At 42.5% G+C, this 71,875-nt stretch overlaps 4 protein-coding genes across 4 annotated transcripts in view; 3 read left to right on the plus strand and 1 right to left on the minus strand.

Annotated features, from left to right (window-relative positions):
* Positions 1 to 994, plus strand: part of LOC110502371 (copine-8) — an 86,381-nt gene extending 85,387 nt beyond the window's left edge. The window contains exon 20 of the mRNA XM_036959047.2: positions 1 to 994. This exon is cut by the window's left edge and continues 742 nt beyond it. The gene's annotated coding sequence lies outside the window, so the exon portion shown is untranslated.
* A 13,759-nt stretch (positions 995 to 14,753) lies between these two features.
* On the minus strand, positions 14,754 to 20,864 carry cpa4 (carboxypeptidase A4). Its single transcript, XM_021576828.3, has 11 exons — positions 20,733 to 20,864; positions 20,312 to 20,393; positions 20,049 to 20,183; positions 18,587 to 18,685; positions 18,185 to 18,286; positions 17,822 to 17,923; positions 17,573 to 17,683; positions 15,848 to 15,938; positions 15,367 to 15,566; positions 15,172 to 15,256; positions 14,754 to 15,020 (listed from the first exon to the last, which is right to left on the minus strand). Exons 1-11 carry the CDS (start codon positions 20,861 to 20,863, stop codon positions 14,833 to 14,835), a joined length of 1,326 nt encoding a protein of 441 aa, XP_021432503.3. The 5' UTR covers position 20,864; the 3' UTR covers positions 14,754 to 14,832.
* A 447-nt stretch (positions 20,865 to 21,311) lies between these two features.
* smc1b (structural maintenance of chromosomes 1B) lies at positions 21,312 to 40,470 on the plus strand. The gene is made up of 25 exons (XM_021576837.3): positions 21,312 to 21,699; positions 21,909 to 22,097; positions 23,618 to 23,730; positions 23,874 to 24,077; positions 24,556 to 24,794; positions 24,877 to 25,135; positions 26,029 to 26,169; positions 26,247 to 26,329; positions 29,705 to 29,912; positions 30,223 to 30,408; positions 30,627 to 30,812; positions 31,014 to 31,160; positions 31,362 to 31,499; positions 31,775 to 31,891; positions 32,658 to 32,764; positions 34,164 to 34,305; positions 34,496 to 34,641; positions 34,860 to 35,013; positions 35,425 to 35,529; positions 35,694 to 35,847; positions 36,368 to 36,522; positions 38,634 to 38,785; positions 39,237 to 39,306; positions 39,394 to 39,504; positions 39,695 to 40,470. The coding sequence occupies exons 1-25, from the start codon at positions 21,591 to 21,593 to the stop codon at positions 39,788 to 39,790; spliced, it is 3,711 nt and encodes a 1,236-aa protein (XP_021432512.3). The 5' UTR covers positions 21,312 to 21,590; the 3' UTR covers positions 39,791 to 40,470.
* A 16,734-nt stretch (positions 40,471 to 57,204) lies between these two features.
* On the plus strand, positions 57,205 to 63,754 carry borcs5 (BLOC-1 related complex subunit 5). The gene is made up of 5 exons (XM_021576854.3): positions 57,205 to 57,420; positions 57,542 to 57,642; positions 62,187 to 62,330; positions 62,513 to 62,670; positions 62,887 to 63,754. The coding sequence occupies exons 2-5, from the start codon at positions 57,585 to 57,587 to the stop codon at positions 63,118 to 63,120; spliced, it is 594 nt and encodes a 197-aa protein (XP_021432529.2). The 5' UTR covers positions 57,205 to 57,420; positions 57,542 to 57,584; the 3' UTR covers positions 63,121 to 63,754.
* Positions 63,755 to 71,875: the final 8,121 nt, after the last annotated feature.

Genomic DNA, 71,875 nt, shown 5'->3' on the forward strand with positions numbered 1-71,875 from the left:
GATGCTGATGATGACAAGCCCAGGAGCCACATCCCATGTGTGGTGTTTATTTCTTTTTTTACGGAGCATGTTGTAGTCCTAGTAGAGAAGCATGCAGTTAAAGTCCTGCACTCAGGGCCTCCTAGCTGATCATTTATTTTCCAACTACCACCTTTGAAGACAGTACCTTCACCACCTATAATCTTCCCACTATATTACGCTCTGTTGTCCGCCTACCTTGACTCAAAGGGGACTTCCTTCAGAGTCTGGTCCTATCAAATACAGCAGGGACTAAACCAGCCTTATTCTCTTTGTGTCCCAAATGGCACCCTATTCCCTACATAGTGCACTACTTTTGAGAGCCCCGGTCAAGCGTAGTGCACTATATAAAGAGTAGGGTGCCTCTTGGGATGCAGAATCTATCCATTGGGTACATTCACAGTCGCCATGCTCACAATAATTCTGGAATAGTGGAATCTCCATCCATGCATGGGAGTTAAAAACATACTTACCAGTTAGTTACACCACCACTTCCATGTGTGTCCTCTGACTCTGGAGTTCAGTGAGAAAATGTTGTTTTGTATTTTCAGGAGCATTCTCTCTTTAGTTTCTACCTCTTGCTTCACATCATGTCACTAAACCTTGTGGATGGATGGATGTGTGTTTTGGAAAGGCAGGATGTTAAGCAGTAATATTTCAGTTTACCTTTTGGTTCACAACGCCGCCTTTGTCTCTCACTGAGTGAAAACATTTTACAGTTACGTTGAACATTTTACTAGCCTACACTACCGGTCAAAAGTTTTAGAACATCTACTCATTCAAGGGTTTTTCTTCATTTTTTCTATTTTCTACATTGTAGAATAATACTGAAGACATCAAAATTATGAAATAACACATTTGGAATCATGTAGTAACCAAAAAAGTGTTAAACAAATCAAAATATATTTTATATTTAAGACTCTTCAAATAGCCACCCTTTGCCTTGAAGACAGCTTTGCACACTCTTGGCTTTCTCTCAACCAGCTTCATCTGGAATGCTTTTCCAACAGTCTTCGCACATATTCTGAGCACTTGTTGGCTGCTTTTTCTTCACTCTGCGGTCCAACTCAATCCAAACCATCTCAGTTTGGTTGGGGTCGGGGGATTGTTGAGGCCAGGTCATCTGATGCAGTACTCCATCACTCTCCTTCTTAGTAAAATAGCCCTTACACAGCCTGAAGGTGTGTTGGGTCATTGTTCTCTTGAAAAACAAATTACAGTCCCACTAAGCCCAAACCATATGGGATGGCGTTCCGCTGCAGAATGCCGTGGTAGCCATGCTGGTTAAGTGTGCCTTGAATTCCAAATAAATCCCAGACAGTGTCACCAGCAAAGCACAACCACACCATCACACCTCCTCCATGCTTCACTGTGAGAACCAAACATGCGGAGATCATCCGTTCACCCACACCGCATCTCACAAAGACAAAGAATGTCCATTGATCGTGTTTCTTGACCCAAACAAGTCTCTTCTTATTATTGATGTCCTTTAGTGGTGGTTTCTTTGCAGCAATTCGACCATGAAGGCCTGATTCACACGGTATGCTCTGAACAGTTGATGTTGAGATGTGTCTGTTACTTGAACTCTGTGAAGCATTTATTTGGGCTGCAATTTCTGAGGCTGGTCATTCTAATGAACTTATCCTCTGTGGTAGAGGCAACTCTGGGCCTTCCATTCCTGTGGCGGTCCTCATGAGAGCCAGTTTCATCATAGCACTTGATGGTTTTTGCGACTGCACTTGAAGAAACTTTCAAAGTTCTTGAAATGTTCTGTATTGACTGACCATCATGTCTTAAAGTAATGATGGACTCTTTGCTTATTTGAACTGTTCTTGCCATATGGACTTGGTATTTTACCTTGGTCTGGTTACTACATGATTCCATGTGTGTTATTTCATAGTTTTGATGTCTTCAGTATTATTCTACAATGTAGAAAATAGTAACAAATAAAGAAAACCCCTTGAATAAGTAGGTGTTCTAAAACTTTTGACCAGTAGTGTATATCAGAACATAATTACAGCACTTATATAGTTGCAGTCAGTTTGTAGATTCATTCCAGTTTCCACTCTCAATTTGCTCAGAAAACCTGGCAGTTGACCAAGAAATGAGATCCTCTGGTTATTTCCTTCTATTTCAACATGATTTAAGATCGCCATTCCTCATAGCAACAACCCTTAGATCCGTGGCTTCAGTTCAGCTTAACCTAGTGTATGGCAAAGTGGGGTGAGGTGGAGGTGATTTCAAAGCCAAAGCAAAATGTCCCCAGCCATAATTAATTATCACCGCAATATTAGGTTTAAAGGTCTGTGGAAGGGTGTGTACAGACTGCTCAACCTCATCATACATTGACTAGTTTACTGGTGGAACACCGCAGACAGTGCACCATGAAATAGATGCATAATACACACTATAAACAGTTGTTCACAACAAGGCCGACTTCAAACACCAACAATCAGTGTGAAATTAACCGGACTATAAAAGAGTTGACCATGAATGCAAACTATGCCAGATAAATCCTACACAGGCATTGAAATAAAAGGCATACATCAAAGCACTTAGACCTACAATCGACAGGGATGCATGAAGACAAACAAAGTCGACCGACGAATGACGAGAATCACGAAATACGAAAGGAAAATCTACACATGCCTTTTTAAAGGGAGCTAAAGCCCCACCTGTGATTCAGCACTGCCACATGGACAGCGCCTCGGTACAGGTAGGCATAGTGGAGCTCTGTGGCGTGGTGCTGAATGGACAGCGCCTATGTCTAGTAGCCAGCTATAGTGGTGTGGTGTAAAGTTCGCCGCCATTGGACTCTGGAGCAGTGGCATCACATTCTCTGGAGTGATGAATCACACTTCACCATCAGGCAGTCCGACGGACAAATCTGGGTTTGGCGGATGCCAGGAGAACACTACCTGCCCCAATGCATAGTGTCAACTGTGAAGTTTGGTGGAGGAGGAGTAATGGTCTTAAAGCTACAGCATACAATGCCATTGTAGATGATTCTGTGCTTCCTACTTTGTGGCAACAGTTTGGGGAAGGCCCTTTCCTGTTTCAGCATGACAATGGCTCTGTGCACAAAGTGAGGTACATACAGAAATGGTTTGTCGAGATCTGTGTGAAATAACTATTGTAAATTGGCACTCCACATGTAAAAGGTTGCCGTCCCAATGCTATAGGCTATATGAAGTCACCCTTGTAGAACGACGCCAGGGATGAGAAAATGTTGACCAGGTGGCTCTGAGAATATTGAAACGTATCAACGAACGAGGCAGTTTAGAGAATATTGAAACACTTTTTATAAACAAGGCAGTTCCGAGAATATTGATTGTAACATAGTAGCCAACGAGAGGGCAGCTCGCGCACCTTTTTATACAGGCCAGCTTGTCTCTGTCTGATGTAGTTGCACTATCTCGGTGCTCATTGTTTAAAATAAAATAAACATCCAGGCATCCACACTATATATGAATTGCGGCAAAGTTGCTTCCTATTTCAGTCACTTCTTTGGTCCCATTCATGTGGGTCAAACAAAAACACTCTAATGATTGACTGACAAATAGTGCCTCCCACAATGCAGGCAATGGCTGAAAGTTGCAGCTGGTGAGGAGCAACTGCAGAAAATGTAAGTCGACTGCAATCGAAACTTCATGACCTTTGAACACATGGTTGTTGTAATGTTCATGCAGTCGACATGTAGTCTGAGAATTTTTATCCCCGTAATGCAACACACTTTGAAAGGGACTTGACAAAAGTGATCCGATTGAACACGACCACGATCTCTGCTCTCTGCTTTCTAAAAGTGAGACAAGGGCACACAGGCTGGCAGCTGCACTCTGAGTGATATTCTGCATGGTCCTAAAGCTAGCCATCCAGTACACTAAACAGCGGGTTCATTTTAGTCGGGATTGGAATGGGAATAGTCTACTTTTTTTTGCCTACTTTACTTATTTGGTCTTGAGCTAGGGTATGGTGACCGCCATACCCAACTTGACGCCCCTGCCTTAGTTACACCTTAGTGAATACATTTTTTGTTTGTTATTTGCGTTCGTATTTCTCTCTCGTTGGGTTGAATTACTCAAACTCAATCAGGTAAATGCTCTGTCACTTTTCACCCAGCTCTATATGACAGTGTAGCGGCAAGAAGTCAAAGCACCAAAACATTGCATCTCAAATGGCCCCGTATTCCCTATATGGTGCACTACTTTAGACCAGGTCCCAAACCGGACTGTAACCATATAATTATAATTATATTGCTATGGAATCGGACCAAACCAGCCTAGACTAGATACAGTATGCCCAGACAAGAAAAGCACCTTCCATTTTAAAGCTTCACACTGGAGAGTTGAACAGCATCTGCCTAGGACTGGGACTCTGGCTCTCTCTTGCTCCCAAACAGAAGGCTAGGGCATTTTATTATTTATCACGACAAGATGTCAACTTCATCTCACACACTCACGTATACGTACAGTATATACTGTACATGTATTTCTGTATGAAACATGCATTAAAAACGTGCATAACATCTAGAGAAGAGGGTACACAAACAGCAAACATGTCTTATATTCTCACATAATGAAACATTCTATAGAACAGTCTATGGAACATTCTACAGAAAATGTTATGGAACATTCTATGGAACATTTGAAGATAAACAACACTATCAGCCAGTTCTCTGCTTTATATTGAAATATCACTTCACTCCCACTTGGTTTACCATCCATTTCAGTCAACTATAGATCTATATTCATGCTGCAGCTACTAAATTAGGGAAATAAACTCATTTCAGGCTCATTTTCATCTGTTTTATAGGTGGCTAACACTAACGTTAGCCAGCACTAGGGGTTAGGGTTAGGGTTAAGGTTAAGAGTTATGCTAAAGTATTAGGTTTAGGGGAAGAGTTAGCTAAAAGGGTTAAGTAACCTTCTATCTTATGTAGCCATACCAAACGTAACATATCATATTCATTTGAGTGCCCCACGTTTAATATGTTATGTCTAGTCTGTGAGACCAGTCTGGTTTGTCACATGCACTTGCACACTGCTATATGTGTGAAACCAAACAGACGGTCTCTTCGAGTCTATGAAAATGTATAAAACACAATATAGAGCATTTATTGGAACAGAACCCTGAAGGTGTTCATATGGCAAACAAGCCCCACACTTCTGGTTGATAAAAAACAGCTTTAATGAATAATACATGTCATTGCCTCTTCCCACAGACAATGATGTGATGTGTGTCTGTGTCACTTTGCCAAGATGATAACGTGAGCTTGATGGGGCCGATCCAGTGACTGCACAGCTAAAACAGAACGTAAACGTTCTCCTCTGATTATTCCACAATGTTCTGGGAACCTAAATTTGTGAGCTGACTGACAGTATCTGAATGCCTCAGAAAGCCCATGTATTCTTCTACACGTGACATGATCATTGTTTACCTGTGATAATCAAGTGATTTATTATTGAATGCCTGTGATAACACTAATGCCCTAGTGTTTTTATATAATAGCATGCATCATGTTTTGCATGGATCATTTTCTATAACGGAGATGCACCGGTATATTGTATATTATTATGACATTATTATGTGTTTTCAGAAATACTATGTAAACTTTGCCTTAAAATGTCACTGAACTCTTGGAATTGTGCAATGCCTTCAGATACCGTATATAACGACAGATTCTCATTATGTGTCAGTGCTCAGTTGTTTTTATATATTAATGCACAGCCCCTCCTATGTCATGTCTTCTATTGTTCTTTCAGAAGCAGTGGTTGGAATCATAGAACTAGAATGACATTCTAGTTCTAAGGTTGGAATGATCTTAATAAGAGGGGTTATGAGCTGAACAGTCAAATCTATGAAAACGTTCCGAATGGCACCCTATTCCCTATGTATTGCAGTACTTTTGAACAAAAGTAGAGCACTATGTAGGGCATAGGATGCCATTTGGGATGCTCTGTTGTCTAGCTCCCAGTTAAGGGGCATTATAGCAATCAACCAACCGGCATAAGTGTTATCCAGCAGCCCAGAACGTTTAAAGTCAATCTTATATCAATTAATTCAATCTGATTGTTGTATCAATGTTGCTTAATCATTACATTAGGAAAATTGAGTGGCCCCAGGCCTGCAATTTTTTCCATGTTGCAATACTAATTATCCAATACCTCTCAAAATCCATCTTATAAATGCTTGTGTTGATAATGACTCGCTTCAAGGCGTCCATAAGATATAGTAGAAATGTAATCCATATTTGAAACCATTTCAGTTGGTCTGAAAAATGCATTATCATCTATGTTCAGGATGAAGCCCTGAGGATAGCAGGCATCTTATAGCTCTGACTGTTCGGAGTAGAGAAGAATACCACTGGAAATAATACAAATGACTATTTCTGTATGAATTTTCAATATTTAAATAAATATTCATATCAAACAGTTTTCATTTTTTGAGCAATCATTCAGCTCTGAACATTGGCCTTTTTAGTGGGGTTTCAGATTCAGATCACTGTTGTTTATGCTTACAATGCAAGGTATAGAGCTGACACAGAGTCTTTTAGACATTCAGCCTACATCCTGAAAGTGCTCTTGTTTGAGGCCCAAGTTTAATGATGACATATGAGCAATCACACACGCGCACACACACAAATCAAAATCAAATAAAATTGTATTTGTTAGATTCACCGAATACAAGTGTAGACTTTATAGTGAAATGCTTACTTACAAGCTCTTTAAAAAGTTAAGCATTTAAAACAAGCTGTTAAAAAGTAAGAACATTTACAAAAAGATAAAAATAAAATAGTAACACAATAAAATAACAATAACGAGGCTATATACTGCATAGGCTATATACAAGGAGTGCTGGTACCGAGTCAGTGTACGAGGTAGTTGGTTGAGGTAGTTGGGGTGGTGATTGATTGAGGTAACATGAACATGAACATGTAGGTTTGGTTAGATGATTGATTGATTTCAGTACTACTAGGTAGGGGGTGAAAAGCAGAACGTCTGGGTAGCCGTTTAATTAACTCTTCAGCAGTGTTATGACTTTGGGTACAAGAGAAAACAGACTTTGCTTGGGTGGCTGGAGTCTTTGAACATTTTTAGGGCTTCCTCTGACACCGCCTGGTATTGATGTCCTGGATGGCAGGAAGCTTGGCCCCAGTGATGTACTGGGCCGTATGGACTACGCTCTGTAGCGCCTTGCGGTTGGATGCCGAGCAGTTGCCATACCAAGTGGTGATGCAGCCAGTCAAGATACTCTCAATGGTGCAGCTGTAGAACATTTTGAGGATCTGAGGGCTTGGACATTGAGGAACTTGAAGCTCTTGACCGTCTCTACTACAGCACCGTCAATGTGAATCAGAGTGTGCTCGGCCCTCCGTTTCCTGTAGTCCACGATCAGCTCCTTTGTCTTTATGATATTTAGAGAGAGGTTGTTGTCCTGGCACCACACTGCCAGTTCTCTGACCTCCTCCCTGTAGACTGTCTCATCATCGTCGGTGTTACTGTAATTTAATTATGTCAATGTGTTTTCATTAATTGAAAACCCTTAATCTATTTTATGAGAATTTATAAGCTTCTTGTTTGCATAAAATAGATGGAGACCAGCCATTTCAATAATAGGTAACAGAATTTATTCTCGGAGCGCGCTGCCACTTCACCACGAGCAACAGTTTATATACAAAACATGACGTCATTTCATTGCTTAAATTAACAGAAACCCCTCCTCTCGACAGGGACAAAGTGAGGTGAAAAGTTCATTCTAACTTACTAACACACTCCCAGGTAACTTTTGACCCCTCAACATTATCAATCACCACTTAGCTGACAGTTCTAATTAACAGAAAACCTAGGAATGCACTCACTGTCTTATCTAAAAACCCCAGAGGTCAGTTTCGTCGGTTCAACCATAGGTTAACGACCTTATCTGTTTACACAGTCCACTTCTTTCTTCCTAGTTGGAATGGTGTTCATTAACTTGAATTACTCCTTGTCTGTGTCACACAATCACATCTTATGAACTCATATTGTATATCAGATATAATAGAACAGAGTATAAGTTTACTTAGTTACAGTTCCATTTAAAATGATTTGTTCAGTCATTTAATCATAATTTTACCAACAGTCGGTGATCAGGCCTACCACCGTTGTGTCATCAGCAAACTTAATGATGGTGTTGGAGTCGTGTGCAGCCACACAGTCATGGGTGAACAGAGAGTACAAGAGGGGACTAAGTACGCACCCCTGACGACCCCCCATGTTGAGAGTCAGCGTGGCGGAGGTGTTGTTACCTTCACACACACACGTTTGTTGTACTACCCTTGTGGCGACCAATCAATTGATCCTCATTCAAAATCAAATTTTCCCTAAACCTTAAACCTAACACTTAACCCTAACCTTAACCACAAACCCCTAACCCTAAACCTAACCATTAAACATAATTGTAACCCTAACCCTAGACCTAACCATTAAACCTAATTGTAACCCTAACCCTAGACCTAACCATTAAACCTAATTGTAACCCTAACCCTAGACCTAACCATTAAACCTAATTGTAACCCTAACCCTAGACCTAAATTAGTATTTTTCCTCGTGGAGACCGGTGAAATGTCTCCAGTTGTCCGAATTGTCCTTGTTTTACTATCCTTGTGAGGACTTCTGGTCCCCACAAAGATAGCAAAACCAAACACACACACACACACACACACACACACACACACACACACACACACATATGTACAATATATACAGTATTATGTACTGTATTCACAGACTCACCCTGTTCTTATTCATTTTACCTCAACTTGCTGAGTGTCTATTTGGAGGGGGAACAAATAAGCTAGAAATTCAATAAGGAAGGTCTCAAAATAGGTCATATCTTAGTTAAGTAGGGAATGCTCTGAAGAATAGAGCTTCAAAAGCAATAAAGACGGTTTAAACAACCTCAGCTTGTACCCAATATAACAGTAACAGCCAACTTGAGCATCTTGTAAGCTTTGTTATTTTACAGTATGTCCATGTTATTTCCCCACATGAACATTAACGCTGTTATTAACCAGCAAATTAAAGATGAAGCCCATGCTGAGATATGTGGTGATTAATAAAACAAGGCACAGTCTGTGGTCCTGTTCCAACACATTAAGAATGCGTCCTTCCTTCGTTCCTTCCTTGAAGAAACCCAGGCTCTGAATTGGTTGTAATGGTGAAAGTAAAGGGGTGGTAACCTTGCTTACACCTATCCAGTTACTTATAGATATGTGTATATCTCAAGGAAACAATGTATGTATTTTGTAAAGTATTTGAACAGGGCCTTGATGTAACCCCATCCATATATGTGTTATATATGTAATTATAAACTGGGTGGTTCGAGCCCTGAATGCTGATTGGCTGACAGCCGTGGTATATCAGACCGTATACCACGGGTGTGACAAAACAGTTATTTTTACTGCTCCAATTACATTGGTAAACAGTTTATAATTGCAATAAGGCACCGAGGTGGTTTGTGATATATGGCCAATATACTACGGGTAAGAGCTGTATCCAGGCACTCCCCGTTGCGTCGCGCATAAGAACAGCTCTTAGCCGTGGTATATTGACCATATACCACACCCCCTCGGGCCTTAATTCTATGCCCATCCCCACTGGCTAAACCAACGGTAAGTCCATGTATGCCCGTCGCTGTCCCCGTTACTCAGAACAGTCAGGAAGAAGCATATTCACATTCAGCAAAGCACAGTGGCCATCTTTGATTGAGAACGAAACATTCCTGTTGCTATTAGAAAGGGAACAATGTGATGGTGCTAAATTTAGCATGGTCTCTCTAGCCCCATTTATACCTGGTTCTAACTTGCGTCCTTTGTCTTGTTCTTGTCCACATTCTGATTATGGCCACATTTTTAGACTGTTGTAGACAATCAAAAGACACATTGTGATCCGATCGTGATCAGATCATCCTGTCCAACTCCAGATGTAGTCAGACACACATTGTTCACTGGACAATCAACAACATATGTTCAGGTTTAGGGGCTCTATTCAATCCATATCGCAGAAATTCAGGTTTACAGCGTGATTGAAATGTAAAGGCAATGTTCATGCTTTAGTGAAGACTGCATTCATGATAAATGCTGCTTATGTCGGCTCATTCGGAAATTACCTTTAAGTTTCTATCGCGAAATCACAGATTGAATTGAGCACTAGCTCAACTGTTAAGAGCGTTGGGCCTGTAACCTAAAGGATGCTGGTTCGAAACCCTGAGCCAACTAGGTGAAAGATCTGTTGAGGTGCCATTGAGCAAGGCACTTAACACTAATTGCTCTATGTAAGTCGCTCTGGATAAGAACGTCTGCTAAAATGTAATGTAATGCGGGTTTTGGTTCAAGTGGATCTGATTGAATCGGGCCCTAAAACTAATTTAATATCATGGATGGTCAGTCCTTGCATCCATAGCTGTATTATTTGAGAGTGGTTGCATTTCTCCAGGCCCATCCCTCAACTTTTTAGGCAGTGTTCTAAGGTATGCTATTGTTTCAAGGTAGGCTACTGTTTCAAGGTTACTGACTCAAGGTATGGTATTGTTTCATGGTATGCTACTGTTTTAAGGTAAGTTATTGTTTCATGGTATGCTACTGTTTCAAGGTATGGTATTGTTTCATGGTATGCTACTGTTTCAAGGTAAGTTATTGTTTCATGGTATGCTACTGTTTCAAGGTAAGTTATTGTTTCATGGTATGCTACTGTTTCAAAGTAAGTTATTGTTTCAAGGTATGCTATTGTTTCATGATATGCCATTGTTTCATGGTGTGCTATTGTTTCATGGTATGCTACTGTTAAAGGAAAGTTATTGTTTCAAGGTATGCTACTGTTTCAAGGTAAGTTATTATTTCATGGTATGCTACTGTTTCAAGGTAAGTTATTGTTTCAAGGTATGCTACTGTTTCAAGGTATGCCATTGTTTCATGGTGTGCTATTGTTTCATGGTATGCTACTGGTATAAGGTAAGTTATTGTTTCAAGGTATGCTACTGTTTCATGGTATGCTATTGTTTCATGGTATGCTACTGTTATAAGGTAAGTTATTGTTTCAAGGTATGCCACTGTGTCAAGGTATGCTACTGTTTCAAGGTATGCTACTGTTTCAAGGTATGCTACTGTTTCATGGTATGCTACTGTTTCATGGTATGCAGATATCCGAAGGTATTAATAATAATTTGTATAATAACTTTATCTACAAGTCTCTGCTAGGTAAAGCCCCGCCTTATCTCAGCTCACTGGTCACCATAGCAGCACCCACTCGTAGCACACGCTCCAGCAAGTATATCTCACTGGTCACCCCCAAAGCCAATTCCTCCTTCGGTCGTCTTTCCTTCCAGTTCTCTGCTGCCAATGACTGGAACAAACTGCAAAAATCTCTGAAGCTGGAGACTCATATCTCCCTCACTAGCTTTAAGCACCAGCCATCAGAGCAGTTCACAGATCACTGCACCTGTACATAGCCCATCTGTAAATAGCCTATCCAACTACCTCATCCCCATACTGTATTTATTTATTTGTCTTGCTCCTTTGCACCCCAGTATATCTACTTGCACATTCATCTTCTGCACATCTACCATTCCAGTGTTTAATTGCTATATTGTAATTACTTCGCCACCATGGCCTATTTATTGCCTTTAACTCCCTTATCTTACCTCATTTGCACTCACTGTATATAGACTTTTTGTTTTCTTTTGTTCTACTGTATTATTGACTATGTTTTGTTTATGTGTAACTCTGTGTTGTTGTATGTGTCAAATTGCTATGCTTTATTTTGGCCAGGTCACAGTTGTAAATGAGAACTTGTTCTCAACTAGCCTACCTGGTTAAATAAAGGTGAAATAAAATAAAAATAAAAATAATAATAATATTACATGCAGGTCTTGCAAAACCTTTCATCAGAAGAACATATGAGGTACAACTAGACTTTGTTAACGCCCAGAATAGGTGTTAAGAATAATTACCTGATCATTCCAATACCTGACTGAAGTGTAACCCCATAGGAATATACAGCACGAGACACTCATACCAACTGCAACCCCAACAGCCCCCCCCCTTCTGGTTTTAAGAATTCATAATAAAGGGTTTTACTGTAAGCTTCAGATGTCAGTTATTCTTCATTGCTCTCCAAAACAATTCCATCAGACAAAGCATTATTTTAAAATAGTGGTGGGAGTTTTCGTGTCAAGCATGGGGCTTTTCACTTTTCAATGCGGAAATTATTTATTGCAGTCCTACTGCATTCTCTAAAAGTTTAATGTCACCCACCAAAGTGGCTTTACATGCAAATGTGGGTTTGGTGCTTCCTCTTCTTCCTCTTTTTCTTCTTCTTCTCCCCTGTCATTTTCCTCTAAAAGCTATACAAACTAGGCGCCCTGGAGTAGCTTGTTCCACATGGCTTAACTCTGCCCTGCTAGCCTATAAATAGATCCATTTACATTGCATTTCATGGCTGAGCTCTCTCTCAATATTTCAGGGACCCACTAGTAAATTGACTATTAATCATTTATAAACTTGACTTGTTCATTTCATTTTGCACAAGGATACAGAGCATACACATTCTATACTGGGACTCCATATATGGACTCAATGTTTTTCTCTTCGATCTTTAAAGTCGGACAAATGATTCATACTGTATGCTTCACCTTGTGTACCGGTAGATCAGATGGGACAGGTTTCGTTATATGAAAAACCTTATACAAATGATTGGACTTCAGTGAGGTATGTGATAAAGGTGTTCATTGGCACCAACTGGAAGGAAACTAACTGAAACAGGACTTGTCCAATGTGAAATGTCTATGCAAAAATGTGTGCCTTAATAAACACGAGCTTGCCTGTGCTTTGGTTCCAAATGTCAGCCTTTTCCCTATATAGTGCACTACTTTTGATCAGATCCCAATGGGCCCTAGTCAAAACTGGTGCACTAAATAGGAAATAGGGTACCATTTGGGACATATATCCTGTGTGTTGCTAACACAGTCTCACATGTGGGTCACCCAAGTGAGTGTGTGTTTGAGCGTTTCGCTCCAGTGCTCCTAACCTCTGTCCACTCTGTTGGTCAGATGAACACCTGAAGGGAGATGACAGATCCGCCATCTGCCTCTTTTCCTGGAAGGTTTTTGAGAAATAATCCAGCAATCTACTATGTGGCTTGAATATGTTCCAATTCCCTGTTCTATGGATGTTAATATTCTATTGAGCACACAAAAAAGCATTACAAGACTAGTCCTAACTTCTCACATTTCCTTTCTCGGGTCTCTACCCAAGACCTAGGGCTCTGTTCAATCAGATCCACTTTAGCCGACATCCTCATAGCGGTTGTTTTGGTGGTGTAGGAGATAAAACTGCTTTAGAGCTGCAAAATCCACAAGTGGCTCCTGGCATTATACCTAAAGCGGACATTACCATTGGCTACACCGAGTCGCATTAAGAGAAATCTCACTGGAATGCAAGACAATCTACACGTCGATTAGGCTTCAATATTTTGATTCATGATTTACAATTTGAGTGTAATTATTTCTATATAGCCTACACTTTCTCATTATGAACTTCTAACGTGAATGGGAAGGGTGTGGCCTCATGACAATGATCACAGTTCCACCTCCGACGCCATCAAACATCAGCTATGCGGGTGTCGGCTATCGTCCGTTAACGCTCGATCCGATTGAATCTTGGCCTTAACCATGTTTTGAGGCGATACAGTGTTTGTTTATATTTACGTTGTTTACAAAGATTGGCGTAAAGAAAAAGCTTGTATTATGGGTTTTGATTGGGTACAACTGATGAACTAAGATCATGTGGCATTTATAAGTTATATTCTTCAAGAATCAATGGGTATATTTAATTCATTTATAAGTCCAAAAGTGGATGTAGTAATCAAGGAGTAAAGACTTAATATGGAGAGTATGGAGGTACTGTAATAATAATGTATTTGCCATATTGTATTACAGTGCCATCTAGTGTTGCCTATTGATCCACTGCCTTGTACAGCTCCTACTGCTCCTCTGTACTGACCAGCGCCATGCACGCCACCCAGCGCCATGGACGGGGCCCAGCGCCATGGACGGGGCCCAGCACCATGGACGGGGCCCAGCGCCATGGACGCCACCCAGCGCCATGGACGGGGCCCAGCGCCTGTGAACGATGATTAAGCTACTTGTCTATTCTAACAATAGTCTATATTATATCAATTCTATATTCTATCAATAGTCTATTCTATCAATAGTCTATTCTATCAGTAGTCTATTCTATCAATAGTCTATTCTATCAATAGTCTATTCTATCAATAGTCTATTATATCAGTAGTCTATTCTATCAGTAGTCTATTCTATTAAGTCTATATAATATCAATAGTCTATTCTATCAGTAGTCTATTCTATATCAATAGTCTATTTTCTATCAATAGGCTATTCTATCAATAGTCTATTCTATCAATAGTCTATTCTATCAATAGTCTATCAATAGTCTATTCTATCAATAGTCTATTATATCAGTAGTCTATTCTATTAAGTCTATATAATATCAATAGTCTATTCTATCAGTAGTCTATTCTATATCAATAGTCTATTTTCTATCAATAGACTATTCTATCAATAGGCTATTCTATCAATAGTCTATTCTATCAATAGTCTATTCTATCAATAGTCTATTCTATCAATAGTCTATCAATAGTCTATTCTATCAATTTAACAAAAAGTTAAATGAACACAGACACTTTTTCCCAACCTAGAATTCTTTATTTAACTGAGTTCAGGCCTTGGAAGGAAAGGTTGTGTGTTGGGTGGGTTTGAGACTTAATAGGAGTGGTCACGGACATACTCCATGATGTCCTTCAGGGCCAGCCAGGTCTCAGAGGCAGTGGGGATGATCTGATTGGCTGGCAGGATGAAACCATAGCGACCGGTGTCCCTCAGCTCGAAGGCAAAGGAGTACTTGATGCCCAGGTTATAGGTCCAATCGATGCTGCCTCCGCTGGCCTGATCTGGAGGGGGGATAAATCACATATTAATGAAAGTATTGGATTGAACTACCATGCTGTGCTTTCCAGTTCTGGCTGGTGGGTCGCATCTAATGACAAACCAACTTCATTGAAACACTTGGAGCCACTCATAGTATGAGTATTGAATACTTACAGATGATCTTGCAGATGCTGCCAACCTTATATGTGGTTCCATGGAGAGAGCTGAGCTTCTGGACTGCAGACCTGCCCACAGAGTCCTACCAAAAAGCAGCAGAGACAGGAGAGTCAGTGGATTAATGTGTGTGTACATGTGTTTGCATGAGTGTGTGTGCGTATGTACGTGTGAGTGTGTGGTGTGTTATGTTACCAGTTCAGCCGCGTGGAGCGCATCTGTGCAGGTGTATCCGTAGGGGTACATGAGCAGCTGGGAGTAGGCGTGGATGGAGATGAAGGACTTGAAGTTGCCGTGGTTCTTCACCAGGTTCACAACGTTCTGCACCTCTATCTCAGAGTGGGGAGATGGGCCATGGTACGAGTCAGAGCAGGGGTTGGTACTAGCACCGGGGCCTGGAGAAACACACACAAGCACGCACACACACATAAAGACACCTGGATGGACACAGGTTATTCTGCATACAACAAACAAGTATGGGAGGGAAAGCTTTGTCTTCACACCAAAAGTGTTTCTCATAACATTATACTCTTCACTAACTTAATCTCTGGGAAAGGAAACTATCAGCTGTGGAAATGTATGCCATAGTCAACCTGTGACACCCACCACCAAAGCTGGTACGGGAATGTAACATTACATGATTTACAGATTTTCTAAATGAGGCGTGATACCCCACCTCCAAAACCGGCATCCCAGTTCCTGTTGGGGTCGACACCACGGCACATGGAGCCAGGGTTCTTGGAGCGAGTCTTGCGCCACATACGGTCCTGTGAACCATGAGGACACAATACTCTAACTCAGTAAACACTATACTGGTATACCATGAGGACACAATACTCTAACTCAGTAAACACTATACTGGTATACCATGAGGACACAATACTCTAACTCAGTAAACACTATACTGGTATACCATGAAGACTAACTCAGTAAACACTATACTGGTATACCATGAAGACTCTAACTCAGTAAACACTATACTGGTATACCATGAAGACTCTAACTCAGTAAACACTATACTGGTATACCATGAAGACTAACTCAGTAAACACTATACTGGTATACCATGAAGACTAACTCAGTAAACACTATACTGGTATACCATGAAGACACAATACTCTAACTCAGTAAACACTATACTGGTATACCATGAGGACACAATACTCTAACTCAGTAAACACTATACTGGTATACCATGAAGACTAACTCAGTAAACACTATACTGGTATACCATGAAGACTCTAACTCAGTAAACACTATACTGGTATACCATGAAGACTAACTCAGTAAACACTATACTGGTATACCATGAAGACTAACTCAGTAAACACTATACTGGTATACCATGAAGACTCTAACTCAGTAAACACTATACTGGTATACCATGAAGACTAACTCAGTAAACACTATACTGGTATACCATGAAGACTCTAACTCAGTAAATACTATACTAGTATACCATGAAGACTCTAACTCAGTAAACACTATATTGGTATACCATGAAGACTCTAACTCAGTAAATACTATACTGGTATACCATGAAGACTAACTCAGTAAACATTATACTGGTATACCATGAAGACTCTAACTCAGTAAATAATATACTGGTGTACCATGAAGACTCTAACTCAGTAAACACTATACTGGTATACCATGAAGACTCTAACTCAGTAAATAATATACTGGTATACCATGAGGACACAATACTCTAACTCAGTAAACACTATACTGGTATACCATGAAGACTAAGTCAGTAAACACTATACTGGTATACCATGAAGACTCTAACTCAGTAAACACTATACTGGTATACCATGAAGACTCTAACTCAGTAAATACTATACTGGTATACCATGAATACTCTAACTCAGTAAATAGTATACTGGTATACCATGAGGACACAATACTCTAACTCAGAAACACTATACTGGTATACCATGAAGACTCTTAACTCAGTAAACACTATACTGGTATACCATGAAGACTCTAACTCAGTAAACACTATATTGGTATACCATGAAGACTCTAACTCAGTAAACATTATACTGGTATACCATGAAGACTCTTAACTCAGTAAACACTATACTGGTATACCATGAAGACTCTAACTCAGTAAACACTATACTGGTATACCATGAAGACTCTAACTCAGTAAACATTATACTGGTATACCATGAAGCACAACCAGGATTGTCCTCATATTACTCTACATTGAGCCAAACTGAGGTGAACAGATGAAAGGTCACACTTTACACTTAGCTGTATAGCTGTAATGTAGTACAGCATTTAGGTATGTATAGGCCTATAAGTTACATCTATAGGAGGTACCTACACTAGTGTGGGACTTGACGTAGCCCACAGTATAGATGCATTATAGCACTGCATATGGTATGACACCTACACTGGTGTGGCTGTGGACGTATCCATCAGGGTTGGCTAGAATCAGCAGGTAGATGTCCATGGTTTTCAGGAGGGAGGTCAGGGAAGCATCAGTACCATAGTCACTGGCAATCTGAAGAACAATAACATGTATTTGTGAGACACACACACAGTGTTGTAATGTTGTTTTTCTGTATAATGTGTTGGTGTTAATTCTGAATACAACAGCAGTCTGGTTTTTCTCTTGGAATGAGAGCAGGTGTTCTCTCACCTGGTTGGCGGTCCACACTCCAGTGGCCTGAGACACCCACTCTCTGGAGTGGATACCAGAGTCAACCCAGATGGCAGGACGCTTGTCACCACCCGTGCTGAACTACAACAGAGGACAGATATGTTATGGTCTTGTTTCATTCAGCTCTTAGGGAGCACTGACACGTGATGGTACACACACACACACACATATGCACACACATGCATGCACACATACACGCATTCGCATACACACACGCACACACACATGAGCACGCACATGCACACATACACACACAAGTATATAACGTTACAGATCTCTCTCTAAAAAAAGAAGACTGTATTTCCATTAACTGTACACAAACAGCAGTAACCCTCTACATACCTTCAGGACATACATGGGCCTGCCTTCATAGGAGGTTCCGATCTGTTCCTTGGTAACTAGGTTAGGGTGAGCAGCCACCAGGCCATCCATCCAGCTGTAGATCTGGAAAGAGAAAAGCACATCAGGATAGTGTCAACATAATGTATGTTGATGTTTAAAGTATAGATTATATGTTACGCAACACATTATTACTGTATTTTATATCCTCAGTACAATATCAACTCTGCAATGAGAATAATGCATATGCCAAATTGATGAGGGTGCCATTTGAAATCCATGCAAGTTTGAAGCTACAATATGTGAGTGAGAGGGTGTTCACATTTGCATGTTCACAAGAGTGAGTGTTTGTGTGTGTGTGTGTCCATGTGTGTGCATGCGTGTGTGTTTGTGTGTGTAACACACCGTCTCCAGAGAGTGATAGGCTCCAAAGTTGAAGCTCTTGGAGCTGCGCTCGCTCATATTGTTCTCCTCCATCTCTGCCTTCTCCTCATCCAGGAGTTCCTGAAACAATGACAATACCAATCAAGTTATTACTAACAGTTATTACTAACAGTTATTACTAAGTTTACCAAGCTACCAAACACTTCACACTGGAAGAAGTTAAGCGACCCTTAAGAAAAATATAGTTTACTTAACTAAAGTTACTTTGAAAAAGTACTTCACTACATCCAAACTACTTTGTGAAAAAGTAGCATATCTAAATCTGAAATATCATAGACTACAAATTGCAAGAAAAGATCCCTCTGGAGTCAGATGTTAACAATATGTCATTTATTAAACACCAAAAACTATGTTTCAAGAGAGAATTTGGCAGGTCTGATTCTGAAAAAGACAGGAAATTCTTGTCCACTTCACACATTTGTATTTTTGCTACAAAAAGTAGTGTGTAGTTCCAGTATGTCGATGTGCAGGGGTACGAGGTCATCGAGGTAGATATGTACATATAACTAGGAATAAAGTGACAGATAATAAACAGTAACAGCAACGAATGTGATGAGTGAAGTTAGTGCAAAAAGGGTCGATGCAGATAGTCCGGGTAACTATTTGGTTAACTATTTAACTAACTATTTAGCAGTCTTCTGGCTTGGGGGTGGAAGCTGTTCAGGGTCCTGTTGGTTTCAGACTTGGTGCATCGGTACCGCTTGCTGTGTGGTAACAGAGAGAACAGTCTATGACTTGGGTGGCTGGAGTCTTTGACAGTTTTAGGACCTTCCTCTGACACTGCCTGGTATAGAGTTCCTGGATGGCAGGAAGCTTGGCCCCAGTGACGTACTGGGCCGTACGCACTACCCTCTGTAGTGTCCTTGTGGTCGGATGCCAAGCAGTTGCCATACCAAGTGGTGATGCAGCCAGTCAAGATGCTCTCAATGGCTCAGTTGTAGAACTTATTGAGGATCTGAGGGTCCATAACACATCTTTTCAGCCAGGGGGCCGAGGGAAAAGAGGCATTGTTGTGTCCTCTTCATGATTATGTTGGTGTTTGTGGGCCATGATAGGGCCTTAATGAGGTGGACACCGAAGAACTTATAGAACTAATATTACAATATTACCTTATTCAAATAAAATGTAATTTCTCAGAACTCCCAGTAGATGGCGGAAGTGAGCTGAGGAGTGAGGAGTCTCACTTGCCAGACTCATGGCCACCAATGGCTTTGGAAAGAGACTTTGCAGCACAGGAGGTTGGTGGCACCTTAATTGGGTTGAAAGGGCTTGTGGTAATGATTGGATCGGAATTAGTGGAATGGTATCAAATACATCAAACGCATGGTTTCCAGGTGTTTGATGCCATTCCATTTGCTCCGTTCCAGTCATTATTATGAGCCATTCTCCCCTCAGCAGTCTCCTGTGCTTTGCAGTGACTGACCTGCAGGTTGCTAATCATGACAGAGAACTGGATGTTATGGGCACGGAGGTAGTCCTTGACAGCGTACAGGCTGGAGGAGGGCACGCGGATGTCCACAGGGACCTCAGTGTTCACAGGGTGGAGCCAAAAGTCCAGCTGGAAGAGGAGAAGGGAGTGTTAAATGACGTAGTGAATAGGGAGGGACACCATGGTTAGCAGCAGGAAACATGACTGTGAATGGGTCTAAACCAAGTATATTATACTCTTGTTTTTAATATACTTACATCCCAGTATGTGTCCTGCTCCAGAGCACGCAGAAGCAGAATCTGCTCCTCAGACTCCACATTGACCCTGATGACCTGGTCTCTGTGTAGGAAGGAAGGAAGGCATGACAAAACGATATCAATCTTTCAGTTCATCAGGGAAACAATATATTTGAAGTCACATGGTGGTTATGGTGAATTGCTAGTAAACACTCAAGTTTCTCAGAGGTTAGAGGCTAGAGTGACTAAATAATTCCATGTCATTGCAAGTCATCTTTAAACAAAAAATCCTGATACAAAAATGTGATGGCCCATTGATGCATTGTGTTCTGTAGTGTACAACTAACTGTAGAATCTCTCGGATTTAATCTACTAATCTGCAAACTGAAACATAATTTATGTAGGTATATTTATTTACAAAGTTTAAAACAGATGAATTTACCCAATGAAGACCTTCTCACAATTGGCGGCTGCAAGCAGCGCAAAGAGTACCAGCACCTTCATCCTTCCTGTGTCCTGTCCACTACTGCCAGCTCTCAAAGCACCTGCCTTTATACTCAACAACAGGTGCATTGTTCCCATGACAGTATTGCTTCACAATCTACTTTTGCTTCACAATCTATGGGGTACTGCCTTTTTCCAATGAATGTGGTGCAATTCAATAGGTCTAGGCCCAAGAGTTATTTTGGGGAATGGACATGATGTCTTAGCTCTATTTGTTTTTCCATAGCATGGTTGGTGGTGCCATTGCCCCCCTCACTCAGTATCAGCTGTAGATAGTAACAGTCCTTCTCCCAGACATGCCAGGGCAGGATAAGTGGGTCTACTCAGCTCATTTGAAAGGCCTCCAGAATATATAGGCCTTATGGTCAAGAGGAAAGTAATACAACAGAATAAAATAAAATATACAAATGTTCAAAGCAGGGAAGGGAAATCTGCAACTCAACCTGGCCATTTCAAATTACCAAGTGGCCAACGGCCATTGTCTTGCAACCAAGATTTTCTGATTTGCCTTAGTCACTGCTTGCAACAGTGTTGCCCCAAGGCAAAGGGGCAACAGTTACAGCATAGCCAAGAAATTAAAGTAAATTAAATATAGAACATTTAAATTAATATAATGTAAAAAAAAAAAAAAAAAGTTTTACATATTATAACCTAGATATATTCTAATGTAGATTTAGCAACCTTTACCAATGGTCTTATTTGAGTGTTTCCCGCCAAAGGAGAAGGCTTCCACTCCGTGGCGCTCTTCTGAGGAAAAACTTGACAAAAACCGTTTTTGAAGATCTAGCTGCCCAAAATGGGTTTTCTAAAGCAGTTGGATGTGGATAATTTTAAGTCTTGGCGAGGGAAGCAAGTAATTGGACCTTTTAAAAGGTTTAACTGTATTATTGGCACAAATGGATCCGGTAAGTTATCTTGAACTTTTGTTTTATCTTGATCAACGTGCTTGCTAGCTAACGTTAGCTTTGCAATGAACCCAATATGGGCTTGCTAAACTGTCTGCGTTTTAGCATGGTGTGTACTCACTGGCATTAACAGACAGGTAGTGGATAGTTCTGATAATACGTTTCATACATACCTTGCTGGCATTTCACTTTGCAACATCTTTCCATAGGTAAGTCGAACGTGATGGATGCCCTGAGCTTCGTGATGGGGGAACGGGCAGCGACTCTCCGCGTGAAGCACACCAGGGACCTCATCCACGGAGCCCACATTGGCAAGCCGGTGTCCACCACGGCCAGCGTCACCATGCGCTACTGCGACGACAACGGAGAGGAGCTCAACTTCTGTAGGAGCATATCGGGTGAGTTGGATTGCATCCAAGGGCTAGTAACTATAGACTTATTTCATATGAGAAAACAATGTTATCTAGTGGACTCATGCCACGGCCGGCCCGCTCATTAGGCAGGATTGATGACGCATCTCCCAAAAACAACACATAAAACACCTCACCTAATTTTGCCCAAAAACAATGACAATTTCTCTCAACCAGTGGCATATGGGTTTTAATGTGATCGCTGATGCCGCCCTTTGCTGCAGCACTCCACCAACATTCCGTCAAAAAAATGTATCTTAATAACATAAATCATATAGCATAAATAGGATATAACATAAGTAGTATTTGGACTTTTCTGTAGCCTACAGGCTGGAGATCAAATGTATGACAGTGTAATGAGATGGACACTTTCTACATCATACCGGTTTCTCCCCGATCAAATAGCTTAACCTAAATGGCACCCAATCAAATAAAAAATGTGCTGTCATGTTAACAAACAACATATCCTAAAAACAGGACAGGTCAAAGTAAAATGGACCATATGGAATGGACAATCACAAATGTTGTCCAAGAGTTTCACCCCATTGTCATGATCAGTGATTTCACCCCATTGTCATGATCAGTGATTTCACCCCATTGTCATGATCAGTGGTTTCACCCCATTGTCATGATCAGTGATTTCAAGTTTGTCTCCGTCCATTTTTTGACAAGCTGATCATAGCCTAAAATAAAATACTTCTGCATTTCCTGTTGAGTAAACACATTGCAAATAAGCTCACAATAACTCCTGATAAAGTTGGGTAGCTGATATTCAGAGCTTAAATAGCCAAATTGATTAGTCACAGGAATAAGGACTACTAACAAAGCCAATGTAACAGCCTGTTTTAAAAACTGGGCCTACTACATGGATAGGCATTCATACAATTCCATTGCAGGCTGACATGGTAGGCTACACCCCAGTTTCGGGCGTCTGTTTTTGGTCCGGACCGGATTATTTTTGGTGCAGTCCGGACCCTCCTTGATTTCAACATCCACGGAGATTGGTCTTTGGTCTGGTCCAAACCAAATCTGAACCAATCATATAAATCTATGTTTGGTTCAGATTTTGGGCGGTCCAGACGGGCCTTGACTTCAATGTTCACGGACATTGATTTTGACCCGCCTTGATTTGGCCCAAACATAGACATCTATAAATTACATCTTTTCAACTTTCAGTCAGAAGCAAAAATGAGCCTGATTTCAATGTCCGGAAAAGACACCTTTGCAACTTCCTATAAAATATGTATTTTAAACATCCCGAAAATACAAATGTTCACCTTTAATTTAGAACCTAAATAGAACCTAACTTCAACGTCTGGAATGTCTTTTCAACGTTGTTTTACCTTCTGACCTGGTCTGTCTTATTCAGCAAATATTCTGTCCTGGTCTGTCTTATTCAGCAAATATTTAGCAAAATGTTTATCCAGTAGTGTATGTAACTATAGTAGCTCAACTAATGATTGTGCTACTTTACTGTACTGTATGCACTAATGTTGCGTATCTTCCAGGGGACTCCTCTGAGTATCGCATCAATGGCAGACAAATTACCCTTGCCAAGTACACAGAGGAACTGGAGAAGATAGGCATTGTGACTAAAGCTAGAAACTGTCTGGTATTCCAGGTAAGCAAACACACACACAACTGCTAGTATTTTATCATAATTCATAATGTAGCTAATTACAGTGCCATTCATTAAAGTACATAATAAATTCTGATACAGTTTAATAGTGACCTCTGTTTTATATTTCCTGTGACTCCATACAGGGGGCGGTGGAGTCCATCGCCATGAAGAACCCCAAGGAGCGGACCAAGATGTTTGAGCGCATCAGCCAGTCTCTGGAGCTGTCTGATGACTATGACAGGAAGAAGGAGGCTTTGCAGAAGGCTAAAGAAGACACGCAGTTCCACTTCAACAAGAAGAGGACAGCCGCCGCAGAGAAGAAGCAGGTCTCCTCAGAGAAAGTGGAGGTAGGATAAGAACACAGAGAGGGGATATTCTCCATTTATCTGTCATAAGACTTAACATAACACTGTCGTAACAGTTAGTAAATTACAACTTGCTTTTTACCCAGTCACATTAAATCATTACGACAATCTGGAAATGTGGTTAAAAGTCATGGAAAGGTTTTGGAATTTCAATTCACAATGTTTATTGTTCAATTCATGTATATGCTCTTAGGCTCCCGAGTGGTGCAGCGGTCTAAGGCACTGCATCGCAGTGCTAGAGGTGTCACTACAAACACCCTAGTTCAAATCCAGGCTGTATCACAACCGGCCGTGATTGGGAGTCCCGTAAGGCGGCGCACAATTGGCCCAGCGTCGTCCGGGTGTGGTCGGTGTAGGCCGCCATTGTAAATAAGAATTTGTTCTTATTAACTGACTTGCCTAGTTAAATAAAGGTTAAATCAATTTTAAAAATGAACCCTGTCCCTCTCTTCATCCTCAGGCCCAGAAGTACCAGGAGTTGGTGGACGACCTGAACCAGGGGAGGCTGCAGCTAAACCTGTTCCAGCTGTACCACAACCAGCAGGGCCTGAGTGCCCTGTCAAAGACCCTGAGGAAGAGACAGGAGGCTGTGGCCGGTCAGAAGACAGGACTGAATGGGTGGGAGCAGAGCGTCAAGGCCCAGAAGAAAGAACATGGACGCTTTACCAGAGAGCTGCAGCAGATTGAGAAGGAGATCCGGTGGGTAGGAGTCAGGAGGGAGAAGTGTATGTAGAGAGAGGTGTGTGTGTTTATTACTAACTAAACTCTCCCTCTCCCCCAGTGGGCAGGAGCAGACCCTGTCCCTGCGTCGGTCCCAGTACATCAAGGCCAAGGTGAATACATCCCACCACCTAAAGAAGGTAGATGATACCCGTGGGGCCCTGGAGAAGAGCCAGAGGATGGGTGCCAAGAAAGAGGAGGAGCTGGCTGAGTTCCATCAGGAGCTCCAGGAGCTGGAGAGGGCCTGGAGGGACTATGAGAGACATGCCCAGGAGGAGTTGACCAACCGGAAGGCTGACATACAGCTGGAGGAGGAACAGGTAATAAGAGAGACACCACAACACAACATAAAGAGAGACCTAAGACAACAACATAGCATGGCAGCAACACATGGCAGCAACACATGACAACACAGCATGGTAGCAACACAACATGACAACAACATGGTAGCAACAAAACAGGGTACAAACATTATTGGGCACAGACAACAGCGCAAAGGGCAAGAAGGTAGAGACAACAATACATCACGTAAAGCAGCCACAACTGTCTGTAAGAGTGTCAATGATTGAGTCTTTGAATGAAGAAACTGTCCAGTTTGAGTGTTTTTTGCAGCTCATTCCAGTCGCTAGCTGCAGCGAACTGAAAAGAGGAGCGACCCAGGGATTTCAGCTTATGAAATATGGGACCAACACTTTACATGTTACATTTATATTTTTGTTCAGTGTATTTAGGTCCATGTGCTATGTGTGTGTGTGTGATATTTTTTTTTTTTCACCTTTATTTAACCAGTTAGGCTAGTTGAGAACAAGTTCTCATTTACAACTGCGACCTGGCCAAGATAAAGCATAGCAGTGTGAACAGACAGCAACACAAAGTTCACATGGAGTAAACAATAAACAAGTCAATAACACAGTAAAAAAATAAAAAAAAAGGAGTCTATAGACATTGTGTGCGAAAGGCATGAGGAGGTAGGCGAATAATTACAATTTTAGCAGATTAACACTGGAGTGATAAATGATCAGATGGTCATGTGCAGGTAGAGATACTGGTGTGCAAAAGAGCAGAAAAGTAAATTAATAAAAACAGTATGGGGATGAGGTAGGTAAATTGGGTGGGCTATTTACCGATGGACTATGTACAGCTGCAGCGATCGGTTAGCTGTTCAGATAGCAGATGTTTAAAGTTGGTGTGTGTGTATATTCTGTGTGTCTAGTTGGAGCGCTATAAGGAGCTGAAGGAGCTGGCCAGGAAGCAGGGGGCCCTCCTGTCCCAGCAGGCTAAGAAGATGCACTGGGAGGTCAAGGCTGACCACCAGAAAATCGAGTTTGACCAGCGGAGGAAGAAAGAAGTGGAGGTAGGTACTAGAGAGTGTGTGTGTGTGCGTGTTTGTGTGAAAACAGAAATTGGTGTTGACTTTCTCTGTGTATATAGGTAAGCATTAAGCACAGCCAGACTCAGCTGGGGGACTTCACCAGGAGAGCAGATAAACTGGAAGAGTACACCAACACCTGCAAGTAAGTCATGTGTTGTGGTGTATGTTATTGGTTACTGATGAGTGAAAAAAATAGATACAGTTGAAGTCGGTAGTTTACATACACCTTAGCCAAACACATTTAAACTCAGTTTTTCACAATTCCTGACAATTAATCCTCGTAAAAATTCTCCGTCTTAGGTCAGTTAGGGTCACCACTTTATTTTAAGAATGTGAGATGTCAGAATAATAGTAGAGAGAATGATTTATTTCAGATTCACATTCATCACATTCCCAGTGGGTCAGAAGTTTACATGCACTCAATTAGTATTTGGTAGGATTGCCTTTAAATTGTTTAACTTGGGTCAAACGTTTCAGGTATCCTTCCACAAGCTTCCCACAATAAGTTGGGTGACTTTTTGCCCATTCCTCCTGACAGAGCTGGTGTAACTGAGTCAGGTTTGTAGGCCTCCTTGCTCGCACATGCTTTTTCAGTTCTGCCCACACATTTTCTATAGGATTGAGGTCAGGGTTTTGTGATGGCCACTCCAATACCTTGACTTTGTTGTTCTTAAGTCATTTTGCCACAACTTTGGAAGTATGCTTGGAGTCATTGTCCATTTGGAAGACCCATTTGCGACCAAGTTTTAACTTCCTGACGGATGTCTTGAGAGGTTGCTTCAATATATCCACATAATTGTTCTTCCTCATACTGCCATCTATTTTGTGAAGTGCACCAGTCCCTCCTGCAGCAAAGCACCCCCACGTCATGATGCTATCACCCCCGTGTTTCACAGTTGGGATGGTGTTCTTCTGCTTGCAAGCCTCCCCCTTTTTCCTCCAAACATAACAATAGTCATTATGGCCAAACAGTTCTATTTTTGTTTCATCAGACCAGAGAACATTTCTCCCAAAAATACGATCTTTGTCCCCATGTGCAGTTGAAAACCGTAGTCTGGCTTTTTTATGGCGGTTTTGGAGCAGTGGCTTCTTCCTTGCTGAGCGGCCTTTCAGGTTATGTCGATATAGGACTCGTTTTACTGTGGATATATATACTTTTGTACCTGTTTCCTCCAGCATCTTCACAAGGTCCTTTGCGGTTGTTCTGGGATTGATTTATACTTTTCGCACCAAAGTACGTTCATCTCTAGGAGACAGAACGTGTCTCCTTCCTGAGCGGTATGACGGCTGCGTGGTCCCTTGGTGTTTAACTTGCGTACTATTGTTTGTACAGATGAACGTGGTACCTTCAGGCGTTTGGAAATTGCTCCCAAGGATTAACCAGACTTGTGGAGGTCTGCAATTTATTTTCTGAGGTCTTGGCTGATTTCTTTTGATTTTCCCATGATGTCAAGCAAAGAGGCACTGAGTTTAAAGGTAGGCCTTGAAATACATCCACAGGTACACCTCCAATTGACTCAAATTATGTCAATTAGCCTATCAGAAGCTTCTAAAGTCATGACATAATTTTCTGGAATTTTCCAAGCTGTTTAAAAGGCCCAGTCAACTTAGTGCATGTAAACTTCTGACCCACTGGAGTTGTGATACAGTGAATTATAAGTGAAATATTCTGTCTGTAAACAATTGTTGGAAAAATTACTTGTGTCATGCACCAAGTAGATGTCCTAACCGACTTGCCAAAATTCTAGTTTGTTAACAAGAAATTTGTGTAGTGGTTGAAAAACGAGTTTTAATGATTCCAACCTAATTGTATGTAAACTTCCGACTTCAACTGTAGTTACATATCACAATATTATTTTGGACGATATATAGATACTTTGACTTCAAAGTCTTTTGGACAATTTTTTATACATTTTTGCTAGGTAGCGCTAGTCGGCTGCCAAAACTCAGCTATTTTGTATCCCATAGTGTGTTCTCCATCTTCTTTTTAAATATTGAATCAACATGTTTTCAGCACTTATTTCCATGACCAAACTCATTTTATAAGTCTATCTGCAGCAGACATATAGTGAGCAATATGATTGGAACATCAAATTGCAATAAAAACTCAGTAACGAATCGCAATACATAGAATCATGAGAACCACGATACATATCCTATCGGCATCTAAGTATCGTGATAATGTCGTATTGGGAGGCCCCTGGCAATTCCGGCCCCTATTGTATGTATGTGTTGCAGTTATTTTTTGAAGGAGAACACTACTTAAATACATTTGTCAGTGTTAAGCACCCCATTCTTTATAAAGCTTCTCTTGGCTGTGCTGACATACTAAACTACTGAGAGAGAGAAGGAGAGAAAGAGAGAGAATGAGAGCGAGTGAAGGAGAGAGCGAGTGAAGGAGAGAGAGAGTGAAGGAGAGAGAGATAGAAAATTAGAGAGAGAACGAGAGTGTGAAGGAGAGAGAGAATGAAGGAGAGAAAGATAGAAAATTAGAGAGAGAAGGAGAGTGTGAAGGAGAGAGAGAGTGAAGGAGAGAGAGATAGAAAATTAGAGAGAGAAGGAGAGTGTGAAGGAGAGAGAGAATGAAGGAGAGAAAGATAGAAAATTAGAGAGAGAAGGAGAGTGTGAAGGAGAGAGAGAGTGAAGGAGAGAAAGATAGAAAATTAGAGAGAGAAGGAGAGTGTGAAGGAGAGAGAGTGAAGGAGAGAAAGATAGAAAATTAGAGAGAGAAGGAGAGTGTGAAGGAGAGAGAGAATGAAGGAGAGAAAGATAGAAAATTAGAGAGAGAAGGAGAGTGTGAAGGAGAGAGAGAGTGAAGGAGAGAAAGATATACAATTAGAGAGAGAAGGAGAGTGTGAAGGAGAGAGTGAAGGAGAGAAAGATATAAAATTAGAGAGAGAAGGAGAGTGTGAAGGAGAGAGAGAAAAGGAAAGAGGGAGAAAGATATAAAATTAGAGAGAGAAGGAGAGTGTGAACGAAAGAGAGAAAAGGAAAGAGGGAGAAAGATAGAAAATTAGAGAGAGAAGGAGAGTTTGAAGGAGAGAGAGAAAAGGAAAGAGGGAGAAAGATAGAAAATTAGAGAGAGAAGGAGAGTGTGAAGGAGAGAGAAAAGGAGAGGGAGAAAGATAGAAAATTAGAGAGAGAAGGAGAGTGTGAAGGAGAGAGAGAAAAGGAAAGAGGGAGAAAGATAGAAAATTAGAGAGAGAAGGAGAGTGTGAAGGAGAGAGAGAAAAGGAAAGAGGGAGAAAGATAGACAATTAGAGAGAGAAGGAGAGTGTGAAGGAGAGCGAAAAGGAAAGAGGGAGAAAGATAGAAAATTAGAGAGAGAAGGAGAGTGTGAAGGAGAGAGAGAAAAGGAAAGAGGGAGAAAGATAGAAAATTAGAGAGAGAAGGAGAGTGTGAAGGAGAGAGAGATAGAAAATTAGAGAGAGAAGGAGAGTGTGAAGGAGAGAGAGAAAAGGAAAGAGGGAGAAAGAAGGGAAAAGAGTGACAAACGATTTGTTTTTCTTCTGTTCAGGAGCTCTCTGGAGGAGTCTCGTCAGCAGGAGGAGGTGCTGTCTGCGGAACTGCAGAGAGGGAGGGTGAGGGGGGAGGAGGTGAACCAGGAGTTAGGGGAGGTACTGGGAGAGCTGCAGAACGCCAGGCTGGACAGCCAGGAGAGTAAGAGGCAGCAGCAACGCAACGAGGTCCTGGAAAACCTCCTCAGACTCTACCCTGACACACTGGTGAGACATCCCTAGACATCCCTGTCTCACTGCCACCAACACCTCATTAGATCAAACTGGGAAAATATAATCTTCCATAGTGCACCCCCTCCTCCCCCTCATCCCTTATTACAGTCATTTGAATGTGAGCTTGTAGGAATTGCCTTGGTAGCAATCTTGCTTCGGATCTCGTAGAATCTTGAGATATTTTAAGATCCTGTTACTAGTATCCAGTAAGATCTATCTAAAGGTCTTGTAGGATCTTCCAAGATCTTTGTCAGCATCCAGAGGAAGATTTCTGCCAGGGTGTATTTGTTCCTCTATTTCCCAGTTTGGTCGTCTGGTGGACCTGTGCAGCCCCATCCATAAGAAGTACCAGCTGGCCGTCACCAAGGTGTTTGGACGCTACATGAACGCCATAGTAGTGTCGTCAGAGAAGGTGGCTCGGGACTGCATCCGCTTTGTCAAAGAGGAGAGGGCCGAACCAGAAACCTTCTTACCCATAGATTACCTGGACGTGAGTCAGTGGACAAAGAAGTTGAGATTGTTTGTAGGCCTACTCCTTAATTAAAAAAAACAACAAAACGGCAGCTCCGCTACATTTGCTATAAAGCTGAGGGATGGGGGATGGAGAAACACAACCAGAACTACCTAAAACTAACAACAGAGGCTTTGATTAACACACCCAACACACAAACCTTACTGAGGCTGTCCCACCTCCCTGTCCCTTCCCAGGTGAGCCCTCTGAATGAGCGGCTGCGTGGGGTGCGTGGAGCTAAGATGATGGTGGACGTGGTGCAGTGTTCCCCTACCGCTCCTCAGCTGAAGAAAGTCATCCAGTTTGTGTGTGGCAACGCTCTTGTCTGTGAGACGCTCAAAGAGGCCAGAGCCATCGCCTTCGACGGGCCTGAGCGACTCAAGGTGAGTTAGTCAGTCATTCAGCTTGTTTGAGGGCTATGGGATTCAAGGAGATATATAGATCAGTAATTCTGCGCAGTCCGACTGCAATGTACAGTAGACAATCTCAAACATGCACAATTAGTCAGTCAACCAGCCAGCCAGTCTGAGTTCCCCCCCCATCCACTTTACTGTGGTAGCACCCACCTCAATATTTTCCCCCAGACGGTGGCTCTGGACGGTACCATGTTCTCCAAGTCAGGGGTGATCTCTGGGGGCTCCAGCTACCTGCGGAGCAAGGCCCGGCGCTGGGACGAGAAGGACATGACCAAGCTGAAGGAGCTCAAAGAACAGCTGACTGCAGAGCTACGTGTGAGTCTGGGTCTTTGCACACTTTCAGAATCTAGATTTTGAAAGTCTGGGAATCTAATACATTTTTTATTATTGTAAGTCTTGATTCTATAATATGCACTGCAAAACCGCTAACTTATTCTCTCTGGCTCAAGGAGTATAGTTTTTCTGACCAATTATCTGAGACAGTTCTTTATTTCAACTTCCTGTGTCATGTGACAGGGTCTGGTGAAGCTGAAGCGTAAGGAGCCTGAGCTGAAACAGATCCAGTCTCAGGCTCAGGGGGTTCAGACCCGTCTGAAGTACTCCCACACTGAACTGGACACCCTCCGCAAGAAGAGCATTCCCAACTGCCACGCGGTAAACTACACTAACACTGTTACTGTAACTTACTCTGACTACACCATCTGCAAACCACCACTTCTACTTGAATTCAACATGTGTTTACTTATTTTTACTCCAAAAAGAGCATAGTAAGCCATCAACAGTTTTTCAGTTTGGGTGCTGTTTTTGAGTTTTGAAAATGTATGCATGCACTCTACTGTAAGTCTCTCAATACTGTAAGAGTTTTCTCAATCTGTGGCCCATGTCGCGCACATCTCATGTCTTGACAACTTGCATGTCTCTCCCTTCAGGAGATGTCTCGCCTGGAGGCTGAGCTGGCCAACGTGGAGTCTCAGCTGGAGATGCAGAAAGAGAACAGGGAGATCAAGGAGCTGGAGATGAAGAAGCTCCAAGACAGGATCAACCAGGTCAGGACGCACTGCTACCAAGACTATTTAGAATAATGTCTAAATTGGCGGGTAGCCTAGCGGTTAAAAGCATTGGGCTGGTAACCAAAAGGTTGTTGGTTTGAATCCCTGAGACGGCTAAGGGAGAAAAAACTGTCGATATGCCCTTGAGCGAGGCACAATTTCTATCGTAAGTCGCTTTGGATAAGAGCATCCGCTAAATAGCAGACACCTGTTATTAGTGGCGTGTCATAGCTAACACAAACAACACCAAAGGTTTTACATCAATTAGCAGACGCTCTTATCCAGAGAGACTTACAGTCGTGAGTGCATACATTTTCAAAACTCGAAAACATCGCCCAATACATAATAAGCTGAAAAACTGTTGATGGCCTACTATGCTCTCATTGGAAAAGAAGAAAGTAGACACATGTTGAAGTCAAGTGGGAATTGAACCCAACACTTCAAAGTGGGAAATGCCATGCTCTACCAACTCAGCCACATGGGACTATACTTTCACATAATTTAGCAGACACTCTTATCCAGAGAGATTTACATGAACAACGTGCCCTGGATCAAGATCACATTAACAGATTTTAAACGTTGTCGGCTTGGGGATTCAAACCAGTGACCTTTTGATTCCCGGCCAAACGCTCTAACCGCTAGGCTACCTGCCGCACTACCAAATATTTGTAGTATGTCACTGCCATAGAGTAGGAACGTTCTGCCTGCTATGTCTAGGGGGACCAGGTTCGTGGTCATGTTGTTGTTATTGTTCTGTGTTCAGATGGAGGACGTGGTGTTCTCAGACTTCTGTGCTGAGATAGGAGTGGCCAACATCAGGGAGTATGAACAGGAGCATCTCAAACAGCAGCAGGATGTAGACAGGAAACGGTATTGGACTGGACCTCGCTACATTACATACAGTATATATGGTCTATGGAACGATGATGCTAACAAGTTTATATGGACTGATTGTACAGTATGCTTGTTCTTATACGGTGTACGGTGCATTCGGAAAGTGTTCAGACCCCTTGACTTTTTCCACATTTTGTTACATTACAACCTTATTCTAAAATGTATTTTAAAATAAAATAAAAAAACAATTCCCCTCATCAATCTACACACAATACCTCATAATGACAAAACAAAAACAGGTTTTTAGAAATTTTAGCAAATGTATTAAAGATTTAAAAAATGGAAAAAATCACATTTACATAAGTATTCAGACCCTTTACTCAGTACTTTGTTAAAGCACCTTTAGCAGCAATTACAGCCTCGAGTCTTCTTGGGTATGACGCTACAAGCTTGGCACACCTGTATTTGTTGAGTTTCTCCCATTCTTATCTGCAGATCCTCTCAAGCTCTGTCAGGTTGCACGGGGAGTGTCGCTGCACAGCTATTTTCAGGGTCTCTGTAGGGGGACAAAATAAATGTACGATGGAGCAGGCGCGCAGCCGGTTTGGGTTCCGTGTTAGCTGTGTGCTTAGGGTCATTGTCCTGTTGGAAGGTGAACCTTCAACCCAGTTTGAGGTCCCTGGCACTCTGGAGCAGGTTTTCATCAAGGATATCTCTGTACTGTACCCCGTTCATCTTTCCCTCAGTCTTGACTAGTCGCCCAGTCCCTGTCGCTGAAAAACAGCTCCAGGGCATGATAGTACCACCACCATGCTTCACAGTATGGATGTAGCCAGGTTTCTTCCATATGTGACACTTGGCATTCAGGCCAAAGAGTTCAATCTTGGTTTTATCAGATCAGAGAATCTTGTTTCTCATGGTCTGAGAGTCCTTCAGATGCCTTTTGACAAACTCTAAGCGGGCTGTCCTGTGCCTTTTACTGAGGAGTGACTTCTGTCTGGCCATAATGGCCTGATGGTGGAGTGCTGCAGAGATGGTTGTTCTTCTGGAAGGTTCTTCCATCTCCACAGAGGAACTCTGGAGCTCTGTCAGAGTGACCATCGGCTTCTTGGTCACCTCCCTGACCAAGGCACTTTTGCCCCAATTGCTCAGTTTGGCCAGGCGGCCAGCTCTAGGAAGAGTCTTGGTGGTTCCAAACTTCTTCCATTTAAGAACGGAGGACACTTCGTTCTTAAATGTTTTGGTACCCTTCTCCAGTTCTGTGCCTCGTAACTAAATGTGGCAAAAGTCAAGGGGTCTGAATACTTTCCGAATGCACTGTGTATTGTTCGCAAATATTATTATATATTTTTCTGGCCATCTCCTCTCCCACATCTCTTTTCTGTCACTGCCTAAGTGTAATCAACCCCCCTCTCTTTTCCCACCCCTCTCCCAGGTTGGAGTTTGAGTCTCAGCGGACCTGTCTGAAGGCCCAGTTGGAGTATGAACAGGGTCAGCTGGAGCAGCAGAGGAAGAAGATGAAGAAACTAGAGGAGACCATCGCCTTGGAGCAGTGCAGAGTGGAAGAACAGAAGCAGGCAAAACATACCTCCTCTCCTCCGTTCTCTCCTTTTCTCAACTTCCCTCTCATGTTATCTCCTTTCATCCTCCTTTCTTGTCCCTCCATACCTCCCTTCCTTCCCTTTTCCCATCAGCTTCTCAAATCCTCCTCTAAAATCACACAGAATGTAATCCCAGTGTTGTGTTGTTCTCTTGTGTCTCCGCTAGGAGGAGGAGAAGCTGCTGGTGGTGATGGAAGAGAGTCAATCTAAAGTGTTGGATCTGAAGAATCATCTGCTGGAGAAGAGGACCCAGGCTTCTGACTCTAAGGCCCAGGTGGACCAAACGATGAAGAGCCTTCAGGAGAGCTCCAGGTACTACTGACTGTGGCTGTTCTGCTGTCAAGTTATTTTTGTCCAGTGTATCAAATCGATTGCAGGTCACTTCACTGGTCTCATCGCCCTCTCTAAAAGCTGATCTTCTCCTCTCTCCGCCCTATCCCTCTTCCTTTTCTGTTTTCTCTTTATCTCCCTCCCCCTTCTCTTCTTCCTTTCTCTGTCCCCTCTCCGTGTCTAACCCTTCTCCCCACCAGAGAGCAGGTGAAGCTGCAAAGGGAGGTTATCTCAGCTGAGACAGCCCTGGAGCAGTTGAGGATCTGGAAACACAATCTGCTGCTAGGTTGTAAGATCCAGGGCCTGCCCATCACGCTGCTGTCTGGCAGCTTGGACGAGATCAGTGAGGTGCAGGTAGGACAGACTAGAGACCACAGGAGGTTGGTAGCATGTTAATTGGGGAATACGGGCTCGTTGTAATGGCTGGAGCGAAATAAATGTTTTTTATATGTTTGATGCAGTTCCATTTGCTCCGTTCCAGCCATTATTATGAGCTTTCCTCCCCTCAGTAGCCTCCACTATCAGAGACAGAGTGAGGGGGGGGGGGGGGGGGGGGGGCATAGACCAGGGTAGTGTACAGTAGAGCTGTAAAATCCAGGACCTACCCAGATGACAGGCTGTGTTCACGTTCTCCTTGTACTGAATGTGTATTGTGTACTTGGATGTACAGTTGTTTACCTCTCATATGTGTAATTCAAATTCACTATCGGGGGAGAATAAAGTTCTCTCTCTCTTATGTCTGATTGACTGATCTGGCCTTGTCAGCTGGACTCAGAGTCACTCACAGAGAGCACCTGCACCACTATGGACATCTACGAGAGAGAGGCGCTGATGGTCATCGACTACTCTGGCCTGGGAGCTGAGCTGAAGGTAGACCTCATTAATCAATCATCAATCAATACAGTATCCCTTCTCAGTCTCTTAGCTTTAAGAACTGATCAATATCATACAGTTAATGTACTATATTCACCCCAGAGGACAGTTATGCATCTAACGTTATGCTGTCCAAACGTGTGTGTCTTTATGTCCAACAGGATCTTGCAGGGGAGGAGGTGGACCCCCAGGTAGAGCGTCTTAAGGAGACAGTGTCCTCTCTAGAGGGGGTCCTACAGCGCTCCACAGCCCCCAACCTTAAAGCCCTGGAGAAAATGAGGGTGGTCAAGGACAAATTCCAGGGGGTGGTGGACGGTACAAAGTGCTGAAACACACCTCAATACACCAACTGTATAGTGGCGACACACACCTCAATACACCAACTGTATAGTGGCGACACACACCTCAATACACCAACTGTATAGTGGCGACACACACCTCAATACACAAACGCTATCGCTTTACTTGTCTTGGCGAGTGTATTGTGGGAACCCATTGAGGGCCCTAAAAAGTTAAAACCCGGAGGAAACTGGTTTTAGTGACAAACTTTTAAGATGCTAGAGTGGCATATTTCAAATGCATTGCAGCATGTGTTCTCCCAATACCACGGCGGGACCTAACTTTTTAGTGCCTACAGATCTTTGATCGACTTACATTTTAAATAGCTAGTTAAAAAAAGCCATACATACATTTAAAAAACTTGACAGGGATAACACAATAAAGTTAATAACTTTTTTCTGTTGTGGTCCCTTAAAGGTCATGGTGCAATACATATGTGTGTGTATGGCTCAATTATGTTCATCTGATTGCCTCTGTCTCCCTCTGTGTGCTCCAGCGTTTGATGCCAGCAGCAAGGCAGCCAGAAGGAGTAACCAGGAGTTTGAGCAGGTTAAAGCCAAACGCTTCAGACTCTTCAGTCAGTGCTTTGAACACGTCTCTGTCGTCATCGACCAGATCTACAAACAACTGTGCAGGAACACTAGCGCTCAGGTGTGAAGGCTTTACTCATACAGAAACACTTGTACACACACACACACCTGAAAGCAATCTTCATACTACTGTGTAATAGACGCACTTATCAGGTTTGTGGTGTGTAGTATGTGTCGTGTTTGTAATGTGTGTGTGTAACAGGGTCTGCAAAAGGTGCTTGAGATGCTTAAAGTACTTCTATTTGGAGTACCTTGAAAATCTGATATTTTCTCAAGTAGGTACTTCAAAAGTACTTCAATTCAAATGAGAGGAGAACATGAGCAAATACATTTCTGAAAAATATCAGAAAAATGTATTGGTCTTGCAAATTAATTTCCAGGTAGACTACTGAGTTTTATTTCTTCACGTGTTTCGCGCTGTGGTTGCCAGGTGAGCTCACTCATTCAACCCACAATGCCACTGAGCCAGGCAGTGACAGAACTGACTGATTAGGCACAGCCAAACGTCACATTGATAGCTAAAATGCCGGGCAGTTGTAGATACAATCCTGCCTTTTGTGCTAATGGAACATTTCTGGGATATTTTATTTATCACACCAACAATAAGAAGAGACTTGCTTTGGCCAAGAAGCACAAGCAATGGACATTAGACCAGTGGAAATCTGTCCTTTGGTCTGATGAGTCCAAATTTGAGATTTTTGTTTCCAACCGCTGTGTCTTTGTAAGACGCAGAGTAGGTGAACGGATGATCTCTGCATGTATGGTTCCCACTGTGAAGCATGGAGAAGGAGGTGTGATGGTGTGGGGGTGCTTTGCTGCTGACACTGTCAATTATTTATTTAGAATTCAAGGCACAGCTAACCAGCATGGCTACTACAGCATTCTGCAGCGATACGCCATCCCATCCGGTTTGCGCTGAGTGGGACTATCATTTGTTTTTCAAGAGGACAATGACCCAACACACCTCCAGGCTGTGTAAGGGCTATTTGACCAAGAAGGAGAGTGATGGAGTGCTGCATCAGATGACCTGGCCTCCACAATCACCCGACCTCAACCCAACTGAGATGGTTTGGGATGAGTTGGACCGCAGAGTGAAGGAAAAGCAGCCAACAAGTGCTCAGCATATGTGGGAACTCCTTAAAGACGGTTGAAAAAACATTCCAGGTGAAGCTGGTTGAGAGAATGCCAATCGTGTGCAAAGCTGTCGTCATGCCAAAGGTTGGCTACTTTGAAGAATTTTAATTATATTTGTATTTTTTTTAACCAGTTTTTTGGTTACTACATGATTCCATATGTGTTATTTCATAGATTTGACGTCGTCCCTATTATTCTACAATGTAGAATATAATACAAATACAGAAAAACCTGAGTAAGTGTGTCCAAAATGTTGACAGGTCCTGTAGTTTACCCACCTTTATTTACCACTACATCACTGAAACCAACCAATCCGCACCGTGTAATGTGCAAACAATGCGTCCAAGTTTGACGTTGCGAGCATGGGTGAATCGGCCCTGAAGCGCCACATGAAGGGGGAAAGACAACACTGCTTCCTGCGCTGGCGCCACTTCTACATTATGGAGGTTTTTTGGCAATTGCCTCATTCACAGTGTGCCTGCGATATTCAAGCGGCAGCCATGCTCCTGCCATTCTGGTGGCTGATCACATGCCGTTTTCCTCACTGCCCACTCGCCCTTCTCCCGACTGGCGACACTAAAGCTGCCAGTTGAAAGCAAGATGCTTTTTTGTAGCTATTAAGTAGGAGATTCCCAAATGGCCAATAAATACAGTCATTAAGTTGGAATTGTGTAGTAATGTGAATAGGACATGTGTTCACCAGTAGGCGTGTCCTGCTCATCACTACTCAAATTACAACACCACCATTACTGACTCCTGTATGTAATAAAAATGAGCGAAACACGTATTATTGAGTGGAACTTCTAAGGTAGTGATGACTAGTAAGTTAGTTTGTTTTTTTCATGAGGTTGTGGCGATATACAGCCATCTGGTGGTGACTAGAAACAATTGCATAATAGGAAGTATTACAAATTGATGGTCCTTGAAAATAAATATTAGTGCTTGAAAAAGTCCTTGAATTTGACTTACCACTGTCTGTACGAACCCTGGTGTAATGTACGGGTGTGTATATGCCTGAATGTGTGCTGCTCCCTCCAGGCCATTCTGAGTGCTGAGAACCCAGATGAGCCCTACCTGGATGGCATCAATTACAACTGTATTGCTCCTGGGAAACGCTTCATGGCCATGGACAACCTGTCTGGAGGAGAGAAGGCCATCGCTGCCCTGGCTCTGGTGTTCGCAATACACAGGTGAGAGAGAAAGAGAAAAGGTTCATGGCCACGGACAGCCTGTGGAGGGGAGAAGGCCATTGCTGCCTTGGCTTTGGTTTTGCCATACACAGGTGAGAGAGAGAGAGAGAGAAGTTCATGGCCGTGGACAACCTGTCTGGAGGAGAGAAGGCAATCGCTGCTCTCGTGTTGGCTTTACACAGCAGACATGAGATATGCCCATCATTATTTTTATTTATTTTTTATTTTAACTTTATTTAACTAGGCAAGTCAGTTAAGAACAAATTCTTATTTTCAATGACGGCCTAGGAACAGTGGGTTAACTGCCTGTTCAGGGACAGAACGACAAATTTGTACTTTGTCAGCTCGTGGATATGAACTTGCAAGCTTTCGGTTACCAGTCCAACTCTCTAACCACTAGGGTACCCTACAGCACTGAACCACTGTCTGATGTTTGTGTTTTCTCAATCAGCTTCCGTCCAGCTCCGTTCTTTGTCCTGGATGAGGTTGATGCAGCCCTGGACAACACCAATATTGGCAAAGCAAGTTGACATTTTAATTGTGATTAAATATGGGCTGTAGCTACGAATATGGCAATATAGCTGACCTGTCTGTCTCTGTGGATGCAGGTGACCAGCTTTATCAGGGAGCAGTCGAGAGAGAGCCTCCAGATCATCGTCATCTCTCTGAAGGAGGAGTTCTACTCTAGAGCTGACGCTCTGCTGGGGGTCTACCCTGAGGTACAGTACCAAAACACCTTTATTCCAGACCATCTTTCTCTCGCGGCCTGGTTCTGCTGCCTCTCTCGTCTCTCCTTGCCTTCTTCCCAAAACACCAAAGAAGAACCTAGGTTGCTTTCCTCCAAAGTGTCTTGAGAAGGAGGCGAGGATATCAGTCCCTGTGACTTAACTGTCTTTCTTTTTCTCTCAGTTTAACGAGTGCATGTTCAGCCGCATGCTGACGCTGGACCTAAGTCCCTATTCCCTGAACGAAGAGAACGGAACAGAGAGAGAGAAGGAGATGTAAAGAAAGAAAGAACAAACAATCAAATATATACTTTATTGGCCTGATGTGATAGACCCTGACAGCTGATTTCCTGTTTCTCTTGGGATAGTATTAAACCAATCTTCAATTGATTGCCAAAAGCATTCACCTAAAATGTTTGTTTATTAATGTTAATATATTGCTTATTGTTACGTTGATTTTTATTCCGGAGGTTTGAGGATGTTGTACTCCCTCTCAATACTTTTCTATCATTGTTTAGCTTGAAGCATTTTAATATACCAGGGTTCGATTTCACTGTTTTACTTTATATTTAATATAAATCGTTTCCTCTTTATATTGTCTTTGTGTTCTTTTGGACTGAATTATCTATTCATCATTACAACCCAAAATCCCTGTAATCACGCAGATCAAATGGCATTGTGCAATGTGAATAGTGGATAACAGGTGGCAGCAGTGTGCCAGTTTATGAGCTGTAACAAGGCTTTTCAAATATACCATGTCAACAGGTCAATGAGGACTTCTGATTACAACCATTTTTTAAATGTAAAAACCAGCCTACTTTAAATATGCAGAAGTGGTTTGGCTGAACCTTCCCATGCCCCGACTGACTGCTGTTTTCAGCTGCAATTGGGTTTCCACTATATACCACATCCACAGTCGAAATTGGCTAGATGGTAATAAATAATTCATGAAAACAAAAATGTGCTTTTTGGTCTTAATTTAGGGTTAGGCATAAGGTTAGCAGTGTGGCTAAGGTTAGGTTTAAAACAATTATGTATACTTTTAAAACAGTTATGTATACTAACCCTGGATTGCTGATGCAATGTATAGGCCACTGAGAATCTGAAGCCAACGTTCACCCATACTGGCAATCCCCAGTAGAAGCAGTCCTCCATAGGAATGTGGACAAAATTACTTGTATTTAAAAGTATTTTTTTTTTGTAGTGGTGAAAGTAACAGTACTCTTTTAAAAAAATACTTGAATGTGAATATATTTATATATTTTTTCATGTATTTGTATGTTTAGCTCACATAATTTAAAAGTATGCATTAAGGTGTCTGTAATAAGTCAAACATGTCAAAATATAATCTAGACATGAATGTATGCATTTCTATACCTTCCAACATATTTTTTACAATGGAGGAGCATGGTTGCTAACTTCCCTTGGCTCATAATTTGGACCGACGACAAAGATGGCCGCAGAGATTCCCCATGGGCATAAGGCGAGGGTAAATGGAGGAGGGTGTGTCTTTTAGGAGTTTAAAACGTATTTGGAATGCAGCCTCCCTTTAAAATGTGATTTTAAACCAGTGATGTGTATAAACCCAGGATGACTAACTAATTAAGCCACCGCGCAGCCATCTTGCTAACAAGCAGTGAGTGTACAATTATGTTCAATCCGGGTCCTGAAATGCCCCATAATTCAATTTGCGATGATTGTACATCCGCTAAGAAAAGTCAGACAAAACTCAAAACCAACATTAATATGGGGAAGTCAACATACAAGTGTAAGTAAAAACAAATGTAAATAAGTTAGAAATTGTAAAAGTAATTATGTTTTTGTTTGGTTAGCTTTTGGAAACGTTATCTTGCACATATACCCTGACATCACACTTATGCATTGCAATTTTCGATTTACCTGATATATTCGGATTGGCTAACATTCGATGTCTGCAGAGGCGTTGTCTTCTAGCCAAGATATGAAATGCAATCATAATTGATTAGCGCATATAAACACACACAACAGCTAGCTACCTGTGGTTCCACGATGACTAAAAACACAAAAAAAACGCAAAAGCGGTCCATTTAAAATTAATTTTTTTCTTCCCTTGCCCTGCAAGTGTCAACTTGTCAGACACCATGATACATCATCAGAAGTGTTCACTTAATTTGAGGGGAGAGGGTGTGACTTTTAAGTGTTTGCAATGCAGCCTTTCTCTTGGGAATCAATTTCAATTTAAGGTGCTTTATTGGTGTCACGTTCTGACCTTAGTTCCTTTGTGATGTCTTTGTTTTAGTATGGTCAGGGCGTGAGTTGGGTGGGCAGTCTATGTTCTTTTTTCTATGATTTCTATGATTTGTTCAGTTGTGGTTTTTGTGTCTTTGTTTGATGTTGTTCAATTAAAATAAATAACTTGGAACAAGTATCACGCTGCGCTTTGGTCCTCACCTTCCACCGACGACCATTACAATTGGCATGGGAAACATATGTTTACGTTGCCAAAGCAAGTGAAATAGATGATAAACAAAAGTGAAATGTTAATAAAATGTACAGTAAATATTAATCTGTTTTCGAATTCTTTGTGGGTGTGTAATCTGAGGGAAATATGTGTCTCTAATAGGGTTGGAAACTTTCCAGTAAATTTCCAGAATTTTTCCATGGGAAGTTAAGCCTGGGTATTTTGGGAATTTTGCTTAAATTCATCAAATGTTAGCTTATAACAGTGAACCTTTTTTTGTGGGGTACGCATAAGGCAATTCTAGGTCTTGTGGCCTATTTTGATATAACTAATCCCCAATACAATGGAATTGCAACCCTCTGCATGCACAGTGCATTCTTCCATCACATGTACAGCTGATTCTCAAGATCTTGCACACTAATGAGACGCTATTGAGCCCATACTACTACACTGTCTGAGCCAAGGACCGCATGCTTTCTGGTAAGTTTTGATTACAATACTGGGTGGGGTGAATATATTTTATATGCCGTACATGTTTTTTTGTTAGCAAGTAAATAGTAGCTTACAGCCAAGTGTGTTTTAAATCAGTTATGACTTAACAATTTCTGCTAATTCGTTTTTGCTACCATGTGGGTTTTAGCTTGCTTGAGCCTGCTAACTGAAGTGTTAATTCATCTGTTTCCATACATGTTTCATTTTAAAACATTTGTTACAAAGGAGTTGTTTAATTAATCTAACTGCTTTATTATTTATCTGTACATGGAATTGTATTTGTTTTTTAAAAACTACTTTTTCCTAATCTTTACAGGAAAATGGGCACTATCTGATGTGTGGAGACATCTCACTGCAGCTAATGTAGAAGGAAAAGCTGTGTACATTTTCAAATACTGGGCAAAATCATATGTGAAGAATGCAACAAAGATGCAGAATCATCTGCCAAGTGCAGAAAGTTCCCTCAGCGCTCACAACAAGCAACCTCTGACAAAAGTCCCTCTACTTCTGTTCAAGGGGGAAATTATGAATCAGGCACCTTATCGATAGCAACAGCTCATGGTCCTCCTGGAATCTTAAGTTTTTTTTACTCAATGGAGGAACGTAGTCAGAGATGCTGATTAATGTCTTGCTCGAGCTGTGTATCCAACTGGTTCACCTCTGATTCTCACAGGCAATGTGTATTGGAAGAGATTTCTGAATGTTCTTTGCCCAGCATACACCCCTCCAACCAGGCATGCTTTATATACTCATTTGCTGGATGCAGAGTTCAATAGAGTTCAAGGGAAGGTCAAGCAAATCATAGAGAATGCGGACTGTATTGCAATCATCTCTGATGGCTGGTCGAATATTTGTGGGCAAGTAATAATTAACTACATCATCTCCACCCCTCAACCAGTATTCTACAAGAGCAAAGACACAAGGGACAACAGACACATCGGTCTCTACATTGCAGATGAGCTGAAGGCAGTCATGAATGACCTTGGAACACAGAAGGTATTTGCACTGGTGACAGACAATGCTGCGAACATGAAGGCTGCTTGGTCTAAAGTACAGGAGTCCTACCCTCACGCCCATTGACTGTGCTGCTCATGCATTGAATCATTTGCTCCTCAAGGACATCATGGCACTGAAAACAATGGATACACTCTACAAGAGAGTCAAATAAATGGTTAGGTATGTGAAGGGCCATCAAGTTATTGCAGCAAACTACCTCACCAAGCAAAGTGAGAAGAATAAGAGCACCACATTGAAGCTGCCCAGCAACACCCATTGGGGTGGTGTCATCATGTTTGACAGTCTCCTGGAGGGGAAGGAGTCTCTCCAAGAAATGGCCATATCACAGTCTGCCGTTATGGACAGCCCCATCAAGAGGATCCTCCTGGATGATATATGTTGGGAGAGAATGGTAAGCAGCCTGAAACTCCTGAAATCTATAGCAGTAGCCATTACACTTATTGAGGGAGACAATGCCAAATAGCATTGTAGTTAGCTCTGTTTTTTTGTATATTGTAACTTTTCTTATCATTTGGTTGGGTCTAATTGTGTTGCTGTCCTGGGGCTCTGTGGGGTCTGTTTGTGTTTGTGAACAGAGCCCCAGGACCAGCTTGCTTAGGGGACTCTTCTCCAAGGTCATTTCTCTGTAGGTAAGGATTTTGTTATGGAAGGTTTGAGAATCATTTCCTGTTATGTGGTTGTAGAATTTAACGTCTCTTTTCTGAATTGTGCATCACTGCCGGCAACTACTCGGCCTCTGACCCCAAGGCACTACAGAGGGTAGTGCGTACGGCCCAGTACATCACTGGGGCTAAGCTTCCTGCCATCCAGGACCTCTACACCAGGTGGTGTCAGAGAAAGGCCCTAAAATTGTCAAAGACCCCAGCCACCCCAGTCATAGGCTGTTCTCTCTGCTACCGCATGGCAAGCGGTACCAGAGCGCCAAGTCTAGGACCAAAACGCTTCTCAACAGCTTTTACCCCGAAGCCATAAGACTCCTGAACAGGTAATCAAATGGCTACCCGAACTATTTGCATTGTGTCCCACCACCCAACAACCCCCCCTTTTATGCTGCTGCTACTCTGTTTATAATTTATGCATAGTCACTTCAACTATACATTCATGTACATATTACCTCAATTAGCCAGACTAACCGGTGCCCCCGCACATTGACTCTATACTGGTACCACCTGTACATAGCCTCGCTACTGTTATTTTCAGTTTTTTTTTTTTTTCTTTACTTATCTATTGTTTACCTAATACCCTTAAAAAATATATATATATATATTTGTTGGTTAGGGCTTGTAAGTAAACATTTCACTGTAAGCTGTACACCTGTTGTATACGGCTCACGTGACAAATATACTGATTTGATTTGAGTTCTCTCAGACAGCCGTCCACCTCCAGCCCCCCCGGGTCTTGTTGGGGGGGGGGGGGGGGGTTTATGGGTTTGTCCTGTCTGGATTGTGTGGACTTGTTCTCTGAGCTCCACCATGTCTCTCTCCAGCTCTGTGAATTTATCCCTCTCAATGATGGAGGAGCAGTGCAGTTGTGGGAGCTGGATGTGTTCAGTGCTGGGGGGGGGGGACTATCCTCGTCTGCAGAACAGTTTGAAGAGGTGTGATCAGACTATCCTCGTCTGCAGGACAGTTTGAAGAGGTGTGATCAGACTATCCTCGTCTGCAGGACAGTTTGAAGAGGTGTGATCAGACTATCCTCGTCTGCAGAACAGTTTGAAGAGGTGTGATCAGACTATCCTCGTCTGCAGGACAGTTTGAAGAGGTGTGATCAGACTATCCTCGTCTGCAGGACATTTTGAAGAGGTGTGATCAGACTATCCTCGTCTGCAGGACATTTTGAAGAGGTGTGATCAGACTATCCTCGTCTGCAGGACAGTTTGAAGAGGTGTGATCAGACTATCCTCGTCTGCAGGACAGTTTGAAGAGGTGTGATCAGACTATCCTCGTCTGCAGGACAGTTTGAAGAGGTGTGATCAGACTATCCTCGTCTGCAGGACAGTTTGAAGAGGTGTGATCAGACTATCCTCGTCTGCAGGACAGTTTGAAGAGGTGTGATCAGACTATCCTCGTCTGCAGGACATTTTGAAGAGGTGTGATCAGACTATCCTCGTCTGCAGGACATTTTGAAGAGGTGTGATCAGACTATCCTCGTCTGCGTGTTGGATAGTATTTACAGGTTCCACTGTGTTTCTTCTGCAGGTTTGTTAAAGTTTTTTCTTGATAGTCCTTACTAGTATTAGTACATTTAGGTAGTTTTGTCCAAAATCACGCTTTTAGCTATGGAATTTTGATTTGGATTGAAGGTTGATGTTGAGGTTAGTATTCTCTATAAGTCCTTGCAAAAATATTCAAGTTGATCTACATTTATCCAACTCTAATTCTATCTTTTTGCAGAAGAACTCCGGAACCCATGAGCTCAATACCTCTCTCTTGAAACAGGATGCAGTTTGATTGCCATCTTAAGTGTAGGCTTGCAAAACAAATATATAGATGACATTTATTTTAGCGTTGGCAAATGGGAGTGCCGCTCAAAATGGCTTAGTCTCGTAGTGAGGAGCCTATAAAACGTAGCTAGCTTCATAAACATATTTTGGGGAATTCTGGAATGTATTGGAATAAAATAGCTATAAAATTAGCTAGCCAGCTAAGTATTGTAACTCTAGCTATCTACCTGACAAAATGCTAGCTAGCTACGTTAGCTTGCTACATTAATAGCTTTAGTTTGGTGTTTTTTAAGCTCAACTTCAAGATTTCCATCAAGGACGTTGCATCCGATCATCACTCTCCCTCGCTTGGGCAAAGGACATTTAAGGTACACTTGGATGAGATGATGTCTAACATAATTTGAGTGCTGAGGGTTTAGGGCCGAGGGCTGTCTACTTTGCGTTTGGGCTGCTGCCATAGACTTAGCAAAATCAGGTTGCCCCAAGCAGCACTGGAGATATTGAGATGAGCAAGATGCAAGACTTTTGCTCTCACACAATCACACACAATATCTGCGCATGTGCACGGGTTCGCTTCAAACTGTTCACAACGTGGTAGCCAGAGCACCAAAACAGCAGATGAAGTGTGAGGCTCACACTTCAACGCTCTTAGTTGTTGTGAAAATTGTACCCACTATGCTGTTTACTTTCTGCATCTACGTCATATCGCTGAGAAGATAAATTGTATAAATAGGCGTGTTTATCACTTTGTGGTGGTGGTAAACTAGTGAAGTCATCCCAGAGAGTTTCATACTGTACCGTCTTTGACGACCCTGCAATCAATATACTGATAGAAGGTAGCCTTGTCCTCAGATTAGCTTTGTTAAAATCCCCAGCTACAATAAATTCAGTCTCAGGATATATGGTTTCCAGATTGCAGTGAAGTTCCTCGACGGCTGTCTTGGTATCCGCTTGCGGGTATACATGGCTGTGACAAAAGCCGAGGAGAGTTCTCTTGGGAGATAATACATTTGATTGTGTGGAATTCTAGGTCAGGTGAACAAAAGGACTTGAGTTCTTGTATGTTCTTCTTACTAGAGAGATGTTTGTTACTGTTGGCGCGATGCACTGAAAATCCCGTTGGCTTTACGGATTCCGACAGCATGTCCCCAGCTAGCCATGTCTCTGTGAAACAGAGTATGTTACAATCCCGAATATCTCTTTGGAAACTCTTGCCCTAATTTTGTCGACTCTGTTAACTAGGGACTAGCCCCACTAGAAGACCGCTCCGGCACCCTCTCCGAAGGATTGACTTTGGGAAAGTCGTATTCTTGGTCGTAGTGCTGGTTATCCTGGTAAGTTGATGTCTCTCTGATATCCAATTTTTCTTCTCGGCTGTATGTAATAACACTTAAGGTTTTCTGAATTATTAACAATGTAAGAAATAATACATAAAAAACGAAGTACTGCACAGTTTCCTAAGGACTTGAGGGAAGCTTCCGGGGAGAGTTCTCTTTTCTTTGTGAAGGGCAGGGCGCACAAGCCCTGGAAAGCGTCTTCGTTCCAGCGGCTTCCTGTGAGCTCTCGCTGGCCCTTGAAAATCCTGGGATAGCCTCCCGGGTGGCGCAGTGGTTAAGGGCGCTGTACTGCAGCGCCAGCTGTGCCACACAAGACTCTGGGTTCGCGCACAGGCTCTGTCGTAACCGGCCGCGACCGGGAGGTCCGTGGGGAGACGCACAATTGGCCTAGCGTCGTCCGGGTTAGGGAGGGGTTGGCCGGTAGGGATATCCTTGTCTCATCGCGCACCAGCGACTCCTGTGGCGGGCCGGGCGCAATGCGCTCTAACCAAGGTTGCCAGGTGCACGGTGTTTCCTCCGACACATTGGTGTGGCTGGCTTCCGGGTTGGATGCGCGCTGTGTTAAGAAGCAGTGTGGCTTGGTTGGGTTGTGTATCGGAGGACGCATGACTTTCAACCTTCGTCTCTCCCGGGGCCGAACGGGAGTTGTAGCGATAAGATAGTAGCTACTAAAACAATTGGATACCACAAAATTGGGGAGAAAACGGGGTAAAAATCCTGGGATAGGGTGTAAATCTCGCGCAGCAGGTCTCCGTGGTAAACGGCCTCTGGCATGTTATAACAATGTAGGTAAACTTATGTATGTAAGAGGTATGTAAAGGAAGTCGGAAAGTCAGATCCGTAACTTCGGGAAAAGGATTGGCTCTAAGGGCTGGGGTGTGAAGTGGGGCTCAAGCCGCGTCTGGGGGAGCAGTCGCTCCGTCGCCCTCCTCTCGCCACCATTGGAAGTTCGCTGTGCGGCCCATCTCGCGGTCTCTCTTGCGTGGTCTCGCAAGGGCCTGCATGAAAATGTGAGGCCGGTTCCACCAGACTCAATGATTTGCTGCGGGGCTCTTGTAAACGAATCCTGACCTTGACAAGAAGCCAATCAAAGAATGATGGCTCGAACGCATCCCAGCTTTGGCTGGGAGTGGGGAGTTTAGTCCTGGGAGATGGCTGATGAAAGTGTACTACAGAGTGGCTGTGTGAAACGTTTAAAGACGCGTCTCCCGTATATTTAGCTAACTCTAAACCGCAAAGGTTTGAATCGAACGCTGGCTTCGACTGGACCCGCTAACAGTGGAGCACTAAATAGAGATGGAATATGCTTAGCGGTTATGGACACTGCCAGGTCTCAGGTCTGCCTGGTTGCGGGACTCTACCCATTTTATGTGGGAGCTCTCCTCCACGCTCCTTGGAACATGTAGTGGAGATGGCATGTGCCTTACCATTAGCTGACACTACCAGGCCTCAGGCTTGCCTGAGTGCGGGACATCACACATTGTAGGTGGGGAGGTCTCCTCTACACTCACTAGACTCGAGGCGGAGACTAAACCCATTTTGATAGGGCATTGCATGGATCTGGATCATGCCCTACGAAGTGGGGAGAGGTATCTCCAGCTTGTCTGGGGAGGGAGGCCTACATCTGATGTGGGTAGTACTGTCCATGCCCATTGATTTCGTTCTGCCCCTGAACAGGCAGTTAACCCACTGTTCCCAGGCCGTCATTGAAAATAAGAATTTGTTCTTAACTGACTTGCCTGGTTAAATAAAGGTAAAATAAAATAAAAATAAAAAATTTGCTGCGGACCCATAAAACGGACGGAAGAGGCCTAGGTTCTGGGCACGGATCACTGAATATCAACTTGATGAAATTCAAAGGAGCGTACCCACCTGTCGTGGTCGCAGTCAAATCACCCAAGCACATTTGGTGTATGTGCATGGCTGAGGAGCCAATGGTGCGAAGCTACCATCTGTGGGATTATGACTGAATGCCTATGTCAGAATCCCCCCTAAACGTAACAATACCGTAGCACCACGGATCTTCGGTTGGCCTGAGATGACCTGCCTCTTTTGGCAGATGAGTAGAGCCGTTTGTGACGGGGTTGGGGTGCACCTGGATGAGTTGCAGCCCCTCTCCTGATGCACACTGCATTTTGTGGGGAACCTGGTGCTAAATCACTTGTAGACGACCAGATTCTGGGTCAGGGTTTCGTACGTAGCAGAGCAGCTCACTCGCTGCAATCTATCGAAAGTCAGCCCTCGATCCAAGCTTTTGTTGGGGACGGAAGGCGTCTTCCTCTTCCTCCACCAGGTAGGAGGCTAGGTGGTGGTCGCCATCTGCCGGGGCTCATCCTCTGGTGGGACTGCGAGTCAGGTTGGGATTCGCTGTGGAAGTCAAAGGGTCACGAGGTGCACGAGGAGGCCTCTATCAAGGCGGGGGAAACTCAGTCCAAGCAGGGGGTCCGGACACGGGGCCATGGAGGTTTGAGTGGGGACTTAGTCTCTGAATGGGAAAAAAGCGGGCGGGTCACCAGGTGCACAGAGCCTGTTTTGGGTTACCAGATGCACGTGGTCCCTGACAGCTTGAATATAGACGTCTTTGTGTCCGGGGAGGATTGCTTAAGTGTGGGTACCCCAGGTTTGCCTGGTGGGCAAAGTTATGGAGATGGCTGAGCCCCTGCCGAGACGCAATGATGCCCAGTGAGAGGGGTGTTGACCAGGTAGGGAGGCCTGGAGGTCTGTAGTTCCAGGGAGTAAGCTATACACTCTCAAGCCCAGGGAGAGGGCAAGCAGGCGGGCAGGGAGTGTAGGCATGGAGGCCTGGAGTCAGAGGTCTCCAGGTCAATGGGGGGGCTGTCTGGAGGTCAGGAAGGCCCCAGGGAGAAGGCCCAAGTGAATAGGTGTGTGAGTGACACTGTTCTTCAGGGGAGCAGAGCAGGCAATTAATGTAAAATCGTGTGAGATGAAAATGGACAAACTAAAGGATGTGCCATGTATAAGGCTAGTCAGTGGATATTCTGAAAGTAGTTTCAGGGTTGTAGGTCACATGACCAGGGAACTATTGAAATGAAAACCGTGTGAGATAAATGGACAAACTAAAGGATGTGCAATATAGAAGGGTACTCGGTGGACATTCTGAACCTTTTCAAATGTCATTAGGTCACATGGCCAAGGAACTATTGAAATTAGAAAGTTAGAAAAATGTATGTAAAAATGTGTGAGATGAAAATTGACAAACTTAAGGGTGTGCAATGTGTAGGCCCGCTGAGTGTACATTCTGAACCTTGTTTGAGTCCAGTAGGTCACATGTCCAAGGAGCTATTGAAATTAGAAACATTGAAAATGAATGTAAAATCGTGTGAGATTAAAATGGCCAAACAAAAGGTTGTGCTACATATAAGGCTACTCAGTGGATATTCTGACAACAGTTTGAGGGTTGTAGGTCGTAAGACTAAGGAGATTTAGATTTTTTTTTTTTAAATTTTATGATCGTAAAATCTCATAAGATGCAAATGGACAAACAAAAGGGTGTGCAATGTGTAGGCCCACTGAGTGTACATTATTAAATGTTTTTGAGGTGTGTGGGTCACATGACCAAGGTGCTTTTGAATTTCAGAAATGTAAATAAGTCATTTAAATAGTGTGAGATGTAAACCGACAAAAGAAAAGTGTGAAGTGTGTCTATGCCATCGGCTTAGCTAGACTGCCACGGCTTTCTTCTGTTGAAGGAGAGGCGGACCAAAACGCAGCGTGGTTATTTGGATACATCTTTAATGAAGATGATAAAATGAACAATATACAAAAACAAGAAACGTGAAAAACGAAAACAGCCCTTTTCTTGTGTAACCAACACAAAGACAGGAACAATCACCCACAAAACCCAACACAAAACAGGCTACCTAAATATGGTTCCCAATCAGAGACAATGACTAGCACCTGCCTCTGATTGAGAACCATATCAGGACCAAACACAGAAACAGACAAACAAGACATCCAACATAGAATGCCCACTCAGATCACACCCTGACCAAACAAAACATAGAACATACAAAGCAAACTATGGTCAGGGTGTGACATAGACGCAATTTTGAAAGTGTTAGGAGTAATGGTTAAAGAGCTATTGAAATGTGAAACATTTGATTGTCACTATGTTGACGGTCCCTAACAGCTGTTGGTGGATGTAAGGAAAACTACAGGTGAATGAATATCCATCGAATATCCAACCTGAATCTGTCTTTAGCTCGGTAATGTCAATGACAATGTGCCTTGATATGTACAGGTTTGCAAGTATGTAAATACTTGATACAATGTTTTAAACGCTCTAAAAAGCCTTGTGCGCTTCCTTGCCCACTCACCTTTCCACATGGGAAATGCAATGACATGCAGAATCTCTCAACAACATTGAGATATTATTAATGTACTTTAATACAATGAAAATGATGTATGTGTACCATGCAATTAAATATCATGAATCATTGTGCTTGAATACATTCCTTTTTCAGTGTAAACCCCCTTGGACTTACTTGCTTACATATTTACTGGCAGGTTAAATAGGGGTCAAATTCCATCAGTAAACTCAGTCATCATAGGAAGTAATGGATGATAATCTCCTTAATTATGCATTGAATCAAAAATGTACTTCACCCAAACTGAGCTTTTTACCAGTCCTTCTGTGTCTTAGTCTCCTCCAGCTAAAGTAGGAGAGGCAGTAAAGGCTTCCATCTGCTGGCTACAGACTCATTGACGGGGCTTTCCTCTACCAGAATGAGGTGGGAAAGGGCATCCAGGCTATGATCCAGGAGGGTACTGTAAAGAGAGAGGAGCTGTTTGTCGTCAGCAAGGTGCTGCCTCAAATGTCACACTCATTCATAGCATACTGTGTGTGTGAGAATTGATAGAAGTGATTGTCAAATTGTGAATACTGTTATTCCATAGAATCTTTCAGGTGATGTAGCCTACTTGAGAGTGTTTCCCAGGCTATGTCACCGAATGGCACTCTATTCCCTATAACCCATAGTGCACTACTGTCTGATCTGGCCACAAGTAGTGGCTTATATGGGGGGCCTGGGCCGTTGTGGATGCAGCCCCAATCAATCCAGATTGCCATTCCTGTGCTTCTCTCTCCACCAGCTGTGGTGTACCTTCCATAAGAAGTCTCTGGCTAGAGCAGCCTGTCAGAATACCTTGAGTAAGCTTAAAGTGGACTATCTAGACCTCGACCTCACCCACGAAAACCAATGGGAATGAAGGTAAACTCTCCCTATTTTCTTAACATGCATACTGTTTCAACATGTATTTGAAATATCCTCACCACTTGTCTCTTGTAAAATATTGTCATAAACACTTGAACTGAATAAATTATTTCTTATTTTTGTTCTGATGAAATGCTTGTATTTAAAGCTTATAGTGCATGGCTTGCCTTTACAAATGCATTTTGCTCACACTTATTTCATTTTTATTTAATTTCTTCAGCCCTTTTTGTCATGCATAATTTAGAAAAAAAAATTCACACTTTGATGAAATGTTGGGGGCGTGATATGCACGGATCATCACTCAATCATTACTTGTTTTGTTGTAGATTAGGGATGAGCTCGTGGACAGCGAGGGATTCACTGTTGCCGTGGAAACCAGATTCCTGGATACCTGGGAGGTGAGAATGACAGGAAGTTAAATTAAGACATTTTCTGGGTAATTTTTTACATCATCACTCACACCCTTTTCTATTTGGGTGTTCGGTCTGTTCAGCGCCTCTCGGGGCATGGAAGAGCTTGTGGATGCAGGGTTGGTAAAAGCCATTGGAATCTCCAATTTCAACAGCCATCGAACTGAATCCAGTCTGAACACGCCAGGCCTCAAGAACAAACCTGCCGACAACCAGGTGCTCTTTGCCCTCTCTCCCAGCCCAAAATATCACTTTGCATTTGTGATCTTTAGAGCATAACAGGTATTCAGAGTTAATCAGTGTCATTGAGTATGTTTACATGCACAGCAATAATTCAATATTAAACTGATTATGACAGTATGCAGATTAATCAAAAGTCATGTAAACACTGCTGCTTATCTTAATTGTCAGAAAGGTCAAAACCGAAGTAAGCATACACCGATTAAAACACCTGGTTTTCTGAGCAATCTTTCGAATTACTAGGACATGTAAACACCATCAGCGTTTCAGCTGTGTATTTGATCTACGCATGTGCTAGCAACAACCCAAGCAAGCCTCCCTCTTTAGCAGGAGTGAAGTGAGGGTTTGGAACAACTGAATGTATGCACCTTAGAATTAGTTTTCACATACAAACTTAGAATCCAATATTCTTCCCAAAAATAACAGGGTTGCTGTGGTAGAACAATTATATTTTGATTGCCGATTTTCTGCATTTATCAGAGTAGCCTAATTTTCAGATGTTTCAGGATTATTAGGGAAATATGTCTCCTTGCAAAGAATCTAAACTTTTCAATCCATCTATTATATTAATCTGATTATCCACAATAATCGCATTAGTGTGTGCATGTAACCATACTCTAACTTATGTAGTAGGCTGCCTCCCGAGTGGCGCAGCGTCACTACAGACCCGGGTTCGATCCCTGGCTCTGTCGCCTGGAATTCGAGAACCCCATGAGGCGGCGCACAATTGGCCCAGCGTCGTCCAGGTTAGGGGAGGGTTTGGCCATTGCGCTCTAGCGACTCCTTGTGGCGGATGCATGCACGCTGACTTAGGTGGCCAGTTGTACAGTGTTTCCTCCGACACATTGGTGCAGCTGGCTTCCGGCTTAAGCGAGCAGTGTTTCAAGAAGCAGTGCGGTTTGGCAGGGTCGTGTTTCGTAAGGACGCATGGCTCTCGACCTTCGCCTCTCCCAGGTTAATATGGGAGTTACACCTGTCACCATCGTTACGCGCATCAGCGCATTAAGACACTCACCTGGACTCCATCACCTTCTTGATTACCTGCCCTATATATGTCACCCACTTTGGTTCCTTCCTGAGGTGTCATCGTTTCTGTTTCAGTTTCATGGTTGTGAGTTGTTTCGTTTTTTGATTACATCACTCACTCCCTGAACTTGCTTCCCGACTCTCAGTGCACATCGTTACACCCTGTCTGCTCTGACCAGATTGAGTGCCACCCATATCTGTCCCAGCAAAAGCTGATCAACTATTGTCACTCCCAAGGCATCACTGTCACAGCATACAGCCCCCTGGGGTTACCTACCAGGCCATGGTAAACAACACACGGATAGACACAGTACAGACACATGGAGGGAAATGTTGCGCGCACACACACACACACAATATTCGTAAGTTTCTACGGTAACTGTCTGATCTGATGTTCTTGTATTAGGGTTAAACCAGACAACCCCTGTTTATTTCAAGACCCAACCTCCAGGTACATTAGAATTATTGGGCGAGTTCGTTTTGCGTCGCCTGGTGCCCGGTTGGGTGGAGTTTGTGCATTTAAGACCATTCCATTGGTCCTGAAGTGAAATCTCCACCTACCCACGGCACAGGATGATGCAAAAAGAACTCGCCCATTGTGAGAGAATGCAAAGACATGAAAGATGATGTTTACAGTAATGTTCTGGAACTTTTTTCAATGTTGATGCAGTTTTCCCTCTGTTTTCAAAGACTGTAGATGTTGGTTTTCATTCCAGGTGTTTGACTTTGAACTGAGCAAAGAGGACATAAGGACCATGTTATCACTGAACAGGAACTACAGTCTTTCCTCTGCTCTCATACGTAATTATAGTGCCAATCACCTCTGTCAAACGTGATCATACATCTGTTTTTAAAGCCTCAACTGATCTTTGGTATCTCTGTGTGACTGTCCTCCCCTGTTTGTTTCCCATAGGGGGCTGAAGCACAAAGACTACCCCTTCAGTGATGAATTTGAAGAGGCAGGTATACCTGTTATTGAAGTCTCCAGCTTCACTCCATTACAGATCACATTCTACCTCATCTTAATATGGATGGAGGGCCCTCCCCTGTGCTGTCAATCATATTGAATTATTTATATTCATTATAATCACAAGAACAATATCTAGTACATAAATTGTATGCATAACATGTTGCAGAAAACATTTAAATAGCCTGGCCTATAATTTAAGATTCTCAAAGACTGTTGTTATTGTCACTGTTGTTCTCATTTCATTTTCTCATAGCTAATTTAACACTGAATATTTAATGAACACAGATTAGTATTTGTGAGAATAAAACATTCTCACTCAGTAAATCTACTGAGTTGCTTATTGTGGTCGGTCTTCCATCTGAAACCGTTGCTGAGCCATAAGACAAAATGATCACGTTGAACACGTCCCAGTGTTCCAATGCACTAATATAGCGCCTCTTCCCCTTCAGGAGGCTGAAAAGATTTGGTATGGGCCCTCGGATCTTCAAAACGTTATACAGCTGCACCAACGAGTATCTTGACTGGCTGCATCACAGCTTGGTATGGAAAATGCATCGCCCTTGACCGCCCTTGCGGACAGCTCAGTACATCACTGGGGCCAATCTCCCTGCCATCCAGGACCTCTATATCAGGTGGTGTCAGAGGAAGGGCCAGAAAAATGCCAGACTCTAGCCACCCAAGCCATAGACTGTCCACTCTGCTACTGTCCGGCAAACAGTACCGGAGCATTGGCTCTCGGACCACCAGGATCCAAGTCAGCTTCCAGCCCCCAAGCCATTACACTGCTAAATAGTAAATTAATGGTACCCAAACTATCTTGCACTGACCCTACGCACACTCACTAGACGGCGGCTGGTGGCACTTCATTTGGGAGGACAGGCTCATAGTAATGGCACTCCATTCCAGACATTATTATTAGCTGTCCACCCCTCAGCAGCCTCCTGTGATATACACACTCACACTACATTGACACTCCCACTAAAAACCCACATACATTTACATACAGTGCATAACAGTGCATTCGGCAAGTATTTAGACCCCTTGATTTTTTCCCCACATTTTGTTACATTACAGCCTTATTCTAACTTTATTAAATCATTTTTTTCCATCTTAATTTTTTTTCCAAATGTATTAAAAATGTAAAACTGAAATATCACATTAACATAAGTAGTCAGAGCCTTTACTCAGTACTTTGTTGAAGCACCTTCGGTAGCAATTACAGTCTTGAGTCTTCTTGGGTATAACACTAAAAGCTTGGCACACCTGTATTTGGGAAGTTTCTCCCTCCCATTCTTCTCTGCAGATCCTCTCAAGCTTTGTCAGGTTGGATGGGTAGCATCGCCTCCCTGACCAAGGCCCTCCTCCCCCGATTGCTCAGTTTGGCTGGGCATCCAGCTCTAGGAAGAGTCTTGATGGTTCCAAGCTTCTTCCATTTAAGAATTATGGAGGCCACTGTGTTCTTGGGGACCTTCAATACTGCAGACATTTGTTGGTACCCTTCCCCAGATCTGTGCCTCAACACAATCCTGTCTCGGGTCTCTATGGACAATTCCATCAACTTCATGGCTTGGTTTTTATTCTGACATGCACTGTCAACTGTGGGACCTTTATATAGATAGGTGTGTGCCTTTCCAAATCATGTCTAATCAATTGAATTTATCACAGGTGGAATCCAATCAAGTTGAAGAAACATCTCAAGGATGATCAATGGAAACCGGATGCACCTGAGCTCAATTTCGAGTCTCATAGCAAAGGGTCTGAATAAAATATATATATATATATATATATATATATATATTTTTCGCCAAAAATTCGAAAAACCTGTTTTCACTTTGTCGTTATGGGGTATTGTGTGTAAATTGATGAAACTAACTGCAGCTCTTTGTTAAGTGTGGCAATAATTTCAGTCAGAATACACTATATTATGCCCAGCCTTTGGAACTTTGGTTTTCCTAGATATGGCTACTATATTGTGATCACTACATTAGTAGTAGTGGGGATTTATATTAATTTTATTTTCATGGTAGTACAAAATTGATCATGATTGATCGTACATTCCAGCACAGTAGATGGCAGCATGCACTTAAACGATTGTTTGCTGACCGCAATGATAGCATAGAAGAAGAAGAGGGGTGGTTGTGTGTTTACGGAAGTAGCTAGCTAGTTTGTTATCTTTCAGCTTGTTAACATATTTACTTAAATTAATTCTAGTTTGCTACATCATGAAACTATCATGATGGTAAAAATATAATAAAAATCAAAACAGGCGTGGTCTAACAGAACAAGATAAACACAACGAAGGTAAGGGATGTGCTAAGCTAGCTAACAGCAACTTAGCTAACGTGGCTTGTTTATCAGTCCAATGTCTGCGTGGTACAGCTAACGTTCGCTTGAAAACTAACTTCTCTATGTTTGGATGTAGGTCTCCTGAGGTGGTGAATTGAAGCCATAACATAACTGACACCATGGGGGCCGAGCAGAGCGGTGATTCTGAGCACAAACACACCGACTACAGTTCCTCGGGTAAGAAGGGAGGACCGGCAGGTTGTCTGCAGTGTTGGGAAAGATACCTTAATAGAAAATGACTCGAGTGGAAGTCACCCAGTAAAATACTACCTGAGTAAAATTTTTAAAGTATTTGACTTGAAATATACTTAAGAATCAAAAGTATATGTAATCGCTAAAAAACGACTTAAGTAGTAACGTTACTTTGAAGTATTTTTACTTGAGTACTTTACACCACTGGTTGTCTGTGTGTGCGTCCCAGTAATGTTATTTCTCCTGAAGTGTACACGTTCCCTACTTTCCACAACTCAAAACCATATTCCTTATAACAGCCATTTCCTTTCAAGTCAGTGAAAGGAGGTGAACAAGTGCATACTTTGGGAGAAAGGAGATGTTGACACACAAAGTTCCGAACGCTATATTATTCCCTCAACTCTTGCACATAGGATACTCAAATGTGTACTTGACATTCTTTTTTTTCTATCAGCCCACTGAGAGAAGCACAAGATTGAACTTCACTCAATTTTCTAGAGTTTTCCCTGTTAACACTGTCAATGTTTCCTTTTATTGTCGGAATTGTGATCGAATCAACCCAATATTAGCCACTTTCAATGCAACATACTGAATCAAAACGAACTATGCAAGATATTTTGTTGTAGGCAGAACACATCAGAGAAGGATTCTATTGTGCCCACAACTCAGCCTGTACTCTACACAGACCGGTGTGGCATAACCAATCAGAGCTGCAGTAGGCCTATATGCAAATAGACAATTACAATATATGGATCTGTGCCATTCACTTTGAACTGGATTGTGTTTACAGCTGTGGTTGTGAGTAGGGCTGTGGTGGTCACAATTTTGTCAGCTGGTGATTGTCAAGAAAATAACTGTCATTCTCACGGTAATTGACCGTTAATTAACATAAACACATTTAGTATCTCCAGGCTTCCACACACAGCCTACAAGCCATTTTAAAAAGTTGAATAAATCCATGTAATATAGTCTATACCATCACAATAAATCCATTATTTATTTTAGACAGGTCTAAAGAAGCACGGTATGAAGAAAATGTAGTCTATTTCGGAAGAAAATAATAGTGTAACAGAATAACTTTAGACCGTCCCCTCGCCCATACCCGGGCGGGAACCAGGGACCCTCTGCACACATCAACAACAGTCACCCACGAAGCATCGTTGTCCATCGCTCCACAAAAGCTACGGCCCTTGCAGAGCAAGGGGAACCACTACTTCAAGGTCTCAGAGCAAGTGACGTCACCGATTGAAACGCTATTTAGCGCGCACCACCGCTAACTAAGCTAGCCGTTTCACATCCGTTACAATAGCATATTCTGAGTTGTCCTGATGCCCAAGTGGATGTGGGCTACACTAGTTCATTTAGCAGAAAATAGTTATTCATTTTAGAGTTATTAATTTAACTTTAGTTGTTCTACAAATGTTGGGCTATATGCTTTAATTTAATACATTGTAAGGTTGCATGATGTGACTAATGATGATTTGAAAAAAGTTGCTTGAAAGGCATGAGCTTTGCTTTGTTTTTTGCGCAGGCTGTACACACTTCAATAGTCGCTCATTCACAATTTGACAAGTACTTGATAATGGCTCGAATTTCACAGCAGCATCCCCTTTGGGGCCTTAATGCACCCTAAAAAATACATGCTTTTTGCGGCCCTGAGTGCTGCGTTGTGCCCTTCTCCCTGAGTGTACTGCGCAATCCAAAGCTGCTCTCACTCACATGACTCTCCGTCACCTGATCAGGTCTTTCTCACAGGCTATAAGTGAAGACGGGCACATCAGGGACGCAACTGCACTCGTCCTTATCCAATTCCGAGGCGCATCTTGAAGATATTGGAAGAACTGTCCACATTTACTTTTCGTCAGCCTACAAGATGAGTAGGCCTAACGAACAGCAAAAGCACTAGACTATGTCAATCTACTATCTCCCATAGTACAAAAGTTCACCTATTCTATTCTGTGTGAGAAATAAATATTCCAGACATAGTCTGGGATAGTTGTGGGATGCGATAGATCCTAAATGAATACAAGCACTAGCATCAAAAAAACGTTTTTTCCCAATGTGGCTGACGCAACAGATCAGAACATTTAACTTAAACTGTTAGGCTATTTATTCACATTATAAGCGCAGCAATGCACTCGTGGTAGTAGGCTATAAGCCCGAATGTTCCATTAGTGGAAAACACCATTATCAAAAGTGTCCGCAAATGCAATTGTGCATGTAATGCTTTTATTATAAAAGGTGCATTTTTAGGGTGAAAATTCTTCTCCAAACGTGAAACTCACGTGCTCCTTATATGCCAGTTAGGCTCTACACCCCTTGTAAAGCGGATTAATGTGCTTAATTTTAAGAAGTTATTTGGCCACTTTTAGTTGTGATACAAACTTGATTAACAAATATAGGCCTATGGGCTAGGCCACATGAGGTGTGCGACTATGATTCTAAAAAGTTGCGAACAAAAAGGCATTGTTTCTTATGCTGGGCATCATTCACAAGTGATAATAAATCGTCTTTTTATCATTTTATGTCAGAGTGATTTAAAGGGACAAGAGTGGGAAAGGGGAAACCTAGTCAGTTGTATAGGGAAAGGGGGATACCTAGTCAGTTGTATCGGGAAAGGGGGATACCCAGTCAGTTGTATAGGGAAGGGGGGATACCCAGTCAGTTGTACAACTGAATGCATTCAACTGAAATGTGTCTTCCACATTTAACCCAACCCCTCTGAATCAGAGAGTTGCGGAGGACTGCCTTAATCGACATCCACGTCTTTGGCGCCCGGGGAAGAGTGGGTTAACTGCCTTGCTCAGGGGCAGGCAACATATTTTTACCTTGTCAACTTGGGGACTTGATCCAGCAACCTTTGGGTTACTGGCCCAATGCTTTAACCCCTAGGCTACTGAGTGCTAGTGCTGAGTACCAGGCAGTTAGCAAGGTTTAGTAGGCTACTAATGATCAGCAGCATCAGCGCTTGGAGAAGCCTAGTTACCGTTACCGTACTAAACGGTCATGTGGAATTTGACTGCCTTCATGTCTCGTGACCGCCAGTGTGGCGGTAATACGGGCACCACAACAGCCCTTGTTGTTAGTAGATGCGCTTGTTTTGAGATCAAAGCTAGAGCTACATCTCTTTGTCTTAAAGGGGCAGTGTTGTATTTTGAGCCCGGCTATAATAAGCTAAGTAGCAGATAGACAGAGGGTAGCATAATTTGTCAGATTACCAGTAATAATGGTATCGGGATAATAATGCATTTTATTTTGTAAGGTGGTTTCTTGCGTCAAACACAACATTTTCAGTCACCTCCTTGTCTGAAGGACAAGTGGATAAACAGGTTAATGTCAAGCCCTGCATGTTTTGTTCTTCTCCAAAAGTGCTATAGAATGTAGGCCTACATTAAACACCACACATTGGTTGCCACTGTAGGCTGAATGGGTTCTCAGATCCTCAAAAGGTTCTATAGCTGCACCATCGAGAGCATCCTGACTGGTTGCATCACTGCCTGGTATGGCAACTGCTTGGCAATATATCACTGGGACCAAGCTTCCTGCCATCCAGGAACTCTATACCAGGCAGTGTCAGAGGAAGGCCCTAAAAATTGTCAAAGACTCCAGCCACCCTGGTCATAGACTGTTTTCTCTGCTACCGCACGGCAAGCGGTACCAGAGCGCCAAGTCTAGGTCCAAGAGTCTTCTAAACAGCTTCTACCCCAAAGCCATAAGACTCCTGAACATCTAATCAAATGGCTACCCAGACTATTTGCATTGGCCCCTCTCTTTTACACCGCTGCTACTCTCTGTTGTTATCATCTATGCATAGTCACTTTAATAATTCTACCTACATGTACATATTACCTCAACTAACCGGTACCCCCGCACATTGACTCTGTACCGGTACCCCCCTGTGTATAGTCTCGCTAATGTTATTTTACTGCTGTTCTTTAATTACTAGTTACTTTTATTTCTAATTCTTATCCATACTTTTTAAACTGCATTGTTGGTTAGGGGCCCGTAAGTAAGCATTTCACTGTAAGGTCTCACCTGTTGTATTCGGTACATGTGACTAATAACATTTGATTTGAATGATAGAACAACTATTTCCATGTTAAAATGTTTTCACAATTATTTTTGATGGTAGTCCTCTCTGGTAAGCCTACATTATGATCAAATAGGCACAGTAGCCTTCTTGGCCACTTTTTATAATTATAATTGAAAAAGTTTACAGCCTCAGTGTTCACAGTAAACATGCGTTGAAAGTTGCACAGAATTTTCACAACGTTCAATTTGCGCTCAGCAGACCTGAAATGTGCTCAGTGCTGAACATTTTTTGAGGGAACATTGGTTAAAAGTGCATTGTTTCATATTTGCAGGATGTTTCAAATGATACCCTATTCCCTATTTAGTTCATTATTGCTGACCAGGGCCCATAGTCTCATGTCATTTTTTTAGGAGCCTCTCTAGCGGTTAGCTATCTTTCAACACAAAAACAATTACTAATTGATGGAAAAATGTATTGAAATGCTTTGTCGTCGCAGTGGTGCCCTCTCCAGCGAAGCAGAAGGCTAAAATGGATGACATTGTGGTGGTGGCTCAGGGGACACAGTCATTGCGCAACATCCAAAATGACCCTGATGTCATCAAGCTTCAGGAAATCCCCACTTTTCAGCCCTTGTTGAAAGGTAAGCTAAGGGCCTCTAATCAAGATCTAGACCTGTCCTCTGTCTCTACCGTATTGTAATAATGTTCCATATGAGAATGTGTACAATTATGGATAGGCCTAGACATTCCTTTATGACCATGAAGTTGACAGAAAGAGTGATCATAGATTATGCTTTGAGGGTCAGTCTGTCCATGTCTCTAGGTGTGCTGAGCGGACAGATGTCCCCCAGCAGTTTGTGTCTAGAGAGGCTGGACTCTGCCCAGGTGCTGCAGCTCTGCATCCGCTACCATGACCACCTGCACCAGTGTGCCGAGGCCGTGGCCTTCGACCAGAACGCCCTGGTCAAGAGGATCAAAGAGGTTAAAGTCACCTCTCCTTTCCTTCATCTGCACTAGTCTGACAGACCGGAGTCTGGTGAAAACAGCTTCCCCAATAGGCCTCCATCTTCTTTCATTTGTCTTTGGGTTTCATATGCGCATAGATAAGGGAGGGGAAGAAGCCACGCTACGTCTATTGAAATAAAGACAATGTGAAGTTGTTAGAATGATCTCACACTTTCTCTCCCTCCCTCCCAGATGGACCTGTCTGTGGAGACGTTGTTCAGCATCATGCAGCAGCGTCAGAAGCGCTATGCTAAGTACGCTGAGCAGATCCAGAAGGTGAACGAGATGTCCATGATCCTGAGACGTATCCAGATGGGCATTGACCAGACCGTCCCCCTGATGGAGAGGCTCAACAACCTGCTGCCGGAGTGCGAACGCCTGGAGCCCTTCAGCATGAGGCCGGACGGGGACGTTGCAGCCAAGTAGAAATATCTCTGCCTGGGTATGCTGCTTCACTCACTGTCATGGCCCTCTAGTTTAGCCTTCACTGCCTCCGCCATTTTAAAAGCTCTTTATTGAACCATTCATGTTGAACAGAAGAGGGGGGGGGGGGAAGACTCTGCCCAGCTTGCTCCCCAATCCATCCTAAACCCACATCCACAACTTACCGGCCCTGGACATTTAGCTCAGCCACATAAGCAGTCCCGTCCCCATGCACCAGATGTAGTGGGTTTCTGGGACAGCTACATCAGGGGTTTGCATGTCGCTGAGTGAATTGGAAGACTGTAAAACAGGAAGTTTACCTGATGAGTCACTGAAGGGAACCTGCTTGGATCTTTGATTACTGGTACTTTGTAGACACCACAAGGAGTGTGGTGACAAAATGACTGAATCTCCAGAAGTAATATTAGTCAAAGATGAGCTCTGAAGATAAACCCCTGGAGCTTCAACTGGCACAATTTTTTTGTTTTGGGGGGGGGGGGGGGGGCGACATTTTTATTACGCTAAATTATTTTGAGTGTTAAGTGACTGAATATGTTGGATTCTCTGAGTATTTTAAATGGCTTACATAACAACAAATGCAAATGTTTATTTGGGAAATAAATTAATACTTGAGAAATGTTTGAATCATTTCAATTTCTTGCGAACTGTATAAAGGTTCTTTATAATGTTCCGTTTAAAGAATCAGTTAAATAATCAGATACTGACCCTCTCACCTTGGATATGATGATTGGTTATAGGATATTGCCATTTGGTGTTATAACATAGTATATACATTTAGTGCACAAAACATAATGAACACCTGCTTTTTCCGTGACCTAGACTGACCAGGTGAATCGAGGTTAAAGCTATGATCCCTTATTGATGTCACTTGTTAAATCCACTTCAATCAGTATAGATGAAGGAGAGGAGACAGGTTAAAGAAGGATTTTTAAGCGTTGAGACAATTGAGACATGGATTGTGTATTTGTCAGTCAGAGGGTGAATGGGCAAGACAAAAAGTGCCTTTGATGGGGTATTGTAATAGGTGCCAGGCGCACCGGTTTGAGTCAATAACTGCAACGCTGCTGGGTTTTTCACTCAATAGTTTCCAGTATGTATCAGTAATGGTCAACCACCCAATGGACATCCAGCCAACTTGACACAACTATGGGAAGCATTGGAGTCAACATGGGCCAGCATCCCTGTGGAACGCTTTTGACACCTTTATAGATACCATGCCCAAAAAAGTGTGGCTGTTCTGGGGGCAAAGTGGGTGCAGATCAATATTAAGGTGTTCCTAACGTTTTGTACACTTTGTGTAGGTTCCCCTTGTTCTGTGTTCCCCTTGTTCTGTGAGAATGTGGCCATTGAATTTTGGTAGGAGCTGAAATACTTAAAATTGTCAAGCAAAGTTCTCTCTCTCTTCTCTGTAATGTTCAATGTATCCTCATTTGAATTATGATTGCCTCTGTCTGTCTGTCTGGCAGAGGAAGGCATATCAATGTTCTTGGGACCTTTTCTAATGTCCAAAATCACCATCTAATTCTAGTGATCCGTCAGCGCCTTTTCATATGTAAATTAACAAGGAGGATATCCCTTAACGTGCTTAAAGGGGAATTGTTTGAACATTGAAACTGGAATGGAAATGCGAGTCAGTCTGAACAGAGAACATCATTTTAGTGCAGTTCCTTTGTGGACTGAGTGTTCTACTCTACCTGCCTTTGTGCTGTGAAGTGAAGAATGGGCCTAGCCAACTGATCTTCATAGCCTGAATATTAATACACCAAGATAATCCAAAACAATTTGCCATCAGGAACTTCATTTCTGAGAAATCCAATTTCCCCATATAGGCTTACTTCTCATTTGAATATAAAAGGGACAGTTTTTCTACTTTTTTGTTTCTGTATTCCGAATCGATCCACAGCTAGGAATATGAGTGAGAGAAGATTGAAATGGCCTTCTGTAAAGTGTACAGAACCATGGTTCTCTCTTTGTCTGAGGCTGGACTGGGTGCATACTAATGAGCAGCGCTATTAGCTGCCTGAATACTCTGCTGTTGTAGAGAACCCTTTTACGTCAAGTACCTTGTAGTTATATGATTATAATTTCAAATTGGATAAATATTCAATGTTTCTCTGAACAGGCTATTATACCTTTGTTTGAATTATTTATTGGGTTGTAACTTTTAATATATTGCCAGAAGAGGAATGGAGATCAGCCGAATTGCATGTATTGACGGTCAGGGTTTCAGTTGGAATATGATTCAGCACTTTCTGCTATTTGACATAGTCACCTCAATTGTTTGATATGTTATAAGGTAAAGTTGCCCCTACATGCTGATCTTGCGTCAGTTTAGTATATTTTGGGACAAATGGTTAGAGTTAGGATTGGGGGAGAGGAAGCTGATTCTAGCTCTGTACCGAGGGGAAACTTCATCCTGGAGTGTTTGATACAGCTGCGACACAACCCACTAGGAAGCAGCCAAGAGACTCAGGAATATGACATCATCACTGTCACGCCTACTCCCGTTCCCTCTCTCCAGCGCTCAACTTCGCCGGCCTACTAACCACCGGTCCTGGCAACCCACATTACACACACCAGGCAACCATCATTTCGCACACCTGCTCCCCATCATTATGCACTCCTGGAGTTCATAATTGACCTTGATTGAGTCTTCAAATTGTATTAGTCACATGCGCAGAATACAACAGTGAAATACTTACTTAACCAACAATGCAGTTTAAAAGATAGGAGTAAGAAATAAAAGGAGGGCCTCCTGGGTGGCGCAGTGGCCACCAGAGACTCTGGGTTCGCGCCCAGGCTCTGTCGTAACCGGCCACGACCGGGAGGTCCGTGGAGTGACGCACAATTGGTCTAGCGTCGTCTGGGTTAGGGATATCCTTGTCTCATCGCGCACCAGCGACTCCTGTGGCGGGCCGGGCGCAGTGCGCGCTAACCAAGGTTGCCACGTGCACGGTGTTTCCTCTGACACATTGGTGCGGCTGGCTTCCGGGTTGGATGCGCGCTGTGTTAAGAAGCAGTGCGGCTTGGTTGGGTTGTGTATCGGAGGACGCATGACTTTCAACCTTCGTCTCTCCCGAGCCCATACGGGAGTTGTAGCGATGAGACAAGATAGTAGCTACTAAACAATTGGATACTACGAAATTGGGGAGAAAAAGGGGTAAAAAAAAAAAAAGACTATATAAAGCGGGTACCGGTACAGAGTCAATGTGCGGGGGCACCGGTTAGTCGAGGTAATATGTACATGTAGGTAAGAGTTATTAAAGTGACTGCAAACAGTAGCAGCGGCATAAAAGAGGGGGCAATGCAAAGCCTTTTGGACCTAGACATGGCGCGCCGGTACCACTTGCCATACGGTAGCAGAGAGAACCGTCTATGACTTGGCTGGCTGGAGTCTTTAAGAGTTTTTAGGGCCTTCCTCTGACACTGCCTGATATAGAGTTCCTGTATAGCAGGAAGCTTGGCCCCAGTGATGTACTGAGATGTACGCACTACCCTCTGTAGTGCCTTGTGGTCGGAGGCTGAGAATTTTCCATACCAGGCAGTGATGCAACCAGTCAGGATGATCTCGATGGTGCAGCTGTAGAACCTATTGAGGATCTGAGGACCCATGCCAAATCTTTTCAGTCTCCTGAGGGGGAATAGGTTTTGTCGCGCCCTCTTCATGACTGTCTTGGTGTACTTGGACCATGTTAGTTTGTTGGTGAAGTGGACACTAAGGAACTTGAAGCTCTCAACCTGCCCCACTACAGCCCCAGCAAATGGGTGCGTGCTCGGTCCTCCTTTTCCTGTAGTCCACAATCATCTCCATTGTCTTGATCACGTTGAGGGGGAGGTTGTTGTCCTGGCACCACACAGCCTATATGGGGAGGTCAAAGACCTGGCCATCTCGTCGTTGTCGGTGATCAGGCCTACTACTTGTGTCATCAGCAAACTTAATGATGGTGTTGGAGTCGTGCCTGGCTGTGCAGTCATGAGTGAACAGGGAGTACAGGAGGGGACTGAGCACACTACCCCTGAGGGGCCCCCAGTACGCTTCTCCTGGTTTGTATTAACTTATATTTCTTATTATTAAACACCTTCTGCACCTGCTTCCTGGCTCCTACGTTACAATCACACACAGCAGGGAACGTTCTGCTCATAGATATCAACAACAAAATTCACAGCCAGACAACACATTACATTTCCCTTTTTATTGAAATGCCACCACATTTATAAGTTGGTTTGTTTATTTGTCGTTTTTTACCTTTATTTAACTAGGCAAGTCAGTTAAGAACAAATTATTATGTACAATGACGACCTACCAAAAGGCCTCCTGCGGGGCTGGGATTAAAAATATATAAATATAGGACAAAACACATCACGACGAGAGACAACATTACATAAAGGTAGACCTAAGACAACAACATAGCAAGGCAGCAACACATGACAACACAGCATGGTAGCAACACAACATGGTAGCAACACAACATGGTAGCAGCGCAAAAAATGGTACAAATGTTATTGGGCACAGACAACAGCACAAAGGGCCAGAAGGTAGAGACGACAATATGATATACTACATAAAGTACTGGCTATTCCAAAAATCCATCAGAACTCAATCCACTGGTGTAGAGAATAGACTTGGTAAGGTAAATGCTCAGATCAACTAGTTCCTCCTTGCCCTCTACGAAACATACAGGACATTGAGGGTGTCAGTGATTCAGTGCCACAGGGGCAGTTGTCATGACGGCAGAGTGACAGCATCATTTCTCCTTTTAAAAGGCCTGTGGCCAAACATCTCATTATGGCTCTGCTCTGCTTTCTGTGTGTTTTTTTTTCTGTCCGAGAACAAGGTGACATTGGGTCACATTAATGAAACGCATGGAAAATAATTACTTTGTCATCTTACGTTTCATTTATTACCGCTCACCAGAATTCAGCTAAAATTCCTTGAAATACATTTCAAGTGGACAGCAGGTCAAGACAACCCTCCACGTAGCAGGCCTACATTAGATGATTCATCCTGGAATATATTACTGCACTGCAGTCTGGTTTTGTAGTTAGTCCGTTTTTTTCTTTTCTTTGCTTCTTCTGTTAAAGGAAACAGTATTTTGTTGCCCACGTCACCCATGATTATGCTGTTGGAGGAGAGTTGATGAAAACCCACATGACAGGACTCATGTCTGTCAAAGTCTCTGTGTGTTATTCACAGAGACAACTGAACCAGTCAAGGCCCTAGTCTGGTAGCCTGCAGTGAAGGAGTCCATGTCACTTCCTGTGATCAGAAACCACATTTAAAATGTACATTCCTGATGAAAGTTTATCTATGTTCTTATGCAGTGCAATATTTAATCAGATTGAAAATACAATGAGCCAGATCAGTTGTTCCATTTGCTCTTGATAAAATGGCACTTGAATCTACTTCTTGTTAATGACTTTGTTAGGAGCTGTTACTTACTATCAAGACATGTTCTATAAATCCATTGTTGTTAATAATGTGCTATCCTGTCATAAACGTATGAATTGTGGTCTCCCTGTTATGTATTCTAACCTTAAACAGTCATTGACCCCCGCTTCCACATTAACCTGTCACTGGGCTCTGCCTTTAATATTCATCGTTAACACAATATTTGGATTTAGATGGACTTGAATACATCAGTGACAACAACCCCCAATATTGGGTAGGAGGAACCACCTAATGTAATGCAATCATAATTACGTTGGAGCACTTACTGTTGGAGCGTGCTCTATTGAACAATGCCTGATTGGAAATCCATTATTTATTCCCTTCAAATGCAGATTATTACTTTGTTTTAGGAGATCTCTTCTCTTAAACAGGCACTTGTGGTTGATGCTTTTTGCTTTTGAAGTTCACATTGAAGGAAAACAAAAGGCAGGGTTTTTCCCATCACAATGCATGTCATTAATTATGCAGAGTATATCCTTGATAATTATTTTTATTAAGTGTTCAAATCAAATTACTAAATTGCTATAATTGGGTGGAAATGAGAGATCAATAGACATGCAGTACCAGTCAAGTTTGGACACACCTACTCATTCAAGGGTTTTTCTTTATTTTTACTATTTTTTTACATTGTAGAATAATAGTTAAGACATCAAAACTATGAAATAGCACATATAGAATCAAGTAGTAACTAAAGTGATAAGCTTTGCACACTCTGCATTCTCTCAACCAGCTTCATGAGGAATGGAATGCATTTCAATTAACAGGTGTGCCTTGTAAAACAATCTGTGGAATGCATTTGAGCCAATCAGTTGTGTTGTGACAAGGTAGGGGTGGTATACAGAAGATAGGCCTATTTGGTAAAATACCAAGTCCATATTATGGCAAGAACAGCTCAAATAAGCAAAGAGAAACCACAGTCCATCATTACTTTAAGACCTGAAGGTCAGTAAATGCGGAACATAAAAATAATTTTTTAAGAATCTTCAAGTGCAGCCGCAAAAACCATAAAGCGCTATGATGAAACTCAGCTCTCATGAGGACCGCCACAGGAAAGGAAGACTCAGAGTTACCTCTGCTGCAGAGGATAAGTTCATTAGAGTTAACTGTAAAAGTAACAGACACATCTCAACATCAACTGTTAAGAGACTGCGTGAATCAGGCCTTCATGGTCGAATTGCTGCAAAGAAACCACAAATAAAGGACACCAATAAGAAGACTTGCTTGGGCAAAGAAACACGAGCAATGAACATTAGACCAGTGGATATCTGTCCTTTGGTCTGATGAGTCCAACCGACGTGTCTTTGTGAGACGCAGAGTAGGTGAACGGATGATCTCTGCATGTGTGGTTCCCACTGTGAAACATGGAGGAGGAGGTGTGATTGTGTGGGGTTGCTTTGCTGGTAACACTGTCTGTGATTTATTTAGAATTCAAGGCACAGCTAACCAGCATGGCTACCACAGCATTCTGCAGCGATACGCCATCCCATATGGTTTAGGCTTAGTGGGACTATCATTTAATTTGTCAACAGGACAATGACCCAACACACCTCCAGGCTGTGTAAGGGCTATTTGACCAAGACGGAGAGTGATGGAGTGCTGCATCAGATGACCTGGCCTTTAAAACCACCTGACCTCAACCAAATTGAGATGGTTTGGGATGAGTTGGACCGCAGAGTGAAGGAAAAGCCACCAAGAAGTCCTCAGCATATGTGGGAACTCCTTCAAGACTGTTGGAAAAGCGTTCCAGGTCAAACTAGTTGAGAGAATGCCAAGAGTGCAAAGCTGTCAAGGCAAAGGGTGGCTACTTTGAAGAATTTTAAATATATTTGTATTTTTTTTAACCAGTTTTTTGGTGGTTCCATATGTGTTATTTCATAGATTTGATGTCTTCACTATTATTCTACATTGTAGAAAATAGTAAAAAATAATGAAAAACCCTTGAATCAGTAGTTGTGTCCAAACTTTTGACTGGTACTGTATATTTGCATAATTGAAGAAATACACTTCTTTGAATCAAAATGTCAGAAAACCAAATTTGTGGGTTTGATTGAATAGACCCTAAATAACCTTTGTGAGCTGAACTTGAGCTGTCTTCGACAAGATAGTTCACCCTCCGACTCTCTACCCAAATCATTTCAACCTCAAGCAAAGCAAACTTTATTCTCTTCAATTACAAATCAGTTCCCAGGGTGCTTTGTGTCTGTCTCTTAATGATGTGGTTTGCTGCCAGTTACTTTAAGGTGATTTTGGCAGTAGGTAATTTTGAGCATGCTGATGGTGCCCCATTCACTCCCCCTGTTTTTCAGGTCATCAGTGCTAATGTACTTATAACACATATAAATAATTGTATTAAATATTTCTGTGAATCTCACAACCAGAGATATACACACTGGCGGCATCTGATCTGTGCAGTCAGTGTTTCTCCTATATTCATTTATTAGTGGCGTACCACCGCTGTTAAATTGTTGCCTCCACTCCCAAAAAACAGAAAACATATACACTGAGTGTACAAAACATTAAGAACACCTTTCTAATATTGAGTTGCACCCCCTTTTGCCCTCAGAACAGCCTCTGTATCTCTCTCTTCTCATCAGATCCTCTGAGAAGCCTCCAGGGTAACTAGCTAGCTATCTTATAATACTGGAAGTCTCTGCCACCACTGCTGAAAGAAAAAAAACAGAAGGAAAATATTTGTACAGTAGAAAGAGGTTATTTTCCTGTTCCATTTACGTGGAATCTGAATCTGGGTGCCACTCTGCTTCATTAAATATTCAGTGAAATTAGGATTTCCCACAACACCTCAAAATAGAGGATATGAAAAATTCTGACTCTTCCAACTCCACAGGGATAGCCAGCCCGAACCTACATGGCAGGTTGGCAGGCTGATTAGAGTGACGACCTTTGTAAGAAGTCCTTTGCTCTCAAAGCATTGCACACGCATTCAACTATGCATTCACCTTTGAGTAACACTAACCTGACACTAAAGGATAACCTTGATGCTTGTCAATCCAAGCGTGTAATCAGAGTATGTAAAGAGACAGTAATTAGCATCAGGGAAGCGTAACATTGACTTTGCCCTGGTTAAAACTTCCTACAATAAGAGCAGCATAATGTCAATCCAGTTTTTATGTAGTGATTTCCCAATTTAATGTTTCAAAATAAAAACAATTTAAGGGAAACCCAAATGCAGTTATGTTATCTATTTACAGTTTTTTTTTTTCAATCACTTGTGTGCAATTTTCACAACTCTAAGCCCAAAAAACAAAACAGATCATCAAAATGTTTCAA

Source organism: Oncorhynchus mykiss, chromosome 2 (genome assembly GCF_057628025.1).
Source record: "Oncorhynchus mykiss isolate SJ-2025 chromosome 2, ASM5762802v1, whole genome shotgun sequence".
NCBI lineage: Eukaryota > Metazoa > Chordata > Actinopteri > Salmoniformes > Salmonidae > Oncorhynchus > Oncorhynchus mykiss.

Coding starts and splice junctions, on each gene's coding strand:
- cpa4 (XM_021576828.3), bottom strand. CDS start 20,863: ATGCACCTGTTGTTGAGTATAAAGGCAGGTGCTTTGAGAGCTGGCAGT. Junction 18,287..18,586: donor CCTATCACTCTCTGGAGACG/GTGTGTTACACA, acceptor TTCTCTTTCCAG/ATCTACAGCTGGATGGATGG. Junction 17,924..18,184: donor GGCCCATGTATGTCCTGAAG/GTATGTAGAGGG, acceptor CCTCTGTTGTAG/TTCAGCACGGGTGGTGACAA.
- smc1b (XM_021576837.3), top strand. CDS start 21,591: ATGGGTTTTCTAAAGCAGTTGGATGTGGATAATTTTAAGTCTTGGCGA. Junction 23,731..23,873: donor GAAACTGTCTGGTATTCCAG/GTAAGCAAACAC, acceptor GACTCCATACAG/GGGGCGGTGGAGTCCATCGC. Junction 36,523..38,633: donor GCAGGAACACTAGCGCTCAG/GTGTGAAGGCTT, acceptor TGCTCCCTCCAG/GCCATTCTGAGTGCTGAGAA.
- borcs5 (XM_021576854.3), top strand. CDS start 57,585: ATGGGGGCCGAGCAGAGCGGTGATTCTGAGCACAAACACACCGACTAC. Junction 62,331..62,512: donor TTTTCAGCCCTTGTTGAAAG/GTAAGCTAAGGG, acceptor CCATGTCTCTAG/GTGTGCTGAGCGGACAGATG. Junction 62,671..62,886: donor TGGTCAAGAGGATCAAAGAG/GTTAAAGTCACC, acceptor CCTCCCTCCCAG/ATGGACCTGTCTGTGGAGAC.